This window comes from Colobus angolensis, unplaced genomic scaffold (assembly GCF_000951035.1).
Source record: "Colobus angolensis palliatus isolate OR3802 unplaced genomic scaffold, Cang.pa_1.0 Scaffold515, whole genome shotgun sequence".
Taxonomy (NCBI): domain Eukaryota; kingdom Metazoa; phylum Chordata; class Mammalia; order Primates; family Cercopithecidae; genus Colobus; species Colobus angolensis.
The window spans coordinates 1310210-1379200 of NW_012118655.1; the positions used below are offsets into that span (position 1 = coordinate 1310210).

A 68991-nucleotide genomic window follows, 5' to 3' on the forward strand; every position below is an offset into this window, starting at 1 on the left:
TTCTTCCTATAAGCTCTGAGAGTGGATGATTCGGCCCTTAAACCTGAGATGCTGAGAGTTGGTAGGGCTCATAGCCTGGAGCAGGGAAGAGTGGAGGAGGAAGCTCAGGAGGAAGTTTGCCTGGGAACCTGGCACAGAAGTTACTCAGGATGCGCAGTGGGGGTATTTTTGTGTGTTCAGAGGGCAGATATGCGGGTGACTCTTCTTGCTTGGCTGCCTTAGCTGATTGAAATCATCAGCGGATGATGTAGCAGGTGCAAATGAATCGGCCCCTGATGGTTTATAGAGCCCTGGAGGACGCCCCTGCTATCAGCCTAATATGGACACAAAATACAGTTATTGGACTACAGCATCAAAATACTACAACCCTGTGGATGATGAATCAGAGCATCTCCCTCACCCACACAGACCACAGTGTTCCACAAGAAGGGAAGATCTGCAGCAGCAAGTCGTGCGGCGGGAGGAGGCTTCGTGTCCCGCCGTCCTAATTGCTGTCAGTTGCCCTGCGCTCAGTGCTCACGAACAAGGGAGGAGGCACTGCATGTGGTCATCCCAACTCCTCACAGCTGCTGGAGAGAAAACTCTCATCCATATATGGTGTTCAATGGATTTATATGCTGATGACTCCCATCATGTATTTGCAGCCCAAATTCTGACACTTCTGTCCTCTGTCTAGAAGATCTATCTATCTATGTGTCCTTTACACTCCCTGGATTCGCCATGGCCAAATCTCCTTCTTTTTTTTTATTTTTGAGATGGCGTCTCCATTTGCCCAGGCTGAAGTGCAGTGGTGGGATCTTGGCTCACTGCAATCTCTGCCTCCCAGGTTCAAGTGATTCTTGCGCCTCAGTCTCCTGAGCAGCTGGGATTGCAGGCATGTGCCACCATGCTGGGCTAATTTTTTTTTTTTTTTTTTTTTTTGAAATGGAGTCTCACTCTCGTCGCCCAGACTGGAGTGCAATGGCTCAATTTCAGCTCACAGCAACCTCCACCTCCTGGGTTCAAGTGATTCTCCTGCCTCAGCCTCCCGAGTAGCTGGGATTACAGGCACCCGCCACCATGCCTGGCTAATTTTTGTACTTTTAGTAGAGATGGGGTTTCACCATGTTGGCCAGGATGGGAGAACTCCTAACCTCAGGCAATCTGCCCACCTCAGCCTCCCAAAGTGCTGGGATTATAGGTGTGAGCCACCACGTCCTGCCTAATTTTTGTATTTTTAGTAGAGACAAGGTTTCACCATGTTGGCCAGGCTGGTCTTGAACTCCTGACCTCAAGTGATCCGCCCCCTCTCAGCCTCCCAAAGTGTTAGGATTACAGGTGTGAGCCACCACACCTGGCCCAATGTTCCTTTTATTATCCTCTTCCCTCAAACTTTGCTCTTTCCCTGTCCCCACTGTCTCACTTGGTGGTAGCAGCCACTAAGTACCCAATCCAGAGGTTCTGAGAAGACCCTAGGTGGACCTTTTTTTTTTTTTTTTTGAGACAGCATCTCACTTTGTCACCCAGGCTGGAGTGCAGTGGTACAGTCATGGCTCACTGCAGCCTCAATCTCCCAAGCTCTGGTGATCTTCCCACCTTAGTCTCCTGAGTAGCTGGGACTACAAGTGCACACCACCACGCGCAGCTAATTTTTTGTATTTTTTTGTAGAGACAGGGTCTCACTGTGTTGCCCAGGCTGATCTTGAACTCTTGTGCTCAAGTGATCCGTCCACCTCAGCCTCCCAAAGTGCTGGGATTACAGGTGTAAGCCACCTGGCCTGAGATTTACTTTTTAATTTTAATTAATAGACTAGTTTTCAAGTGCAGTTGTAGGTTTATGAAAAATTGAGAAGAAAGTATCAATAGCCATATCCCTCCTCCCCACTAGTTTCCCTTATTATTAACCCCTTGTATAAGTATGGTTCATTCCTGTTTGTTACAGTTGATAAACCAGTATGGATACATTTTCATTAACTGAAGTCTATATTTACATTAGGGCTCACTCTTTGTGTTATACTTTTTTTTTTTTTTTTTTTGAGATGGAGTCTCACTCTGTCTCCCAGGCTGGAGTGCAATGACATGATCTCGGCTCATTGCAAACTCCGCCTCCCAGGTTCAAGCAATTCTCCTACCTCAGCCTCCCAAGTAACTTGGATTACAGGCACCCGCCACCACACCTAGCTAATTTTTGTATTTGTAGTAGAGACAGGGTTTTGCCATGTTGGTCAGGCTAGTCTTGAACCCCTGACCTCAGGTAATCTGACTGCCTCAGCCTCCCAAAGTGATGGGATTACAGGCGTGAGCCAACATGCCTGGCCTTGTGTTGTACATTCTACATATAGGTTTTGAGAGACATCCTGTATGATATTGTAATGGTGGGTATATTTAATGCCAAATTTGTTCCTAAAGCAGATAGTGGCCTTGTAATGGGGTACCCATAGTGTGTCTCCCGAGAAGAGAAGCACTCAGAACATACTTGTCAGCCCCTTCCATCCTTGCTCCCTCTGCCCCAAGGAACACCTACTACCCCAGGTTGGTTCCTGGTTGGCCCTGACCCCTGCTTGCCTGTGTCAGATGGGAACTGCCTGTGGTTTGTAGATTAGCCCTTATCTTAAATGCCAAGCTCCAGGTCTGAGCTCACACAGAGCTTTGGGCTGATCTGATGATATTTGGTGAGGAACAGATGCACTTGGTAAGCTGGGAATCCATCTTCTTGACCATAAGACCTGTGGTTCAGTCTCAGGTCTCACCCTTTGTCAATTTTACACACTCATCATTGATTTCGTTCTTACAGCAGGGGCTCCACAAGCAGCCCCAGATGGTCACAAAAGGTGGAAGGCAGAAGTGACTTGGAACAGCTGAGGTCCTAAAAAACAGCCTTAGGTCTGATTTCCATCCAGTCATGTTGGCCTCCCTTGCTAGTTAGCTGAGAGGAAGGAGGGCTTTCTTTCTACCCCCTCCACCTCCCATAAGGCCCCCATTGCTGTCTGTGTTGCTGGAGTGGGATGGGGTGAGAGATGGAGAGGGAGTAGAAGGAGAAACAAGGAATTCACGGAGTGAGCCATATTCCTCGTCTTCACATTTGGCACTGCTGAAGGCCTCTGTTAGCCTTTCAACTCTTGGATGCTGCGATGGTTCACTTTAGAAGGAAAAGGGAATGATTTGGAGGGCCTCCACTTGTTACAGGGTGATTTATCCAGGGAAAAGGAATGCATTGTTCAATTTTCTTAGCCTTTTTTTCTTTCAATTGAAGTCGGCTGGGCGCGGTGGCTCACGCCTGTAATCCCAGCACTTTGGGAGGCCGAGGCGGGCAGATCACAAGGTCAGGAGATCGAGACCATCCTGGCTAACACGGTGAAACCCCGTCTCTACTAAAAATACAAAAAAAATTAACTGGGCGTGGTGGTGGGCGCCTGTAGTCCCAGCTACTCAGCAGGCTGAGGCAGGAGAATGGCATGAACCTGGGAGGCAGAACTTGCAGTGAGCCAAGATTGTGCCACTGCACTCTAGCCTGGGCGACAGAGCAAGACTCCATCTCAAAAAGAAAATTGAAGTGATGTGAGCAATTAAAATGTTGCCTTCCAAAAAAAAAAATCCTTTAAAAATTCTATGAGGGTAGCCAGATTTCAATTGTGTTCATTATAACTAGATTTAGATGTGTATTTTGTATAACGTAGAGGCATAGGACATCTATGTCATGGACATTCTAGAACCATCCCCAGAAAAATGCAGTTTCGTTAGACACATAACATTTGCATGCATGGATAGGGGTGAGTCTTGGATCTTTTGCAGCCCACCTAGTGATGGCCACTAGGATCACAAACTTTAAGAGCAGCTCAGTGACCCTAACTTTCATATTGTGATCCTACATTTGTGCTAGGGTGTGTGTGAAGTGACCAAATTTAATAGATAATAAAATTACTACTACCTAACCAACGCTTGCTTTGGACATCCTTGATAGTACCCTCTACTTTGCCTCTTCAAGGGTTTTAACCTCTCCATGACATTGTCCTCTGTGGGAGGGGACATGCACCCCGCCTCACCCAAAAACCCAACTTCCCCTTAACAACATTTTACAAATGCTGTAGGAAAAAATTTGTGTGGCTGGGCGCCGTGGCTCATGCCTGTAATCCCAGAACTTTGGGAGGCCAAGGTGGGTGGGTCACTTGAAGTCAGGAGCTCGAGATCAACCTGGCCAACATGGTGAACCCCGTCTCTACTAAAAATACGAACATTAGCTGGGTGTACTTAGCCGGGAATCGTGGCACACACCATGTAGTTCCAGTTACTTGGGAGGCTGAGGCAGGAGAATTGCCTGAACCTGGGAGGCAGAAATTGCAGTAAAGCCTTCAGGGCTCTCAGATTCTACTATGCATTGTCTTTGAGCTATTTTGCAAGGCTCTGTAAATTGGAAGTAACTGATAGATATGTAAACTCTGCCTTGTCTGATAGTGATTTAATTGACTTCCTCCCCTTTTGGAAAAAAAAGCAATTTAATCTCTATTTGCAATTTATCTCTACATTCCTTTACTCAATAAAAATTTGTGTGTTTTTGACTTTTGCTTTGAACATTTGCCTGGTTTCTTGGTATCAGGAGTAAATAAATTCTTTAATGTGTACATTTCTATATCTGTATGTGAATCATAATTTTATTCTTTTTCTGAAAAATAACTCTAAATACTATATTGTCTCTTTCTAACCTTTTAGGAGACTATTTTTTTAGGCTACCATTTGAATTTTGTTGTACTTCATGCCTCTTCTATCCTCACCAATTATCCCTCTTACCCCCTCCCTAGCCCACCCAATTTATTGCTTCTCCTGGATTCCTGTGTTCTTTTACCCTAGAATTGTGCAAAATCAGGCTTGGACATATCCAGGCACTGCTGGAAACCAAATGTTTTGAGGTTGGTTATGTTGGAAATTTCAGCTTCAGTGCTGAAGAAATATAGCCTGGGTATGTTTTGGTGTTTAGGATCATTTAAAAGCTGCCTGTTTGGAGACAGAAACCATAGTTAGCATTTTCCCAGGTTTGGAAGGCAGACTTAGGGCCTGCATTTTTTTTCAGATGATTTGTATGACATTAATTGTACAAATAATTTAACCCTTTGCTGCAGATTTTTTTCGTTTTAAAACAGAGGAGAGTTTAATATTGAGGAGCTCTGTTGTCATCAGTTAATGTTTTGGTTTTTTGTTTTCTAATGGCTTTCATGAGGAACTACAACACACTCTGAGTGTGACTTTGCCAATATATTTAGGCTGGCTTATTTCAATGTGCATGCATGTGTGAAAGACACACAGAAAATAGAGGAAATGAGAGAACACTCTCAAAACTCGCTAAGTGTATAAACTGTAATATTTCGTTCACAGTTTCCTTTTTCTTTGGCTGTCAGGTTTGAGCCTCAAACATTTTTTATTCCAAGGGAAACAATAGCCCATGCAAGTAACCCAAGTTCACGGCTTTCCTGGGTCCTTGGAAGCGGGGGAGGCACTCCTTCACTTGGACAGGTTAATTGGAGACACTTAGTTTACTCTTGGTCAAATTCACAACCCACAACCAGGAGAGCTAGAGAGAGAGGAAGTGAATGAGTCTCACTCGCCAAACTTTCCTTTTTGGGTTTTTTTGGTTTTTTTTTTTAACTTAACTCTTTCTTTACCCTGGTGTGGAGAAAGTGCACTTTAAAGCTGAAGGTTTCATGGTTTCGACTGTACACTTGATGAACGTTCTTGGATCTCCTGCTACAAAACGCGTTGGCGCATCAAAGAAAAAGGGAAATGATATCTAACTTGTGAAGGAACATTTTCTTCTGTAAATGGAGATGGAAGATGGATCACAGATTGAGACTAAACATAGTCTCCATGGGCCTAGAGGAAATTTCTCTGGCTAGCTCAGTGAGAGCTGGGGAGGCCATTTCAACATTTTATGAATGAAATTCTTCATCAACACTGTTTCATTAGAGAGATTTACTTGATCCTGGACTAATATAATTGCAGCACTGGAGATATTAATGTAATTTTGAGGCCTCATGTCACATTATAAAAACAGTGCTATAAAAGACTCTAATTTGCCAAACTCTACCAGGCACCAGATGGTACACTTACAAAGAGAAATTTTTTCCTTGAACAGAAGGAAGTCTGTGATGTCATAAGCAGGAGAAATCATTGATACTCAGGGTCTTGGACACTGACATTCTTTTGAGCTAGCAGAGAAAAAGGCCCACAGATACCCAAAAGGGTAGTGCTAGGTTATGTGGTTCTGACTTTTCTTCTTCCTGCTATCAGCCCCCTGGTAGAGACAGAGAGACTCACAAAAGGGGGATTAGAAACTCCTGGCAACCCTGTTAATGGCTTCCTGTGGGATCTCACTTCCTCTGAACCCACCAGAAATGAGGAAACCTCAGCTTATTTCAGACTCACCCTTCTCCCTTTTACTCTACCCACATCAAGCACCAATGATTCCAGTCCTGATATTTCAGACCCCCGCAGTGGCTGCAGCCTCAGCTCCTGTCTTCTTCACTACCTGGGCTGCGTAAACACTGAGCTCTGCCTTAGGTCTCTCTCTGTCCTTCCCATCTCCTCCCTCTATCTTCTTCATGCTGCCAGAGTGGTTTTCTTAAATGCAAATTCTATCATGTCTCTCTCTTGCTTAAAAATCATTGACAGCACCTCACTGCCTGGACCAGTAATGGGAATAATTGGACCTAGATTAAAGGTTGCTTTGACTCATGTAAAAAACTTAAAAGCAAGTCTTGAAAGATCAAGTTGTTTCCAAGTAGCTTAATTGAGTCCCAGAATAAAACTCAAAAGTATTTAAAGAAAAAAACCTAGCATTCAGCACTAATCTGGCATCCAATAAAAAATTATCAGGCATCAAAGAACTAGGAAAACAATATAATGAGGAGAAAAATCAATCAATAGAAATAGAAACAGAAATGACACAGGTGAATAGACAAGAACAGTATTTGAAATGAGGTAAATATACTCCACATATTTGAGAAGATAGAGGAAAGCATGAGCATATTAAGGAGAAACGTGGTAGATATTTAAAAGAGAAGACCTAAATAAAACTTCTAGAGATTAAAACAAACAAACAAGAACCTCTAATGTCTGAGATGGAAAAACACACTAGATGGGAATAAGAATGAACTGAACACTGCAGACTAAAGAAAAACAGTAAACAGCATCAGAGCTGCAGAACAACTTCAAGCAAGATAATATCATATATGGCTTATATATAATAATTCTTTTTGCAGTCCCCACAAAAAGAATAAAGAGATAGAGGGAAGAAATAATAGCTGAATACTTTGTTTTTTAATTTGATAAAAATATTTAGGAAGCTTAATGGGCCCTAAGCACAAGAAACATGAAGAAAACTACACCAGTGTACATAATCAAATGGCTTAAGAACAGAGATAAGAAGGAAAACCTTAAAAGCAGCCAGGACAGGGGCATGAAGAACAAGGAAAATAACAGCGGACTTATTGTTGGAAACAATGCAATCCGAAAGACAGTTGACCAACTTCTTTAATGGACTGAAAGACAACACTGTGAACCTAGAACTCTATATATAGCAAAATATCTTGCAAAAAAAGAAGAGGAGCTAAAGATTATTTTAGACATACAAAAGTTGAAAGAATTGATCACTAATCCTACAAGAAAGTTAAAGGAGAACCTTTGGACAGAAAGAAAATGAAATCAAATAGAAGTTTTGTTCTACATAAAAGAATGAAAAGACAAAACAATAAATATGTGGTAAATATTAAAAACATAAATTTATTTTTAACATGTCTCTAAAAGGTAATGATCATTAAAAAGAAAAATAATACCAATGTATTGTGAGGTTTATATGTACAAGTAAAATGGTTAGCAAGAATAACACAAAGGCCAGGAAGGGAGGGTGTAAATGCAAGTATCCTGTAAGGATCTTGTGTTATAAATGAATTGCCATACTACATTTTGAAGACGAATTGTGATAAATTAAAGATGTATACTATATACCCTAAAGCAAACATCCCAAACAAAACAAGACAAGCAGATATAACTAATAAGCCAATAAAAGAGATAAAATAGAATTATAAAAAATAATTTACTTCAAAAGAGGATGAAAATGAAAAAAACAGGAAACAAAAACAGATAAGACAAATGGCAAACGGCAAGATAGTAATTTTAATACTAATCATATTGATAATCACATTACATTCAAATGGTGTAAATATCCCACTTAAAAGGCAGAGGTTGTCAGATTGGAGTTTTTTTAAAGGCAAGCTCTATATTCTGTCCATCAAAAAAAACAAATTGAGGCCAGGCACAGTGGCTCATGTCTGTCATCCTAGCACTTTGGGAGGCTTAGGTAGGTGGATCACATGAGGTCAGGAGTTCAAGACCAACCTGGCCAACATGGTGAAACCCCATTTCTACTAAAAATACAAAAATTAGCCGATCATGGTTGTGGGCTCCTGAAATCTCAGCTACTCGAGAGGCTAAGGCAGGAGAATCACTTGAACCCAGGAGGTGGAGGTTGCAGCGAACTGAGATCGTGCCACTGCACTCCAGCAACGGAGTGAGACTCCGTCTCAAAAAACAAACAAACAAACAAAAACAAATTGAAATATGAAGACACAAATAGGTTAAAATCAAAAGGATGGGAAAAGATGCTATGGTCACACTAATCAGAAAAGCCTTTCCTCCTACAATGAGGAGTTAGTTGTAGGAAGGCAGGCGGTTTGGAGGGAATGAGCAGAGAAAGACGCCAGCAGTGTCCCTCCTACATCATTTCTCCTTATGGAGGCAGAGTCTCCCTCTCAGAACTGCTGCACAGTGGGGCACGGCGGTCCCCAACACTCACTGCGAGCCAGTCCTGTGGGGGCAAATGATGGAGAAGGTGGAGTAGAGAAGGCATCCTGGTGAAGGTCTGGTTTTGTTTTCGTGTCAGGGAAGGATGGGCTGCTAGAAAGTACCCACAGGGAGTGCTGTGAGTAGAACGACTGGGAAAGGTCAGCATGGCTCCCAAGCCAGGGGGGATGTGCGTGCTGAGCATGAGGAGACTAGTGTGTTGGTATTATTTCATATTCATCAAACCCTTTAGAAATGCTAGAAAGTGCTGGGTCATCCAGAGGGTGTCGATTTTCCTCATGTCCTGGGTGTGACCTCAGGCCTGATGGAGTGTCTTTCTGTCTACGTCATTCAGACGAAATCAGTCCTTCTCTCACCAAAGCTTAGCCACACACGTAGAGCCAAAATTGACCTCCCTGGAACCTTCTGCCATGGCTACCGGTGACATTTGTGTCCAGAGGGGCCACCATGATTGTGAGGGAGCTTCCCTGGCCCTTGCTGGGGAGGGCATGAGCGGAGTCAGAGCCATGGGGAGGTAGGCAGCCAAGCACCCGAGGGATGGAGTCAAGGCTGACGGGGGAGGCTTGGATCAAGGAAGCTCCACTGGGCCCAGGCTATCAGGTGGCCCCATGGGAAGTCCTTGCTCTGAGAAGGAACACAGGGGCTAGAACCGTCCATGTTGGGATACAAAGAGCCACAGACCTAGAGTGGCATTTTGAAACATTTAGTCATTTTGGGCAATGTTTCTCCAGAACTGGATTCCAGGGTCCTACATCAGAGAAGTTGTCCTAAAGCCCCCCACACCTGACGAAACCTGGAACTCTCCATTTAGGTGACTGATGGTGGCTGGAGGGGACCAGGGACACCCTCCTAGATATAAACGGGGCAGAGGTATATAGATCAAAGATGAACGAGGCTCCAAGCTGGGGGTCTCGTTTCTTTCCTTCTCCTACTGTTTCTTCCAGAAAGGAGCAGTTACCCTACCAGGCCACGGGACAAGTACCCAAAAAGTGCCTGAGTAGCCCCAGCTCCACCCAGACTACAGTGTCACACCCACAAACCACTCTGTCTTGAGCCTCCATTTTCTCACTTCCACCCTCCAGCCAGCTGCAAGGTTAGCGCCCTACAAATCACAGCTCCCTCTTATCACAGAACAGAACTCATCATCTTCAGCCTGGAGTTTGATAGCAATCTTTATTTTCCCCTTCACGTAAATAATGTGCATTCATATCTGTTTCCATATCTGTTTCTCCACTGGCCTGTCTTAGCCTGGATACCCTGAGGCACACACTGCTACTGCCTTATTAGGGTTTGCAATGCTTGGGAAGTAAAAGCAAAGGAAGAGAGGAGTGGGGCAGGAAGCGGGCAGAGCCCTTATGAGTGTGTGTTACCAGGTAGGCCACCACTTACACTGGATAAGCTGATTGCTTGTGATTGCAGGGCTGTCTTCTAAGAGGCTGTATGAACCTCTGAGCCTCAGGACAGCCTGGCCAGTGGGGAAGAATGGGACAGAATGTGTCCACTGTCTCCTGTCTGCCATTGGTCAAAGGTCTGCTGACCTCACCCTTCGGGGCTCTGTATATGAGGTCCATCAGCGGCATCTCATACTTCAGAGACTGCAGGAAGGAGAGGTGTACAGTGCAGGTGTGAAGTGAGGGCTTTGTCAGGTCATGACCCCTGGGAGCTGCCTGAGCTGCTGCTGAGTTGATCACTCAGACACGGCTGGAGCACAACCAGCAGCCAAGGGCCCCAGACCAAGTGAGGCTGAGAGGAACTGGGTGGCCATGAGAGGAGTCTCACCTATAGTGCCTGCAGCCAGTGCTCTGAAAACATGTGAAGAGGTGTAGGGGCAATGAACAGGAATTCAATTTCTTTCAGTGATAGAGCCAGATTCCCTAACAGGACAATTTCTGTAAAGTTCTTGGCCTGCTACTTAGGAAAGGTCAACACATGTCAGCCACTATTATTACTATTATCATCCATGATGTCAACCTTGCTCCATCTCTGTAACCTGGAAGAGGTGTTTCTTGGTCACCCCCGGTGCTGTTTCTAACACATGGCAGGTGGTCTTTTTCCAAAGGCTGTCTCTCTCCTGCCCCATTCCACCCATGTCACTCAGGCAGTGGATTTGGTTAAGGAAAGAGAATCTGGGCCTGAGGGCAGGCAGGGCGGGGTTCACAGAGTGGGCCCTCAGCTGCATTTCCCCAGATGGCTTCCTCCTGCCCTGCCCAGGTCTGCTTCTGCTTCTCTCCACTTGGTCAGCAGACGTGAACCAACGCAGTGGGCCTCCTGCCCAGCTGCTGCGGCCGGGACCTGCTGATGTACAGGGCAAGTCTGAGGGTGTAGGCCCCTCCTCAGGCTGAGCAGCTGGAGAAGCAGAAAGCTGCTGGCTGGGTTAGCAGTCAGCCAGAATCCAGTATGGAAAATGCCAGGAGCTCCTGTCTTGGAGCAGTTGGAGCCTGCCATGAAGCATCTCTTCCACATGGCCTCAGCCCTGCAGCAGACCCTTCTCCTTATTCCATCTTGGCCTTGGTCTCTCCCATTACCCTCAGTCTGGAATGAAGGCCTGCTGGCCTTTGAACAATTTGGTGGTTCCAAATTGGAGCCTAAAAACAGGGTCAGGCTTCCCCAGGAAAATAGCTCAACTTGACAGTGATGGGGAGGGGTGTCCAGGGCTGAGGCTGCATTCCTTTCTGTCCCCCCACTTCCCCTAGGAGCAAAGAGTCCCATGGCCTTCCCCACTCTAGAAGCCCACCCAACAGCCTGCATCAAAAAACTCCACCAGACCTGTTTTCAGAGGCCCAGAAAAAAAAAAAAAAAATTCTGGTCACCCTTAGGGGTGCAGCACAAGGACTTTGTGTGTGACCCAAGAGTCTAGCTTGTGTGTTGTGGGGCAATCGTATGTATGTCCAGTACTTCACAGTCACAATGAGATCACCATTGTCTGGCCTGCTGGCCTTTGAACAATTTGGTGGTTCCATATTGGAGCCTAAAAGCAGGGTCCGGCTCCCCCAGGAAAACAGCTTGACTTGAGAGTGATGGGATCCCCATTGACTCAATTTTTTGTTCATTCGTCCAGTAAATAAGTTATCAACTCTAGAAGAAGGATGATCATGAAGTCCAGCAGCAGCAGGAAGACAGTTCACAAACAAGTAACTAAAATACCAAGAGGGGAGGCACACTATCAGCTCATAGAGCAGGAGAGATGAGCTCTGCCTGAGGGAGCCAGGAAGGAATTGTGGAGAAGAGCTTTTTAAACTAGGTCATGAAGGATAAGTAGGAGTTTGACAAGGGGAAAAGAGGAGAGGCTGTAGACAGGGCTGGTGCATTCCAAGTAGGAGGAAAAATATGCCATGCTGTGGGGTAGGAGGAATGTGTATGTGTTCATTCTCATTCCATAAAATTTTGTTAAATACCTACTATGTTCCTGGTAATTGGGTTAGGTTAGGTTCCAGGAATGCAGAAAAAAACAAAGCAAACATAATTCTTATCTCTTTCTAGTGAAAAAGGGAAATTAAACAAACAAAAATCACGTAGGTAATTGTATATTGACAATTGTGCCAAGCCCATGGAGGGGAAGAAGAAGGAGCTATGGAAGCATGAATGGGGTGAGAGGAGCCTGTTTGATCTGAGGATCAGGAGAGTTCTGCCTGAGGAGGAGACAGATGAGCTGCCTCCTGAGGGATGAGTGGAATCAGTCAGGCAAGGTATTCCAGGAAGAGAAAACGGCACGTGGATGGGCCTGATGTAGAAGGGACACAGAGTCCAGAGTATCTCAAAGTAGTTCAGATTTGATACAGCAGCCAGACTTCCAGGAGGCAGGGGCCAGGGTGGGGGATGCTGGAGGGCCAGAAGGCTTTGACCTTTATTCTAAGAGCAAGGGGAGGGATGCAATGAGATTTGCCTCATGAAGAACACCCCTCTGGCTGTTGCATGGAAAATGGAGTGGAGCAATAATGGATGTGATGAGGCTAATTAGAGCAGTGATTCTTAATCTAAGCAGCAAATTAGAATTACCTGGGGAGCTTGTAATAAGGGTGATTGGAGCCCACTCGCAGAGACTCTGCTTTACTTGGTTTGGGATAAACCTTGGGTATTGGTAATTTTTTAAAGTTCTGCAGGCATCTTAAATGTATATCCAGGGTTGAAAAGCCTTCAGTTAGAAGGATATTGCTTTAAAGAAAAAGAAGGAAAAAAAGGAGAAGGTGTAGGAGAAAAAGGAGGAGGAGAAGAAAAACAAGAAAAAAGGAGGAGAAAGAGAAAGAGGGAAGAAGAACAATGGTAACGTTGCTCTACCACAGGTCATAGAGGATGGTAGCCTGGCCTAGAGAAGTGGTGTTGGAGACAGAAAGCAAATGCTGGATACTTTTAGGAGCAGAATGGAGAGTAGTAACCACGAACTGCCAGATTTTGGTTTTGGGCAATTCTCTGAGAAATAAAACAATGGAGAAATACCAATTGTGAGGTGCATGACATGAATTCAAGTTTGGACATATTGGATCTAAGGTACTTATGAGCCGTCTCAGTGGATAGCAGGCAGTTGAATATATAGATCTGGAACTCAAGCCTGGCACAGTGGCTCACTTCTGTAATCCCAGCATTTTGGGAGGCTGAGGAGGGTGGATCACCTGAGGTCAGAAGTTCGAGATAAGCCTGACCAACATGGTGAAACCCTGTCTCTACTAAAAATACAAAAATGTGCTGGGCGTGGTTGCATGCGCCTGTAATCCCAGCTAATAGGGAGGCTAAGGCAGAGAATCACTTGAACCCAGAAGGCGGAGGTTGCAGTGAGCTGAGATTGCACCACTACCCTCCAGCCTAGGTGACAGAGTGAGACTGTCTCAAAAAAAGATAAAAAGAATCTAGAGTTCAAAGATGTCTGGATCAGGGCTATAAATTTGAGAGTTAAAGATGCAGATGCAGAGATATTATTTGAGATGTGGCTGAGATTGCCTAGCAAAAACAAACTGTATATAGGGTTCAGTGGAAGGGGTGGGAGGGTAGAAGAGGGCCTAGGACCCAGTCTGAGATACCCTAGCATTGGAGGTTGGGCAGAGGAGGAGAGGAGTTGGCAACAGGGTCTATAAAGGAGAGGCCGGGAGAGTCTTGAAGCCCAGAGCAGTCAATGTTTCAAATGGTCCTGAACATCAAAAGACCTGAGGTGTGAAACATGTTTATTTGATTAGCAGCCTCTAGGACATTGATGACTTTGGAGACAGGTGTTTTGGTGGCGTGGTTAGGGCAAAAGCCAGACTGGAGTGGATGCAAAGGGAGGAAATGCAGAGGACACAGCAAGAGTTTGGTTGCAGGGAAAGTCAGAGTGGGTGGCAGTTGCTGGAGGGGGATTCTGGGATCAAGGAAATGTTTGTTAAGATGGGAGAGAACTGAGTGACTTGAAAGGTTGTTGGAAAGGGGTTGAAGATACAGAAGAAAGGAGGGATCCTTGAAAATATAAAGAGATGGGACAGGATCCAGTTGCTGGAGAAGGAACTGGGATCAGCTTTAAGGACTAGTCCTTTACTGCAATAGAAGGGAGAGATGAGTGGTTGCATGCAAATATGGATAATTTTGTCCCTTTCAAGCTGAGAGGTTAAGGGACTTCTCATCTGATAACTTTCATATTCTTGGTGATGTCATCTCCTGGGATTGAGAGGAGAGTGTTGGGGAAGAGTCTCTGAGGGTAGGTAGTCAGAGGGCTGGCAATGTGAAGAGAGTTGATGTGATCTGCTATATTTGTTGAGGAGAGATGAAGAGCTGGGTGGCCAGAAAAGCAAAACAGAATGTGAGGCTGGATGACAGCCCTGGAGGAAATGCTGGTCAAGAATTTAGAGTGGTGCTAAACTCTGGAGTGGTTTTCTGGCACTTAGTGAGGTCGTATTGTATTAATTATTTATTGCTGTTAATTATTTATTGCTATTGTATTATTTATTAATCTATTGTATAGTAGATTATCCCAAAACTTGTTAAAATTACATATGTTTATTATCTCAGTTTTGGGTCAGGAATTTGGGCACTGCTTAGCTGGGTGCCTTTGCTTCAAAATCTATCACAATGTTGCAGTCAGAGTGCCAGCCAGGGCTGGGGTCTCATCTGAAGGCTCAACCAGGGGAAGGTCCACTTTCAAGCTCACCCAAGTTGTTGTTAGTAGGATTCAGTTTCCCACAGCCTATTGGGCTGAGACCTTAGCTCCTCACCAACTTTTGACCTGAGGTCCCCTTGGGTTCCTTGCCACGTTGGCCTCTCTATAGAGCAGGTTACAACATGGGAGCTGGCTTCCCTCAGAGCAAAGAAGGGTGAGGGAGCGTGTGCAAGACGGAAGCCATGATTTCTTTTCAACCTAATCTCAGAATTGATATCCCATGGTTTTTGCCTTACTTAAACGGCAGAAGCAAATCACCAGGCACAGTGACTCTCCAGAGGAGGGGATTATACAAGGACACGAATACCAAGAGGTGGGAATCACCAGGGGCTGTCTCAGGCTGCCTGCCATCCTGTGTGGAGAGTGGGCTGAGGACAGGTTGTGGTCACGTTGTAAAGAGCCATGTGTGCCAAACGGAGGGATTTGAGTTTCATCCCGTCGACTTTTTGGAGTCATGGGTGATTTTTAAGGCATGAGGTGCGTAGATCAGTTTTTAAAAGTTCACTCTGTGAGACTGTTTGGTGCTGTAAAGAGGAATCAGCCCACAGGAACACAGCAGCAGTGACATACCCTGGACAGGCACGTGGAATGCACGTCCCAGCCATCCACAGAGCTTATTCTCTCATACTCTTCAGGTCTTTGCTAAAATGCAGTCTTCTCCATGGGACCTCCTCTGACCACCTGATCCAAAATTGCACTTCCCAGCCCCACCCAGCATCCCCTATCCTCTGCTTTATTTCTCCATTACCTATCCCTATCAGGCCCATTATAAATCTTGTCACTTATTTCTTTATTTTTTGGTATTGCTCTCTCCCCACTAGAATGTAAGCTCCACGAAGGCAGGGATTTTGGATTGCTGTGTGCGTGTCTGTATCCCAGCGCCTGAGCATTTAGTAGGTACTCTATGAAGATTTGCTGAATGAACTATTTAATAAGTAAAGTATATCTTGTTTCTCCAAATGCCATTTCCTTGCAGGAGTGAATATAAAAGGACTGCACCCTGTGAAGTGTGTGGGTGCAGAGAAGCATGAGGAGGCGGTGAGCAGCGTACTCTGAAGGGATGAAAATATAAGAAGGATTCTGAATCTAGAGGGAGACCTGTAGAAAGGAAATCTTTCCTCCTCTGATCCTGATGGGTTGCAGAATTAGCTAATGCTTTGGGAATGACTACAAATAGGACTTTCTAGTAAAATAAGAAAAACTACAGATGTGGCAAACTCGATGAGATGGTATGAGTGGTGTAAGTGTTACTACTACAGGCTGACTGGGGAGGGGTTCACCGAGGCCTCTCCAGGGCGCCCCAATGGGCAAACACCTAGCCTTTTTAGGACTAAACTGAACTTCCCTCAGCCTCTTTCCCTTAGAGATGCGCAGCATGCTGCCAAGGGAGGAATCTGTGGCCCAAGATGATTTTGCCCAGTGTGCCAGGAGTAGCAGTCCAGCCTGATTAGAATGCAGATGGGGCTGGGCCTGGGGTAAGGCAAACCAGGCACCTGGCTCCTAGCATTTAAGGAGGCATTCACTCTGGGGATCATGACAGTGCAGGCTCAGCACTTGCAGGAACCTAAAAATGAAAGCCTCCTTAAATCATGTTCCCTGGGCACCTTATTCTTCATAGGATGCTCATTTTCAGGGCAGAAACCATTATGACTTTTGGGGGCCCTAGGCACTTTTGCCTTTGTAGATTCCTTCCTCTATCTAAAAAATACCTATACATACACACACAAAATTGTATTTTAGAACTGCATTGATATAGAGACAAATAATTCAAGCTAGATTTGATTTCTTTTTTCTGGTTATAAAATACATTAAAAATTTTCATAGGCTCTAAAACTATCATGGGGCCTGGCACTGCTACTGCAGCTGGAGGACAAATTCAACAAGGCAAAGGAGGGAGAGAGGGACTCCTCCTGTCGTTTGCACCCTAGGTGTTCCACTTGCCTCGCCCTCGTCCCAACCCTGGGCACAAGAATCTCTCAGTTAGCAAACTTCATTGAGGGAATTCATTTTCTGCACTTTTCTGAGCTTCAATGTCTTTATGTTTAAAACGGTTCTAATAAAGTAGGAGTTCTTTATCACAATATAAATAAGAAAATATAATAAAATTGGGCCAGGCTCAGTGGCTCACGCCTGTGATCCCAGCACTTGTGGGAGGCCAAGGCAGACGGATCATGAGGTCAGGAGATCGAGACCATGCTGGCTAACACGGTGAAACCCCATCTCTACTAAAAATACAAAAAATTAGCCGGGCATGGTGGCGGGCACCTGTAGTCCCAGCTACTCAGGAGGCTGAGGCAGGAGAATGGCGTGAACCCGGGAGGCGGAGCTTGCAGTGAGCCAAGATTGCACCACTGCACTCCAGCCTGGGCGACAGAGCGAGACTCCGTCTCAAAAAAACAACAACAACAGAAAAGAAAATATAATAAAATTACCACAAGATCCAGCAATTCTACTCATAGATATATACTCTAAAGAATGAAAAGTAGAAACTCAGGCAGATATCTGGACACCAATGTGCATGGCAGCATTATTCACAACAGCCAAAAGGTGGAAATGACCCAAATGTCCACTGACAGATGAATAGACAAATACAATGTAGTCTCTACATACAACGGAATATTACTCAGCCATAGGGAGGAATGAAATTCTGATACGTGCCACAACATGAATAAGCCCAAACACATTCTACTAAATGAAATGAACCATACACGAAAGTCCAAATATTGTATGATTTCACATATGTGAGTTACCTACGTTAGGCAAATTCAGAGAGACAGAAAGTAATTGAGCTTCTGTTCAGAACAATGCAAAAGCTCTGGAAATGGATGGGGTGATGGTTGCACAAGGTTGTGAATATACTTAATGTCACCAGATTTTACACTTAAAAATAGTTAAAATGGTAAATTTTATGTGTATTTTCCACATTAAAAAAGAGAATGCTGTATCGGCATAAGCGTTTTATACAGGGGTAAAAAGGCACACAGATGTAAGAAATCCTTACTGTCCCCATTGACAATTACCATATTGCAGTGGTGAACAAGTCTTCCAAAGTTCACAGACAGATTGGCAGGCATAAAACTGCTGTGTAAACACAGCCTTCTCCAGCCCAGACCTGTTGCTCACCGCCCACTATGGCCCACAGATTTAATGACCAAGTTGATGAATGGACGATAGCCAAGATTCTTGAAGCTCTGGGTGGCACAGGGCGTACACTTCCTGGAAACCTGTCATTCCTTGCTGTCTGACGGCATTCCCTTTGGGGGCCCAGAGATTATGGTTTTGGCCAAGACATCTAAGATAGTCCCGGTGTTGCTAGCATAAGGAGTGACCCACAAGAGGCCAAGTTACCCACCAGGCTCTGACAGTGCACTTTGGACTGACGTTGGCCTGATCCAGTTTCCTGGTTAGGAAAGAATGTTCTGATCTCTGAATAAACTGAAAAGGGAGCTTCATTTTGACCTGGGACAGGGATCTGTAGGCCTCAGTGTCTGAGCTACTTATTTTGCCACTGAGCAAATCCTACTTTCAAAGATGAAGTCTTAAAAAACACACAGAAGAGGTGACGTGGTAGGGGGGGGATCCCTGGGACCAAAGGACCTTTCACAAAACAATTCACTCCAGGGTTTCTTCAGTAGCAAGTCTGTCTAGTGCAAGCTGGGTTTTGGCACTGCCCTGCCTCTCACAGGAGCCTGTGGACTCCCTGGAATTTGTAAGCTTATGTTGGTATTTGCAGAGAGAAAATCCATAGTTTCCATCAGATTCTCAAAGGGATGCAAGACCCCCAAACTGCTTTAAAACCACTGTTCCTGTGAATTTAAGATGCGATCATTGCCAGTTTTCCAGGGACATCTAGATTGGCCAAACCAGATACTGGACCGCACACATCTGGTGGCAGAAAAGTTTCAGTGTTTCAGTGGGGCAGGGGTCGGGGGTTACCGCTGAACCCTCCTACCTCTTCTCCTAAATGAAGTGATTCATTTTTGAACAAACTATGTCCATGAAGCTGTTATTTCACATCTGTGCAAAAATGCTGGCCCCAAGTGACAGCAAAATCTCCTTGTTGACCATGATTCCTCCTCACTCAGCCAGACTTTGGTATATGTGTGTAAATGACACGCCCAAGTCAACAGTTCAGAACAGAGTCTGAAACAATTCCCCCTAAAAGAAAGATCCTCCAGGCCTTGCTGATCCCTTTAATAGCTCCTTGTGGTCTACCGTAAGCCCCCAAACAGAGTCTTGGTTGGTCTGCAGAGTCTTTTGGCCAGGCTGGGAAGCATCGGGCAGATGGCAGCTCGCCGGTCCCTGCAAGGGAGGGTACGTGATGAGGAGAAGGGTCATAATGAATGGGTAATTTAAAGGCTCTGAAGAATGACTCAGACATTCCAACGGAGCTTTATTTTTTCCTTTTGTTGATGTGTGAAATGTAATTGTAGTCATTTTTTCCAATGAGTTGATAAACAGTGATTATCCATGCAGCTTGTGAGCTAGGTCATTGTGAACTGGTTCACATGCCAACATTTTTCTCTCCCTCACCCCCAGCACCTGAGTTAACTGCTCCAAGCCTGAGGTTGGAGGTTTCTTGATCCCAGGAATTCTAGCAAAGGTGCAGGATGCAAAAGGCCAGAGGAGGCTGCCTGGAAAGGGTGGCCATAGGGAGAACTGGAAACTTGTGAGTTCTGGCTTGACCCTTTGCCCTACCAGACAGTCCCTTTGTTACCTAGGATGAAGGTTAGAGCAGAGAAGTGATTTGTTTGGCATCAGAAAGGTGGTCATCAAGAAAGGGAGAGAAGGCAGTATCTGGTGAGCACCTTCTCACCACATATGGGCTGGGTGCTGTGCTAAAGAACCCTTTCCACAGGCATCAATTCATGTCATGCTCAAAATAGCAAAGAAGGGGTAAACCTGAATACATACTCATACCTGATCTTTCCAATAATTTCCCTAATGAGTTATTGCCTCCTCCCCGTTTACAGATGAGGACACTGAAGCACAAAGAGTTAAGTGACATGGTCAGATAGTGGGTGGTGGGGGAATCGGGACTTCAACCCAGGTCTGTCTATTTCCAAAATCTGTTATCTCACTACCACACGAGGCTGCCTCATCAGAGACTGACCTCGCTGGCCCTACTGTCCCTGTAAGGAGGACGATCTTATATGCCTGGCTGTGGCAATGTGGTAGAGCCACAGGTAGTTCCTTGGCACCAGCTACAGAGATGCAGGCTGCCACAGTGAACCTGCTCTACCCATCACCTGGGCACTGGTTAACAGACCTGCAAGGGAATGACGATAGGCAAAACTGGCTTGGGAGCTGTGTGTCATTGATGTGTCTGTCCTCCTGTAGGTGAGAGGACAGGAGTGCAGCTCCTTAGATTGGTGTCACAATTGTATTTGAGTTCTCCAGATAAACAGAATGAATGAGGCAATTTTACACACACACACACACGAGCAGATTATTATAAAAATTGGCTCATGCAGTTATGGAAGCCCAAAAGTCCCACAATCTGCCATCTACAAGCTATGGAAACAGGCGTAATTCAGTGGTATATTTCAGCTCAAGCCTGAAGGCCTAAAACCCAGGCGGCTGAAGGTGTAGAGTCTGGGTCTGAGTCTGAAAGCCTGAGAACCAGGAGTACCGGTATCCAAGGGTTGGGGAAGCTTGATGTCCCAGCTCAGGCAGGGAGAAAGAATTAATCCTTACTCCACCTTTTTGTTCTGTTTGGGCCCTCAGTGGATAGGATGATGTGACCTCCACTGGGGAAGGCATCAGTCCATCAATTCACCAATCCAAATGCTGATCTCTTCCAGAAACACCCTTGCAAACACACCCAGAAATAGTATTTTATCAACTACCTGGGCCTTCCTTAGCCCAGTCGAGTTGATGCACAAAACTAACCATCTCAGCAATGCCAGAGCACAGCCTTCACTCTGTGGGGAAATCGTCTGTGGTGGCATTCAGCAATAGCAACCCTAAGACTACTGTGGGGACTCCCAGCACAGGATCCTGTAGTCCAAATCTCACTGCTGGCATTGGATAAAGGACAAAGAAGTAAGCCAGGCCTGGGGTGGTTCCACTGGGGCTGTGTAAGGGTGTCCTAGCTGCACTGCTCTCTCGAATCCACTTAGTGAGAACCCCTGACACAGTCTGGGTGTACGGGGATGAGGCTAGCCAAGGGTGGGACAGTAACAGTGGTGAGAGATAGAAGGGCTTCGGGGAAGGAAGTCTTGGTGAAGATTGGACTGGGCAGGGCAAGAAATTAGGGAAATCAGAAATGAAAAAGAGATCTGAGGTAGAGATTACAAACAATGGAAAGATCTTTTTCAGTTAAGTGTGTACTAAAAACTAGGTGAGGTTTTGACTTCCAAGCTAAAATATGAATCGGATTCACAAGCTCGATAATCACAAATTTAAAGAGAGCATTGGGTGAAGAGGAGCAGGTAACTTAGAAGAGCCTTGGAGCCTCGCAGCAAGAACTGCCACTAACACCAGGGGCCCTGAGCTACTGTTCCTCATCATTGAACAGGAGCTGTAACTCCTCAAAGCAGTTGATGATAACATTTCTCGTGTAGAAGGCACATGATACATCATCATACCCTTTCTAGGAAGGGTGGGTACATCTATAATTATTCAGATGATGTGGAAGCTGTATGTTTAACAGACAAACTGAAAAATAAATCGTTACAAAGTCTATTTATATGAAGAAGAAGAATTGGGTGCAGGAAGAAAGGGACAGCAGGCCTCTATAGCTTTACGGCTCAGAGTGTGGTTTGTGGAGCAGAGGCATTGGCATCCCAGCAGCTTGCTAGGAATGCACACTTTCAGGCTCCACTCAGACCTGCTGAATCAGAATCTGCATTTTAACCAGAGCCCTGTAAGAGTCACGTGCACTGCAGTTTAAGAAGCACTTCTGCTTTACAAACTTGGTAGAGAAGAGCAAAATCACCCGAAGAGTTTTAAAAATACGGATGCCTGTGTCTCACTCCCACAGATAGGGATTTCATTGGTCTGGGCTGAGGCCTGGGCACTGAGATTTTTCTAAAGTTCCCCAGTGATTTTAATGCACACGAGGATTGGGAACCACTCCCGTGTAGCCATCTCAGGCCTAAGGGGCATCTGGCAGGGGGAGAAGCAGAAGAAATGGAGAATGGCAAAAACCTCCCAACCAGGGCAAGTCAGCTCTGGTTTTTGTTCCAAGAGCACCTTGAAGATAAAAGGAAGGAGGTTGCCCTGGGATTCTGAGCTCTAATCTTAAATTTGCCTCCCCCAGCTGGCTGTGTGTTCCTGAGCCCAGTTAATGCTGGTCAAATAAGGAACAAGTCAACGAACTGTCCTTCTCTGAGTCCTCAGTGTCCTCACTTAAACGTGAGGCTATTTATTTCCTCCAGCCCAAACATCCTGTTTCCCCTGCTTTTTCTGCCCCGATTCTGCTTCTTGATCGGCTGAAGTGGAATCATTTGCAGCTTCTGTGGGATGCGCTCCTAAGGGGCATGGGGGCCTGCTTCCATTCACATGAAAGTCAGACTCAGCTATGTGACAAGGACAGAACAGTGGTTACTCTTTGGAGGAGTGGTTGACAGTGAGGGATACTAGGGAGCCTTCTGGGGTGTGATAGCCTTCTGTGTCTTGACCTGGGTAGTGGTTTTATGGGTATACAAATGTTAGCTGAGCTAGGCCCCTGCAATTGAGCAATTTGTGTAACTTATACTTCAATTATCAACAAAGAATGAGTAGTGCTCAACAGGCCCCCAGGAGAAAGTCAGGTCCTCAGAGTGTTGCGGGGGTGGGGGGGGCAGGGGGGTGTCCTTGCTCCCAGAGCTCCCAAGATGGTGGCAGGCTGCTTCCAAGATGGTGGCGGGCTACTTCCAAGAGGGCGGTGGGCCGCTTCCAAGATGGTGGCAAGCCTTGTGTTCTCTGACCTGGGGTTCTTGGCCTCACAGACTCCAAGGAATGGAATCTTGGGCCGTGAGGTGAGTGTTATAGCTCCATTAGAAGCTGTGGGTCACGGAAGAGTACCGTGGAACCCAGTGACTAGTGTTCAGCTTGATTGGTCGCCATTGTCGGCTGGAATGCCTGGGTTTATATCCCGATCATTGTTCCCTCTGCTATGTTCTCAGATGATAGATGATTGGCGATTTCTTTACCTCCTGTTTTTGCCTAATTAGCATTTTAATGAGCGCTCTTTACTACCTGATTGGTCCGGAGTGAACTAAGTTGCAAGCCCTGTGTTTAAAGGTGGATGTGGTCACCTTCCCAGCTAGGCTTAGGGATTCTTAGTCGGCCTAGGAAATCCAGCTTGTCCTTCTTGTCTCTCACAAGTGCTGGGAGACAGGAGCTGGGGACATTGGTAAGCTTGGGAGCTAACACAGAAATTGGGTAGAAGGTGAGAGAGTGACAGCCAGAGAGAGATAGATGGGAACAGAAATGGAAACTCAGATAGAGAAGGTGCTATGGGACTAACTTGACCCAAATTCCAGGCAGTTGAATTAGTACTAGATGAAAAGGGTGGGGTTTGGACCAATTGTATCCGTTTGCCCTGGGACTTTCCCCCTTCTTAGCACTAAAATTTCTGTGTCCCTTGAAACCGCTAGGCCAAGGTAAACGGGGACATGCCCCTGCTCCCAGGCCCAGGGCTGTGGGTGGCATTTGGATTGCTAGGGAGGCAATGGAGCAGGCCGGGGGGGGGAAGCCACTCACACCCAGGGCCACCAAGCTGTTCCGGAGCAGCCCATGTCAGTGTAGGCGGATGGGCTCTCTCCTCTCTGGCCAGGAGTAGGCTGTGAATCCGCCAAGGGTCTGAAATGAGGCAGTGGCCCCTGTTTCGCCGCCCTCCAGATCCTGCTCCAGCCCTCCCAGGCTTTCCCAGCCGTGCCATCTGCCCATACAGTCTCTGCCTTCACAGCACCCGTTAGGCTAGTGCACAGTTGTTTCTTTGCTTCTGGATATTTCTATCTGGCTTTGAGCCCTTTAGGGGTAAGAGTGAATTTTCCTTGGTTTTGCACACTACTGTAGTTCTACTCAGGGCTGGAGCACCATCTTCTCGGGGAATTTAATCTTAATCTTTTTTGTGCTGAGGATCTTTTTGGCAGCTTGAAGAATTTTTTTTTTTTTTTGAGACGGAGTCTCGCTTTGTCACCCAGGCTGGAGTGCAGTGGCCAGATCTCAGCTCACTGCAAGCTCCGCCTCCCAGGTTCACGCCATTCTCCTGCCTCAGCCTCCCGAGTAGCTGGGACTACAGGCGCCCGCCACCTCGCCCAGCTAGTTTTTTGTATTTTTTAGTAGAGACGGGGTTTCACCGTGTTAGCCAGGATGGTCTCGATCTCCTGACCTCGTGATCCGCCCGTCTCGGCCTCCCAAAGTGCTGGGATTACAGGCTTGAGCCACCGCGCCCGGCCTGAAGAAGTTTTAATTCCCTTCTCAGAATAATGCTTTAAATGCATAACATAAAATACAGAGAGTTGCAAAGAAAATAAAGTATGCTGAGATATAGCCATCAAAAAATTTTAGAAACACACTTGTAAAAAGAAGTCAGAAATATCCTTCTTTATTAAAGCTTTACCTAATGAGATCCAGCAGCAGCTATAATTTTGAGGTAGCCATGACTACAGATGTCATTTCATGATACCTGCAACAAGTGTACTGTGAAAATGAAAATACCTGTGATTTGTTATTAGTGACAAATTGCAGGTGCTGTGGACACCACTGAGGTTTGTTGCCTGCATTCCTACGAACAGGAAATGCCGAATTTCACTTAGTAGTTAACTAAAATAGAGATGCAATTTTTTTGTCCCATCCAATGTCACATGCACCCCTGAATTCTAGGAACCCCGGGTTAAGAAATGCTGTGTAGGTAGATGGAAGATAAGAACTGTGCTTTGTAAACTGTCGAGTGGAAAGTCCTTGTGAATACTGTTCATCCTTGAGGGATGTGGGTGCTCTTAGGATAGGTAAGGGACGTTGAGAACCAGGCTGAAACTAGATGATTAACCAGCAAACTGTGAGGTCAGAAGCAAACAGGGGACCCTAGTTCCTATGTGTCAGAGCCAGCTGCTAATCCTCAATATGCTTTGTTGTAGTCAAGTAAATGATAGAGTTGGATATTTGTCCCCACCCAAATCTCCTGTTGAAATGTAATCCCCAGTGTTGGAGGTGGGGCCTACTGGGAGGTCACAGGGGTAGATCCCTAATGGTTTGGTGCTGTCCTCACCATAGTGAGTGAGATCTTACAAGATCAGGTTGTTTAAGTGTGTGGCACCTCTCCCATCCCCTTGCTTTCTCTTGCTTCTCTTTCACCACGTGACGTGCAAGCTTCTGCTTTGCCTTCTGCCATGAGCGAAAGCTCCCTGAGGTCTCCACAGAAGCCAAGCAGATGCCAGCACCATGCCTGTACAGCCTGCAGAACTGTGAGCCAATTAAAATCTCATTGCTTTATAAATTATCCAGTCTCAGGTATTTCTTTAGAGCAATGCAAGAATGGCCTAATACGGTAAGGTCTGATGTAGCTCTGCCTTCCACACCATTCATTGGTGTGTGGGAGGATGTGCCAGCTGGCAGGGATCGGGAACCATGGGGAGCCTGTCTCTTTGGTCTGGAAAGAAAGGTTTGGAGAACAGCGGGAAGTGCTTTTGGGTCGGCACGGGGTCTGGGGTCATAGCCTACCGTAGCCAAAGGAGAGGCTTGTAAGGCTGCTGGGGCTTTCTGCACAGCCCCTGCCTGGGACAATCCTTTGGGTAAGAACTGCTGGGGCCTTGTTTTAAGATGAGAGTCCCCCTGGGAGAGGTGGTTCATTCAGACCTGAAGGTCTTGGCATGAGTGATTTTTTAAAATACCACCTTGTGCAAGAGATCAGGGGAGGAAAAACTCTGCAGGCAAGTGGCCCCATGGCTGGCGCCAGCCCAAGTGACCTTGGGCACGAAAAGTGCCCTCTAATTAGCAATCAGGAAATCAAGGCACAGCACGGCGCCAGGCAACATGACCCCAGCTGTAGCCTGGTGACACTTCAGCCCTCTAGATGGCATGCCCTTGCCCCTGCACGGCAGGGCTGGGACCCCGTGGGTCATTTTTTACCTGATGTCGCTATTGTTGCTGTCTGGTAGCTGCTGCGGTGGGTGCCAGCAGCGACAAACATGCAGTGAGGGTTTCCTGTGTAGCTTCCGCCTCCTTCCCCATGCACAGCTCCCTCCCTCCTCCAGGGCTCAGCAGCAATTTGAAGGCTACCCAGAGCATAATCCTGACCTTGGAGGAGACCGAGGACATAGTGGCCTTCCCAGGCTTGTCCCCTACACACTGACCACACAGTCTCCACCCTTGGGTGTGCCAGCCCCATTTCCTTTGCAGAGAGGTGTATTAAGCTACTTTTCCTAGTTGCCTGTCTCACACTGCCATGACTTTACTAAGTAAAAGTACTGCTTTCTAGAAAGCCAGATTCCCCAGATCAGTGGCTCTCAAACTGTTTTGACTGTGACCCACAGAAAGAAAAGTATTTTTTTTTCATGACCAAGTACACACACTCATCCACATGTAGGGATGAAACAAAAAAAAAAAAAATCAGGGAATAACATTTATTCCTCCTATATCTGCTATACTCTGATTTTTCCTTTTCTATTGTCATCCTTTCTATTTGTTTTCTTTCTTTTTAAAAAAATTCCGGTTGCAGCCCACAAATAGATTACTTTCACAACCCCATAGTGAGTCATGATTTAGCTTGAAAGATACTGTGCCAGATAACTTTTTAGAATGATGTCTCTTTTCCAAATGGATGAAGGGCACTAGAGTTTATTGAGTCCTTGTGAACTAGGCACTGTCCTGGTTTTTGAGTGATATCCATCTTATTGAAAAGGAGAGTGAGGCTCAGCCAGACTGAGCCCATGTTCTTCTAGCATAGAAGTGGAGGATCAGGGATTCTAGAGGTGTGCTGCTATAGGCTTGCATTGGCTCCCATCTCATCCCAGTCCCACAAAATCAACCATGGTGGGAGCTTTAAACCATGGAAATTGGCAAACACTACAAATCAGGGCTTTTTTTTTTTTTTTTTTTTTTAATTTCAGAAAGCTGGTTGTTACACATTTTACCAGCACACCATTTGTTCTAATTCTACTCTTTTCCAAAATCAGTGTATATTTTGAAGTCCTCTGACCTCAGCTTCCTCGTCTGTAAAGTAACATTAAAAACGTCCACTTTGCAGGAAAAAGTTATACTCGATGAGCACATTCTGGTAAGTATGGGGGAACAGTGACTGGAAGGAAACCAAAATGCAAATAACTGATATGTTACCATGATGGGATTTGAAAGATGAAGTCCCTAAATTTCACCATCTTTTATAATTTCCATCATTGCTAAATGTACTTTGTGCAAAAACGAAAACATTATGTATATGAAAACCCACACTTTGAGAGAAGTGTGATGAGAATTAGAAGAAATGGAGGTAAACCAGTACTCTGTACTTGGCAGCTGCCAGTAATAGAAAAGTGTGAATTCACAGTTTTCTGACTGAAAACGGCAAAGGAAATACTGCAAATGAATTGCATGTCAAAGTAGGACCTTCTATCCAGGTAAACAGAGAGAAGGGAGTAGTCTAATGAATATTCTGATTCCAAGACTATACCGATGATCATATCACACACAAATCACTAATTTTTGAAATTCTAAAATAAAGGATCTGTAGCCTCAAATTTATCTAGTCGTAGGTCAGTCACGGTCCCCTTCGTCTGACAGATACCTCTAGCTAGTGGCACCGAGAGAATACTGAGCCTTATGGGAAGGTGTGGGCTCCAGCTGCTGGATGGTGGCCTCAGCCTGCCTGCAACCCCTTCCATTCGTTCCCTCATCCCTGTTCTCTGAGGCCATGTGGGAAAAGTCTATCATCATCATTATCACGGTTATGATGATAAAGGCTGAATTTGTTTCCTATTGTAGCTGTTAGCAAATTACCACAAACCTTGTGGTTTACAACAAATTTATTATCTTACAGTTCTGGAGGTCAGAAGTCCAAAATAGCTGTCACTAGGATAAAAATAAAAGGGTTGGCAGGGCTCCATTCCTCTGGAGGCTCTAGGCAGAATCATGGCCTTGCCCTTTCCTGCTTCTAGAGGTGCCTGCATTCCTTGACTGGCAGTCTCTTTCTCTGTCTTCAAAACCAACAGCATTTCATCTTGACATCTCTCTGACTCACTCTCCTGCCCCTCTTTTTCATTATGGGGACCTTTGTGATTACATTGGGCTCAAAGATAATCCAGGAGCTCCCTAAGCCAAGGTCAGCTGATTAGCAACCTTCATTCCCCTTTGCCAATTAACATTACATATTCACAGTTCTTCAGATTAGGACATGGACATCTGTGGGGGTGGAAGACATTATTCTGTCTACCGCAGTGAGCTAACATTTCTTTTTCTTTTCTTTCTTTCTTTCTTTTTTTTTTTTTTTTGAGATGGAGTTTCATTCTTGTTGCCCAGGCTGGAGTGCAACGGCATGATCTCAGCTCACCGCAACCTCCACCTTCTGGGTTCAAGTGATTCTCCTGCTTCAGCCTCCAGAGTAGCTGGGATTACAGGCATGCACCACCATGCCTGGCTAATTTTGTATTTTTAGTAGACGGGGTTTCTCCATGTTCGTTGGGCTTGTCTCGAACTCCCAACCTCAGGTGATCCTCCTGGCTCGGTCTCCCAAAGTGCTGGGATTAAAGGCATGAGCCATTGTGCCCGGCCTCACAATGGCTAACATTTCTTGAGCACTTACTATGTGTCTAGCAAAGTTCCAAGCATGTTACTTGTAATATGCATTTAGGTGTCACCACAACCCTATGAGTTAGGTACTTGTTTTACAAATGAGGAAAGTGAGGCATACAGAAGAAAAGTAACTTGCTCAAGGTCACACAACTAGTAAGAGGAAGGGCTGAGCTACAGATTCAGGGTCCTGATCTCAGAGCCAATGCTCTTAGCAACAATCACCCTTAATAATTTAAGGACAGATGCACAGACTGAATTCTACCTAATTTAATCCTCCTCTGATGATCCAGAAGACCTTTCCGGATATGACAGTGCCTCAGGTCCATCAACATCGACTGTCATAGGCCACCAGTTGGGCAACTTTAAGTGGGCTGACCAGTGGATTTCAGGGGCTGGGATGCCTGGTGAGCCTGCGTCCTTCCCTGAAGGCTTCTCACAATGGGCACCAGTGATTCTGAAACCCACCTTCATGAGGACCCATGAGGCACTGCTCTGTGGTGTTTGCTCTCATCTTTCTCTTTTTCCCTACTCCAGACATTCTAGCTTCATAGATATTCCTCAAAAAGATGGAGATAATCTCTACCCCAGGGCCTTTGCACTTGCTGTCTCCTCACCTGGAATCTCTTCCCAATCGACTCGAAGCTCAACTGTCATTTCAAACAGTTTTCTGCCCAAGGATCCTCTCTTTAAAGAGGAGTCAGGCAGAGCTATAGACCCACCCTGATGAGAGACCTTCCTCCCTTCCCTCTCCAATCTTTGGTGGGCAGAGGCATTACAGTTCTCTTCTCCTTGCCTTTCCCCTCTCAAAGTGATGAAAAAAATGAGGCAGACTGAAGGAGCTGAATCTTGTCTTCACTTTGAAGCTCCATTTGTATCTGGTGTCCACAAAGGACCCAAAGCAAAAAGCAGGAGAGAGAAGGCAGAGGTTAGTTCCTTAGCCACTAGACCCTCAAAAGAGAGACAGAAAACATCCTGACTTGTGGAACACATACAGGGTGCTCAATCTGCACACTCCTATACAGGAGTTATTAGTCTTATCTCCATTTTACAGACAAGAACACTGAGGATCCTAGACATTCAGAAAATGGCCCCACAGCACCTATGGAGGGGCTGCACAGGACTCAAATGCAAGACAGCTCGAATAACACAGCAAAGTCAGCCAGGTGCCACCCAATCCTTCTCCTTCAGGGAAAAGGAGGCAACTTGGGGTGAAGCAGGAGGGTATTGAAGCAACTGGCTAACCATGAAAAAGAATGATGAAACTTTTTTCCAAACAAGTAATTATTTTGTTTAAAAGTCACATGGAGACAGTGGGAGACAGAAGTGAAGACTCATCTTGCATCACCAGGGGCTATTTTCCTATGGATATCCAATTGTTCCAGCACCATTTGTTGGAAAGACTTCCCTTCCTCCACTGAGCTGCCTTGGCACCTTTGTGAAAAATCTGTCAACCACACATCTGTGGGGCTATTTCTGGACTCTACTCTGTTCCACGGATCTATTTGTCAGTCTTGATGCCAACACCACACTGTTTTGATGACGGTAGCTTTGTATTAAGTTTTTGAAACTGAGAACTGAGAGTCTTCCAAATTCATTTTCCTTTTTCAAAGTTGTTTTGGCTAGTCTGGGTTCTTTCCATCTCCACATGAGTTTCAGAATCAGATCATCAATGTCTACAAAACAGTTTGCTGAGGTTTCAATTGAGTCTATAGATCAATTTGGAGAGAACTGACATTTTAACATTGAGTCTTCAGATCCATGAACATGGTAGTGCTTTCATTTATGTAGGGTTTCTTCGATTTCTCTCAGCAGTGTTTTGTAGTTTTCATTGTTTTGGAGGTTTTGCATATCTTGCATCAGAGTTACTCCTAAATAATTTATATTTTTGATGCTAATGTAAATTGCATTTTAAGTGTCAATGTTCTGTCATCTTTTATTTTTTTTTTTAAGTCCTGGGATACATGTGCAGAATGTGGTTTGTTACATAGGTATACACATGCCATGGTGGTTTGCTGCACCTGCAACCCATCATCTAGGTTTCAAGCCCTGCATGCATTAGGTATCTGTCCTAATACTCTCCCTCTCCTTGCCTGCCACCCCCGACAGGCCCCAGTGTGTGATGTTCCCCTCCATATTGTCCCTGTGTTCTCATTGTTCAGCTCCCGCTTAGGAGTGAGAACATGCAGTGTTTGGTTTTTTTTGTCGTTGTTACCAATATATAGAAATGCAGTCAATTTTTGAATATTGAACTTTGATCCTGCAACCATGCTAAACTCAAATTTATTAGTTCTAGTAGCTTTTTTGTGTAGATTTCATAGGATTTCCTACATAGATGATGTCATCTGCAAATAAAGACAGTTTTCTGCAGGGGTGTGTTCAAGGAGCCTGCATTCTAATAAATTCCATCTTCAGGCTGCTGAAGAAAAATAAAGGGGCAATCCATATGAGGAGGGTAAAGTCCTGCCAGTTATCCTTGGGGCAGCAGATCCGTTGATCTAGTTGTTTCACTAAGGCTAATGTTAAATTGGGTCATTATTCTGTAAATCCTGGCAGACACCTTCAGCACAAACCACCAGATTTTCTATACTTACCAAGGTTAAGGAACCCAGAAGAGGGCTGGGTGAAGGCAAAAAGCGCCTTGGGTTAGAAAAATGACCCCAAATCCCTTCTACGAACCACCATTCTCTCACTCTGACCTATACAAAGCCTCCTGCCTGGTCTCTAGGTTTTCATCTTGCCCCCTCCTATCCCATCTCCATTGAGCCAGGTGGTATTAAAATGTAAAGCAGACCATGCTAGGTCCTCTCCTTAGAATGAAATCTAAACTCTTAGCCAGTACTGAGTAGCCCTCTCGCAAGCTTTCCTCTTCCACCACCCCACCCCATCTGCCAATCCCTTGCCAAGCTGTTCTCCATGTTGGAATCCTTTTCCAATGCCCACAACTCCCCTCTGCTCCCGGCCACCTAGTACCTGGTTAACTTCTCCTTGTCACTGCTTCCAAAGACCTTCCTGACCCTCCCAATTGATGTTCACTCTCGGGGCATCCCAGTTTGATCCTGCCTTGCACGCACCATATTCGTCATTTAATTTTTCACTAAGGCAGTGCCGTGAGAGCCAGGGCCATTGCCATTTGTGACCTTGACCTCTTACCAATGCCTGCCAAGCAGTAGGTGCTTGGTAAATGCTTTACATGATGGCCTGCGCTTGCCACATGCCCACCCACTCACCTTCCAGCCTCTGTGAAGGACCTTCTGATATGTCTTGGGTTTTTCTTCCTTTAGAAGGGTAGTTTACACCTTGGCTGTGGGTTAAATCCCCCCAGTGAATTCTCCCCGGACAAGCCGTCAGGTGAACTACATCAGGAGCGTCTCTTGGGACTCCCTCAACTTGGCCTCCTGCAGGACTTCATCTTGCTCCTGAGCTCACTCCATTCCAACGGAACAGGAAGGGAAAAAGGAAACCAGACCAGAGTGGAAAGCATTTTCAAACTTTATTTACAACTGTCACAGTGACAAAAAGTAGTTTGGAAAAAAAAAATGCTAGTTTCTCCCTGAGCCTCAAAAAAGAACAGATAGAAGTTACAGGAGGTTCATCTCACAACAGGCATTTTTACTGAAATACTAAGAATTTTTTCAATACAATCAGTTAGAAATACACACAAATTACTTGGGGAAAAAAAAAAAGAGGAGGCCAGATAGGAGCTCAGCCACTTGTCAAAGAGCAGCTGGGTCCCCCCAGCAGGCTCCACCGCTGAGGGTCCTGACATTAGCTGTCAGCCCCTGGCCTGCTCAGACTGCAAACGGTCATACAAAGTGGTCTAGGGACCAGCAAAAAGAATAAACCACCCCCATAAACAGATACATACACAAAGTAGATTTGTTACGCAGTTTACAAGCACGTTCCCATCACACAGCAAGACCGGGACAGGTGATTCAGGGTAGCAGATAAGGGAAGACACCAAAACACAGGAATTGAAAAGGCAAGACCCCCGCCTCCGTCCACTAGGGGAGGCAAGGGAATGAGAGTATGGATGAACCACTCTCTGCAGCCAAAACAGAACGAAGCGGGGAGCAAGAGAGAGGAAAGCCCCTCTCAGTGCAGGCTGCAGGCCTCTCCCACTTCTGCGAGGAGTTGGAAGAAGTTATTGCCATGGATGCGTGTCACACAGGCAGACAACAGAGGGAGGAAGCAGGGGGGGCCGGCGACCATCGGCTTCCCAGAACAGAATCCCGTGGACTGCTGTGTCCACAGCACACCCTCATCCTCCTGCCCCGGCATCCCCAGAGCCACAATGACCTTGAGGTATTAAATACAGCTATATACACATGTCCAGAACTGAGGGTCAACCTGGACTGACTGGAGACCTGAGGGGACAAGCTGCGTGCCTTGGTTGGCCGAGTTTAGCTCAAAGAAGGCTCTGAGTCCACCTCTTGGCCACACGGTACTGCTCTCGGGTGGACTGAAGCGTTTGTCCTGCAACCTGCTGCTTCAGATGGCTCTTAGCTACGATAAGAAATGCTAAGTCCAAAGGCCAACTTTCTCATACAACTGGTGCCCTTGCAGGAAGCAGTGGGAGGTGGGGAGGGATGAGGACCACTGTTGAGTAAGAACAGTGCAGGTCCCTTGCCATGCCTCCCTTCTGCCCTTATCCAGGAACAACATGGGGAGAAGCCAGGGACCTCATGGCATCCTTTAGTCTCAAACTCGATCCCAAGGCTGCCATGAGAGCCTTGTCCCCACCATGCAAGTCACCTCCCCAGCGAGACACAGAAAAAGCCATGTCTGCTCTCCACTTGGCAACCACAAGAAAAACAGACCAAGATCCCCCACGGGTGTGAGTACTGCAGCTGGGCAGACTGGCGGGAATCCACAGCTGAGCTGGGGACCCATGTGCCCATGGCTGCTGTGGCTGGGGCAGGGAAGGTGGCGGTGAGGAGGAAGGGCCAGCCTGGGAGAGCACACCCACTCCATCTTGGGAGCAAGTCTTGGGAGGGCAGCAGGTGAGGGAGAGACCTTCATGCCAAGTGTCCACCCTGGGGCTTCCAACAAGGTCAGGAAGTGCTCTCACTACTCCTGAAAAGTGCTGGGAAGCAAAATGGATATATCAGGGAGAAAAGCTGAAAAGCACTGCCTCTGAAAAACCGATCACCTTGGCTATGTGAGCCTACCACAGCTGGGAGCAGACAGGCCATGGAGAAGAATGGGGTGACCTTTCCTTTCCTGCACATCACCTCCAGCTGGCTTTGCAGGCAGCCAACGGCTCCTGCTCTCCTTTCCTCTCCTCCCTGTCATAGACCAACACACCTGAAATGAAAGCAAAGGGTGGGGTGGGTGAAACTGGACAGAGAGATGAAGACTTTGTTTTCTGATGCACCAGCAGCCAGAGTGAATGTCTGCTGAGCGCATCCTGGCTGCAGTTCTCTGCTCACTGTTTTCTTAAAAACATGTATTTTTTTATTTTGCCTCATGTTTGTTTTCTTACCCCAAATGTTCCTTGCTTGCTTTGCACATGCCCCACCTCCCACCCACTAAGACCCATTGGAATCCCACCACTGCCTCTACTAGGCTGCCTGAGTTCAGATAATGATCTCAAAAACAGCACTCGCTCCCCCCACCCCCTAACCCCCTGGCTCTAGCAGCTTCCTTTCTCAGAGGGCCTTGCAAATTGTCAGAGGGCTCCACTGCTCGGCAAGTTTCAAAAAAAAAAAGGACAAGAAAAGAAAAGAAAACCAACTTGGTGATCTGCAGCTGCAAAACAGAAGCCTCGTTTGACATTTTCAGAATGATTGTGGCTCACTCTCTTCTTCCGTCACGATGGGAAAAACACAGTTCAGGAACAGATGCTGGCTGGTATGACCCATGGGAGTCCACAGGGACTCTACTGCTCTTTATTTTCTTTCGCTGTCTCTTCGCAGTTGTCTTGCTCATCCTCCTGGACCAGGAACTCCTCAGGGGGCCACCGGAGCTCCCCGCTCTCCACCTCCCCTTCTGTGGGTTCCACCACTATGGAGGGGAGGCGGTCCTTCAGTTTGCAGCAGCGGTCAAAGTCTGACGGGTCTGGGAAGATCTGAAAGAAAAGCAGAGCAGGTGCCTGGTCATGTAGATATTTGAAAAGAGAAATTCCATTCCTCCTTTGCACATCCGGGTGGCATACTGGGTGCATGCTGTAGGCCAGGGACTGTGCTTTGCACTTGGGAGGCTGTGGGGTATATAAGGTGGGAGCCACGGGAGAATATTCTGGGGCAACATAGGAAACTGTCCCTCAGTCAGACTCTGATTCTAATCCTGAAGCTGAAAGTCTGGGGGCAGTGCCACTGAGTTTAAAGGTTGATGTGACTCTGTTTGGACTATGTATTTTATTTTCAGATAAAATAATCCCAAACCATGTTATCCGCAGTAAGTCTGGTCTCTCTCTGCAGGAAGTATTTTACGCCAGCAGTGCAAAGAATACAACAGGTGCCATAGCATTAAGTACCTCCCGGAATAATTATTGGCACTAAGTGAGCAGGCTACCAGGTGCTATACATATATCACTTCCAACCCACACAGTCATACTGAAAAATAGGTGTTGCTAATGCTAGCTTAAAGAATCTCAGGCTTGGAAGAGTAGGTAGTCCAAGATTAGACAGCCTAGAAATGAGTGAGGGATGGGATGAGATTGAAAACTGGGTCTGGGCTGCACACGGTGGCTCACAACTGTAATCCCAGCACTTTGGGAGGCTGAGGTGGGCGGATCAAGAAGTCAGGAGATAAAGATCATCCTGGCTAACACGGTGAAAACCCTAACATGGTGAACTACTAAAAATACAAAAGAAAAATTAGCCAGGCGTGGTGGCGGCGCCTGTAGTCCCAGCTGCTCGGGAGGCTGAGGCAGGAGAATGGCGTGAACCCGGGAGGCGGAGCTTGTAGTGAGCTGAGATCCCGCCACTGCACTGCAGCCTGGGCCACAGAGTTAGACTCCATCTCAAAACAAAACCAAAACCAAAAACAAAAACAACTGGGTCCGTTCGATTCCACTGCCCCAACACCAGCCTGTCCCTCAAGTAGACGGGTCCTGATCCCATTGCAACTGTCAAGTCAAAGCCAAATCCTGATGAAAGGCATGGCCCCCAGTCACAGGTGGGCTGGCAACAAAATCCAAGGATCCTTTCTTTTTCACCTGTGAACATTCCTGGCTTCTTCCCAGCTCTACACCTGAAGGACTCTACTTCTTTTTCCAGAGTCCCGTCAACCAGGCTTTGTTTTTTAATGCCTACTCTGTGTCCTGCCCAGAGCTGGCAGAAACCCCAAACCTGGCTATAAAATCAGGGTCAAATCTGGCTCTGCGGATTCCCTTTGCACACACTGCCCTGTGACTACAGCTGACCCAATTCTTTGCCCAGCAGTTTAAGTACTTAATCCGCTGGGCTGCTGGTCCCTGCCATTCACAGCCCTCAGTGACACACCCCAGAGCTAGAGAGAGGAGCTTCTGTCTGCGATGCTGGGCTCACAGAATCAGGCACTTGGCACCTTCACAGCCATCTCGTCCCACCTCTCCATTTGGTAGATGAGCAAACCAAGGCGCCAGAGGGGTCAGGAGATCTGCTCAAGGTCATACAGTGTGTTCATGGTGCAAGAAAGGAAAGCAAAGCTTTCAGTGGGTGGAGACACATTTGAAGAGATCTAGGGGGCTGCCTGCTCCTGCCTGCACCTTGATCCAGATGGGGACAGGCCCATGGCAGCAGACAGGAGTCTTCCATTACCAGGACATGGAAGAAAGGCCCTTTTACAAACTCAGGCCTTCCCAATTCTGTGGTGCTCTGAGGGTGCCCGGTCTTACTGCAACCCAGCCCCAAGCAGTGCTGCCCCAGCCAAGTCACACTCTCACCACATCACAGGCCACGTGGGGCTTCCAGGAATCACAGGCCTCAACGCAGCCTTCCCAATCCCTGCAGACGAGTGATTATTAACCATTTATCCAATAAGGCCTATTGCTGGGGATTAAGCCTTAAGCCAGCTGTACAACCAGGCATCATTAAAGACTTAACGAGGCTCATAAAAGGTATCATAATGGCAGCCAGGAGGAAAACAAGCCCAGGGACAGACTGGGCCAGTGTGGGTCACGGAGGCAGGAGGGCAAGGACCCCAGCTCCGGGCTTTGTCTTCCTGACCTGGCCAGCCTAGAAGTTCTGCCCTCGGACGGTGCTGTGCCCGGACGCGCATGTGCCGAGCGAGGAGTGGCCACGTGGGCTTTTTGGGGGTTGCCTCATTTCTTGGGTGAAGTCAGAGCCCTCCATGGGCTGTGAGTACACAAGGCACCCTCCAAGCATGAGCTTTGGGAGTGGGTGAGAGGGACCCCGATGGAGGGAAGTCCACTACAGGTAACAAAGCTCTTTCAGACGTCACCTTGTTCAGGGCTGTCACCCTAGGAATAGTAAGACCCGGGACTCTGTAGGTCACATGGCAGAGCCAGGATTCAAACCCACACCTGCTGTTTTCAGTGCCCGAGCCTTCTGGAAAATGGATTAGGCTGCTGCTGGGTCTCCGCCCCATTTCACAGATGGAAAACTGAGCAGGGAGGGAGAGCAAGACTCTGAGCCTTGACTGCCCAGGCAGCTGTCAGTCAGCGCCCCAGCCCAGGAGGTGAGCTTTCCAGTCCCGATGCTTGTTCTAAACCTTCAGGATCCAAGACAGCACCATAAGCTGTCAAGAGGAGAGGGGCACCTGCCCTGTGCAGAGCCTGGCCCTGCCTCCACCCTCTGACCTCACTGCCAGGATTGTGCCTGCCTGTGCCAGGGCCACATTGCCAGGGCTGGGAGAGTGAAAACCCAATTCTAACTATCATGGCCAAGGAAAAGCAAAAGGCATGACAAGCAGGGCAGGGCCGGCAAAAGGAGGAAGGGGAGAAAGGGGAGGAGGAAGAGGAAGAGAAGGAGGAGGAGGAGGAAGATAGAAAGAGGAGAAGGAGGAGAAGGAGAGGGGTGGGAAGCATTGGATTTCATTTCAAGCTGGAAATAGGTCTTTCATTAAAATAAGGAGAAAAATCTAATGATGATGATGATGGATGAAATTTTTGCTGAGCAGAATCTCAGACCTCGAAATAGTTCTAGTCACCACCCCCAACTTATCCACAGTTTTGCTTTCAGTTACCCATAGTCAACCGCAATCCCAAGATAGGTAGGTACAGTGCAATAAGATACTGTGAGAGACAGAGACCACATTCACATAGCTTTTGTTGCAGTATGGTGTTATAACTGTTCTATTTTATTGTTAGCTATCATTGTTAATCTCACATTAAGTCTAATTTATAAATTAACCTTTATCACAGGTATGGATGTATAGGATAAAACATAGCATATGTGGGTTTGGTATTATCTGGGCTTTCAGGCAACCACTGTGTGTCTTGGAACGTATCCCCCAGAGATAACGGGGACTACTGTAACCCTATTTGGTGGATAAGAAACCTGACGCACAGAGAGGTATGTGACTCGCTCAAAGCCATGCACCTGGGAAGCGGCTGAACTGGGATCCAAACTCAGACCTGTAGGACTTCAAATGAAGCGTTCACTTGATAACAAGGGTAAGCCACACAACCCAGGCGCTCACTATGTCCTTGACCACCATTGTATAACTCTAGTCAAGTCCTCTCAACCCCAAACGCCTCAGTTTCTCCTTTTGAGATGTGAGGTGACTTTCTTGTCTCACTAGATAGGTACAAGTTCTTGGCAAATATAAAGATGATAAAATGCTTTAAGGACATAAGCAAAATTAAAACTATAATGTCCTCTTTGGAGCAGTTTCAACAGAACTACAGTAAGCATCCAATCTCCAAGCAAGAGGCAGTCATACATACACAGTAATTAAAATAATTCCAAACAGCGCCATTCATACCAAGACCTCCACAATTAAGTCTTTAAAGTCCTTGGAAGAAGTCTCAGAATTGAACTTCTGATAGTGCTTACTGCCAGAGGACTTTGCTCCCTGAATTGCTTGAAGCAAGCACTGTTTAAAAAAAATTTTTTTTTACAAAGCCTGTTAATTGTATTTTTAAAAATTGAAATAATAATCAAACCCTTCCATCAGAGATCTTATTTTATTATCAGATTATACCCATTTGGGCCTCAAAACTGTAGCTCTCTCCAAACACAAAAAGTAACCAGAACCAACAGCTTCTGGTTTCCTTACAGACAGACAGAAAGTCTTGCAAAGTGCTGCTGAGTAATTTGCCAGCACAATCTTATCTCTGACAGCTGCTTCAGAGGCTGATCCCAAGGAGGTCAACATTTTTCCACTAAGTCATGCTTTTTAATCATCTAGGCAGCAGAAAAATGAGAGGTTGCAACTGCAATTTGATGGGTGGGGAAGGCAGTGGAAAAAAGGACTTGAGTCAGACTTGCCAAGCACATGACAGGTAGGGTTGAGGCGGCAGACCAGCCGGGCATGCTGCCTGCCTGCAGGAACTGGCAGGGAGTAAAGAACTGCCCCTGTTCCCAAAAGAAACTGTTTCTGGTTAAACCTCTTACCCCTAAAGTGCTCCTTCTCTCTGTACTACAGAAAGGCAAAAACAAACACAAATCATTTTCCCTTCTCTCTGCGGTGCTCAGAGCCATTTCCCACCCTCAGCCCAGGCTAAGGCAGGTCTAGAAGCATCCACGGCCAGCTGTGATTCTCCCACCCCTACAGCTTCTTCCCTCTGCCAGCCCTGGACTCCACATCCAGCAGCCACACTGGGCTGCCAAAGCTGATGGCTGAAATGAATCGAATGGACACCAAGTGTTATTAGTCCATTCTCATGCTGCTATGAAGAAATCCCCGAGACTGGGTAATTTTTAAAGAAAAGAGTTTTTTTTTTTTTTGAGACGGAGTCTCACTCTGTCACCCAGGCTGGAGTGCAGTGGCACAATCTCGGCTCACTGCAAGCGCCACCTCCCGGGCTCACGCCATTCTCCTGCCTTAGCCTCCTGAGTAGCTGGGACTACAGGCACCCACCACCAAGCCCGGCTAATTTTTTGTATTCTGTAGTAGAGACGGGGTTTCACCATGTTAGCCAGGATGGTCTCGATCTCCTGACCTCATGATCCTCCCACCTTGGCCTCCCAAAGTGCTGGGAATGCAGGCATGAACCACTGCGCCCAGCCTAAGGGAAAGAGGTTTAATTGCCTCACAGTTCCACATGGCTAGGAAGGCCTCGGGAAACTTACAATCATGGCGGAAGGGGAAGCAAACACATCCTTCTTCACAAGGTGGCAGGAGAGTGAAGTGCCGAGCAAAGGGAGAAAAGCCCCTTATAAAACCATCAGATCTCATGAGATCTCACTTACTATCACGATGAGAATGGTATGAGGGTAACTGCCCCCATGATTCACTTACCTCCGACCAGGTCTCTCTCACACACGAGGGGATTACGGGAACTACAATTCAAGATGAGATCTGGGTGGGGACACGGCCAACCCCTATCACCAAGTTCTATCCTTTGCAAATGGAATGAAGCCTCGTCATTCACACACACCATGAACCTTCCCAGGTCTTGCATGCCCCACAATGTAGAAGAGTAAGCACCATTCTTGTCTCCTTAAGCTCACCCTCAGGCCCAGGATTCTCTGCTCCAACAGCCTCTGCTGTTGGTCAGTCAAACAAATGCCCTGGGCTTCCCTGGAACATCCTGCTGCCTTCACCATCCTCATACTAAATCATCAATCCAACAAGGCAACCACTCACCACAAAGGGCCAAAGTTACTTAAATTGATGTTTATATTATATCACATATAAATTTCTGTTAATAAAAATTAAATAAAAAGTTTAGCCACCTTTCTTATTTTTTATTAGTTTTTTTTTTTCTTGAGATAGGGTCTTGTTTTGTCACCCAGACTGAAGGGCAACGGCACAATCTCGGCTCATTGCAGCCTCAACCTTTCAGGCTCAAGTGATCCTCCCACCTCAGCCTCCCAAAGTGCTGGGATTACAAGCATGAATGCCTGGCCATGGTGAGGGTGAATTTTACAGGGGATACCTCTTTGGTGGCATACTTTGCCTGGTGGCCTCCAGTCCCAACAAGCCCCGGCATTTGGGGAACTCAAATGAATTCACTTGAAAGGTCAAGGGAGCTTCAAGACTTTGTAGCAAGATAGTGGAATTTCTGGCTGTATGGATCAGTGCTGTCCAATAGAATGTTCTACGTATGGAAATGCTCTCTATCTGCCCCATCCAAGACAGTAGCCACTTGCCATGTGTGACTATGGAGCACTTGAAAGGTGGCTAAAATTGGCCAGGCACAGGTGGCTCATATCTGTAATCCTAGTACTTTGGGGGGCTGAGGTGGGAGGATTGCCTAAGCCTGGAAGGTTAAGGCTGCAACGAGCAGAGGCCATGCCACTGCACTCCAGCCTGAGTCACGAAGCAAGACCCTACCTCAAAAAAAAAAAAAAAAAAAAAAATTCTACTGACAAAAACAAGAATGGTGGCTAAAAGTTTATATTTTATTTAATTTTTATTAATAGAAATTTATATGTGATATAATATAAATATCAATTTAATGTAACCTTAAATGGCCCCGTGTGGCGAGTGGCTGCCTTGTTGGATAGATGATTTAGTATGCGGACTACGAAGGCAGCAGGATGTTCCAGGGAAGCCCAGGGCGTTTGTTTGACAGACTAACAGCGGAGGCTGTTGGACCAGAGAATCCTGGGCCTGAGGGTAAGCTTCTGGAGACCAGGAATTCCTCAGCAGGCTTCTCGCTTAGGCATAAAAGTTGTCAGTGAGCCAGTTCCCACCCAGTTCCTGTTTCGCCCATGGAGGAGAACTGAAAGGCAACACCAGGGCTTCAAAGGCCCCAGATTTGGGGAGCTGGCTATCAACTGTCTGCCTGCACGCCAGGTGACCTAAACCTGCCTGCCCCTGGGGTGGGAGAGGAGAGAGATGCCTGGCACCTGGCATGGAAAATGTGAGCAATTCTGGTCAGAGCTGCCCTCCCCTGAGTGTGCATCTCTCAGCCATCATCTCTGACAAACAACCTGAGCTGGCCACAAAGAGGCCGAGGGCTCTGCAAAGAGCCGAGAGATGCTAATAGGGAAAGCGGACACCAGCAGGTAGAGGAGATGAAAGGTGGTTAACAGGACACAAAGGGCTAATTACCAGCTCTGCAAGCTGAGACCTCAGGAGCCTGGACATCTTGCTCTTTTTCTCAAGGGTGGAAAGAGGAAAGAGGAGGGCCGGGGGTGGAGAGGGAGGGGAGAGAGCCTGAGATACATAACCAAGCTAGCTCCCTAAGGCACTGTGGACAAAACCACACAGTAAGCCTCTACCCTCTCTCGTTGCAGAGAAATAAGAAAAATCAGCCCAAACCCACTCAGGAAAATTGCTCTTCCCACAGGCAGACCACAGAGTCTGGAGGATCTGGCTTTTTCCTCGCCTCCATCTCTTATTATCTCTGTGACCCTGGTCACATCATTTTATTGCCTCTGAGCCTGAGCTGCCTCCTGAGTAAAATGAGAAAACCATTTCCACTTTACGATATGGTTGGCATGGTCACAGTGCTGTGCCTTGAGAGCCAACAGTGCCTGACAGGCTCATCGAAGCGGTGGCCCATTCTCCTCCTCTACTCCTCTATAATTTGGGTCAGTGCTAATGCTGATCTTGCAGGGCTTTGGAGAGAATCAAATACAGGTATGTGTGAACATGCCCTGTAAACTCTACCTTCCTAATGATGGTTCTTACTAGGTAAAGCTGGGGTGGAGCATTTAGAGTGAAGAACCAAGAGGTCAACAGCTGTAGCTTGGGACAGGAGCAAATATGCAGCACTCCTGAGCTTGTGCCCACAAATCTTAGGCCAAGTTCTTTGGAGAAACGGCTGCAACTTGATCACATCCCTCCCAGTGCCTCTGTTTCCCCAGGGCATGGGTTAGGCCTGCCAGAATGAAAACTATGCCCTTGTCACCACCCCACCAGACCTCACCAGAGGCCTTCCTCTTCTTCTACTTCTTCCTTCTACTTACTCCAGGGGCCTGCCCCTCAGCTTCCCCAAGTCTGGATTTCTTCTCCTGGAGAACAGCAATGAACTGCCTTGTGTGTTCCTTCCTATGAGGGGCTGGCTTATAACAATGGGCAGATCTCTACCAGCATCCTGCTCTGCCAAGGGATGAATGAACAAGCAGCAGCTAAGTCAAATAAAAAACACACCTGTTCTTTGCCCCCTAATAATGTGTGAAGGCAAGAAATTCAGTTTTTGAAATACCTGCCTCCTGCTATTTTATTATCATCATTATTATTATTTGCATTTTACTGGCTTTTCCACGTGGAATGTGGCTAATAAGAACAGAAAGAATTGTAGCAAAGGGCAGCAGGGCTACTAACTAGATGCAGGGAAGGAAGAATATTCTCCAGTCTCTACTCAAAGAGACTTGTCCACTCACTGTTCATCTTTAAGACTCTCATCTTCCTTAAATCTCCCCTGGACTGGGGTTATAGAACATCTATCTACCTTACTCTATTCTGCCTCGTCCTGGTGCCTCTAATCCTATAGAGGACTTAAGCAAAGATTTAGGGCTTATAACAACTGCTAGACCTCCTTCCTTTGGATCAAAGATGCTTAAGCCTCCAGCCTTGAAACTTGAAAGAAAAGGAAATCCTTTGGATAAACACCATCTTTCATAAACATCTCTCGAACACACGCCCATCCTGCAAGTCAGGAGTTCCAAATTCTAATTAATTGCACTAATTTCTACTGCTAACTCTGGGCCCAGTAGAATGAGGAAGCTTTTGGAATGTTAGAGAATTTTTTCAAAGTTCTCTGGGGCAGTGAGAAAAGACTTGTTATCAGGCACAGATAACAAAAGACAGTTTTCAGGCACAGATGACTTCAAATATTCATGACTTTTTGACAGTATCATCATTACCTTCTTGAAAAAAGATTGGCCCCCTGTCACCTCCAGGCACCTGTGGATGGCACATCCCTCTCTCTATCCTCCCTTCACTGGTACTACCCAAATGTCCCATGGTCACACCTCTCTCAGCTGCCATTTCTAACTATCCCCTCATTCTTTGTTTTGGAAACACAAATCTTGAACATTTAGCCTGTCCCATTGCCTTCCTTCCATTTCTTGTCTGGTTCTCTTTCTAACCCCCACCATGTAGCTTCCAAAAACATCCCTGGGTGGAAACAAATCTCGAAGGCCTTCCTTGCAGTCCTGCCCCATGGCCTTCGCTCCACTTTCATTCCATCTCTACCCATTCTGCAGTGCACTACCAGGACAACTCACTTTGTCCCCGCGACCCCCAAAATTTTTTTGCCCCACACAAGAAGTCTTGCGTGATAGTAGCTCCCATAAAAGAAGCTTGGAGATTTTAGTTGATCACAACTGCAGCACTGAGGCTAACAACTGAAGCAAACAGGGCTATATTCCTAGAGGTATATGCCTTTCAATGAAACCATCTATGCTAACAGAGGAGCTGATGGCCCTGCTACCCTCTCATCAGGCATATTCTATTTAGCCTAGGGCAGCCATCCTCCAAGCTCAATTGCCAAGATCCTTTCAGGGAGGGAGCCTCCACGGAGGTAACATATTTGCATAGTACTACTAAAGATGTCCTTTGCCTTTTCCACAGTGTTAACACTTGCACTAAGGGTACAGAAAGCAACAGTGGAAGAAACTGCTGGCACCTTGGTGAGAATTAACATAGTGGCAGCAAACCATACTTGGCATCATCAGTTGTTCGCCAGCTCACCCTCATGATTAAAATGAAAGCAAGCAAACAAAAAAAATTAATGCCCTTGATGAAGCAGTAAAAAGTAATTTGTATTAAATATTGACTCCACCACATGTCACTTATATATGTGGCACAGTGAAATGGACAGTCAGCCCACAACATTTCTGCTGCTGACGGAAGTACAACAGCAGTCGCGAGGAAAGCGGTCATGTGACAGAGTTGCCAGCTGAACTAGCCACTCGTGCCATGGAGCACCATTCTTCTTGAAAGAATGACCAACAAATTGTAGTTATTCCAACTTGGGTATCTGGCAGACATTTTCTCAAAAATGGACAAAGTGAGCCTGTCAGTTAGAAGAAAATGGCTGACAGTATTTATCACCAGTGATAAAAATAGAGCTTTCAAGTGAAAATTAGAATTTTGGAAAAGTTGTACCAGCCACCACGAGCTTGATAGCTTCCTAATGCTTGAGATCAGTGGAGACATTAAGAAATGTGATTTTATGATATCGTATAATGAAACAAGTCAACATTTTGAAGACCTGCATAACTCAGTGAACCCATATTTTCCAAATGATCAGAGCATTACACTAAGCATGAGTAAAAGATGCACTCAAAGTGCAAAATAGACTAATTAATTTTAGTGTACAAAAAGGTCACTGATAAGATTTCAGATATCACATTGCCACTAACATTTAAGAAACTACCACTTGTTGGCTGGGCACAGTGTTTCACGTCTATAATCCCAGCACTTTGGGAGGCTGAGGTGGGAGGACTGCTTGAGGCCAGGATTTCAAGACAAGCCTGGGCAACAGAGTGAGACCCCATCTCTACAATCAAAAAAAAAAAAAAAGCCAGGCATGGTGGCACATATCTATAGTCACAGGTACTTGGAGAGGCTGAAGCAGGAGGATTGCTTGAGTCCAGGAGTTGGAGGCTGCAGTGAGCTATGATCATGCCATTGCACTTTAGCCTGGGTGAAAAAAAAAAAGGAAGGGAGGGAGGGAGGAAGGAAGGAAGGAAGGAAGGAAGGAAGGAGACAAACTACTACTTGACTACTACTTGCTGAATTTTATGAAGTACCAAAGAAACAAATCTGCATAGGCTAGATATCCTTCATTGACTTCAACCAACACATACTGCAACAGATTGACTGGAGAAGCACATGAAAGTCTAGCCTAGTCTTCTATTAAACTAGACATTAAACAGACATGCAAAAATGTAAAACAATGCCTCTCTTCTCACCAAACATTTTCTGTTTTGGAAAATATATTTTTTATTAAAAACTTTTATTTATATTAACATGTAACAGTTTTGTTACTCTAAATGAATAAATAAAAATTTTTGAAAATTCTGTTTTAATTTCTGAAACAGTAAATACCAAAAGATATAATCAAAACAAAAGACATAATCATGAACAAAAGCTCTTTGGGTGGTCCTAAATAACTTTTAAGAGTGTAAAAGGGACTGAGACCAAAAGGTTTGAGAATAGTTGGCCTGGAGAAATAATCCTCTCAGTAAGACGACTATGGACCAGGTGCAGTGGCTCACGCCTGTAATCCTGGCACTTTAAGAGGTAAGGCAGGCAGATCACTTGAGGTCAAGAGTTTGAGACCAGCCTGGCCAACATGGCGAAACCTCGTCTCTACTAAAAATACAAAAATCAGGCAGGCGTAGTGGTGCACGCTTGTGATTCCAGCTACCTGGGAGGCTGAGGCACGAGAATCCCTTGAACCTGGGGGACAGAGGTTGCAGTGAACTGGGATTGTACCATTGCACTCCAGCCTGGGTGACGGAGTGAGATTCTGTCTCAAGGGGAAAAAAAAAAAAAGATTATGTAAGTCAAGGTTGAAAAACAACATATTTTAAAACTGGTAAAGATTTGACGGGAACATAAAAGGTGCCTTCTGATATCTGAAAGGCTGATTGGTAGGGAAAGAACAGGTTTTTGCTTTTGTTTTTTAAACTCCAACGGGCACACCTTAGGATAAGGATGGTGGATTTCGTGTCATTATTCAACTTCTAAAAACACAGTAAGGATTAGCTCTCTCACTTACAGACATGGAAATCAGGCCCAAATAGGGGATATGAGTTGCCTGAGATGACATAGGTAGTAGCAAACCAAGATTAGAAACCAGTTATCCGGATTCTTAGTCTGTAATCCCTCTGTGCTGAGAGGTTCTGGGCTCTGTGTCACGGTGTCCAAAGAATACCTGGGTGACCCGATGTCAGGCTACTGTAGAGACATTCCTTATCAAGGTGATAGGACCTAGCTCAAAGCTGCCCTCCCCTCTGAGGAGCTACGGTGCTATCACTTTGATTCTAAAGCAAGTATACATATCCGTGCTTTCCAAACTTTTAGTGTAGTCCCCAACAGAATTCTGAACAACTCTGTCTCCTTTCACATGTTCTAAAACCCCGATATATTATAAATATTAACATTTTAAAACCAAATATACATCCCACTCTTTTAAATGTACTCAGTGGATTACAAATACCGTAAGAATTTAACAGCAACCATGACCTATTAAAAAACTCAAGAACAAGCTCTTAAGTCAAATCTTGTATTCTTACTTTCTCTACGTAAAACTGTATTTCCATTGTACTTCTCCACATAATTTTTTCTTAATGTAATATATTTTTATGTTTGAAAGTTTTTCATCATTAGCTTTTCATACTTCTCTACAATAAAAAGAGGTATTTATGCATATACATTGACATTTAAAAAAATGTCCTATGACCTTAAGGCTTTGTTAACTTACAAATTCTGGATTGGTTTATTGTAGCTATTAGTATATAACTGATCAACGAACATATCACAAATAATTATTAAACACAAAAGTAAATTTTTATTGAGGTTTCTTTTTGTTTGTTTGAGACAGGGTCACACTTTTACCCAGGCTGGAGTGTAGTGATGAGATCTCAGCTCACTGCAGCCTCCACCTCCTAGGCTCCAGCGATCCTCCCAACCCAGCCCCTCAAGTAGCTGGGACTACAGGTGCACGCCACCATGCCTGGCTTTTTTTTTTTTTTTTTTTTTTTTTTGCATTTTTTGTAGAGATGGGGTTTCCCTGTGTTGCTCAGGTTGGTCTCAAACTCCTGAGCTCAAGCAATCCGCCCACCTCAGCCTCTCAAAGTGCTGGGATTATAGGTGTGAACCACACATCCGGCTTTAATGACGGTTTCTTACTGTGATAATGAGTTGAATTGCGGCAGGTTCTCTTGTAAAGGGGAAGAAGGGCAGTTTTGAAGGAAAGGTAGGACAAGGAAGCAGGTGAAGCTAGTCTTCAGGAAATGCAATTTGCAAAAAGCAAGAGAAGAAGGCTTAAGATGTGGAAATGGATTTCCTGAAAACCCTCCCTGCTGTCATGTCCTTTAGAAAGTGTCCGTGAACCCCAGAGGCAGCTGTCCTCCCATTTTAACATTTTGTTAAAATGTGAGGTAGTACAAGCATTATTAAGAAGTAATTTGGCATACAAATCTCTAACACTCAACTGCCAATGAAAACAGTCAGGAAGGTTCCTGATGCTTCAACTGTCATACCCGAGAGGCACATGACCAAAGAGATACAGACTTTAGAGGATCCTAAAAGGATTGTGCTGTGGAATTTCACACTCATTTGAGCTGGTATGTCTCAGCCTCGTGATACTACCTTCATCATTCCTGTTATGTCCACATACATGTCTTAGTTCTCCTTCACTCATTTGTTTAAAACATCCTTGTTTAAAAATCTACCACTACATAAATGGAAAACTAGTCTTACATTTTTCAAGCTGTCTGTATAACACCTAAATGAACTTTGTAAACCATCAGGAGTATGTGGACCCTGCTGGAGCACTGGCCTGGGCTATGTGTTGCAAAGCACCTAGACCCTTGGAGAGTTGTTGGGTAGAAGGCCCTTCGACACTGGGTCCAAGACTTCCATTATGTTAAGATCTACTTTTAAGAGTCCAGCCTAGGCTGGGTGTGGTGGCTCATGCCTGTAATTCCAGCAATTTTGGGAGGCTAAGGCAGGTGGATCGATTTAGGTCAGGAGTTTGAGACCAGCCTGGCCAACATGGAGAAACCTGTCTCTACTAAAACTCGTCAGGCATGTAGTGGGCGCCTGTAATCCCAGCTACTCAGGGGACCAGGGCAGGAAAATCACTTGAACCAGGGAGGCAGAGGTTGCAGTGAGTCGAGATTGTGTCACTGCACTCAAGCCCGGGCGACAGAGCAAGACTCCATCTCAAAAAAAAAAGAGTCCAGCCCATCCTTAATTCCAGGGAAGGAATATTTCTCAACCATGAGTTATCCATGAGCCAGATCTGGAACCCCAGGAAAGCCGAGTTGGTTCAGAGACAAAGCATGCATCTGGCGAACCTTCTTGGGTCTCCAGAACAATGTAATTTTACTGGTCTTCAAGGTTTACACAATGCTCAATGTCATTAATAGAATAAAGGAGACAAGCTGAGCAATTGCTGACCCACATACATTTTTAATTCACAGAGGGTATCAGTGTACCTACTATGGGACAAGAATATGATCACGAGCTATTTTGCAATGCTGGCTAAATGTTGCTTGAACATCATCAACTGTATCATCACACTTGAAATAAGTTATTAACAAACAATAGGAAGATGTACAATATCTCCTAAACACTTTAAAATAGCCAAATATCTTTCTGACTCTATCCAAAAAGCTCTACCATTATCCCATCTTTATAGATGTTCTACCCTGGAGATTCTATTTGCTAGAGCTTTCGATGCTGGGGGTTTGTATTTTGATAAACTCTTTGATGTTTTCTGTTTTTAAGGTAACATATAATCAGGAGGCTTAATGATGCCGTATCTCTTTGAATCAGTAATTCTAATTCCAGGAACTTATGCCAAAGAAACGAATCAGACCTGTGCCGAGATTTCTGTAAAATGATGTTCAGAATAGTGTTCTTTGTAAGAACATAATATGCCACAACCTAAATATTCAGCATTAAGAAATGTTACATAACAGAATTTTACAAAGAAAACCAAATGACAAGAACATAGTCACGATATTATATTAAGTGAAAAAGGGATCTACTACAGCATGTACAGTACGGTCTCAATTTTATTTTTTAACTATAAGTGCATAGAAAAATACTGAAAGTAAACATACCAAAATGTTTCAGTGATAGAAATATGGGTGTGGATTTTTTTTTCTTCACATGTCTCTGTATTTTCCTAAATTTCTATAAAGAATAAATATTGGCCGGGCGTGGTGGCTCACACCTGTAATCCCAGCACTTCGGAGGCTGAGGCAGGCAGATCACTTGAGGTCAGGAGTTTGAGACCAGCCTGGCCAACACGGCAAAACCTCGTCTCTACTAAAAATACAAAAACTAGCCGGGTGTCGTGGCACATGACTGTAATCTCAGCTACTTGGGAGGCTGAGGCAGGAGAATCACTTGAACCTGGGAGACAGAGGTTGCAGTGAGCCGAGATTGCACCACTGTACTCCAGCCCGGGCCACAGAGTGAGACTCCATCTCAAAAAAAAAAAAAAAGAACAAATATTACCTTTATAATAATAACATACACGTAACAGTATATATACACAATCACACTTTTACCTTTTTTCAAGAAATCCTATTCCACAGACTCAATTCTAAGGAAACAGTATAAAGTATGAACAAAGATTTATAAAAAATTGTATATAAATTTGTATATACATATTTGCATATTTATAAAAGAAAATATATGTAACCTAAAAATTTCAACAATTGAATGATAAATTATGTTTTAACTTTATGATATATTATACAGTTATTAAAAATGATAGCTTGGAATATTTTTAAGATAAATTATCATGATATAGTGCTAATGACTTAGATGCCATTAAGTAAAGCAGCAAAATACAACAATGTGTGATCCTGGCTACATAAAAACGTAAGTGCACCGGGAAAGAAGGCAAAGATGCTAAATTGTTAACCATTGCGCTTTATGCACGGTGAAATTGTGGTGACTGTAAAACAAAAAAGTTTAAGAAAGAAAATAGGTCTGGCGCGGTGGCTCCTGCCTGTAATCCTGGCACTTTGGGAGGCTGAGGCGGGAGGGTCACTTGAGGGCAGGAATTCGAGACCAGCCTGGCCAACATCGTGAAACCCCATCTCTATTCATAAAAACACAAAAATTAGCCCAGCATGGTGGCATACACTTGTAGTCCCAGCTACTCCAGAGGCTGAAGCAGGAGAATCCCTTGAACCTGGGAGGTGGAGGTTGCAGTGAGCCGAGATTGTGCCATTGTACTTCAGCCTGGGCAACAAGAGCAAAATTCCATCTCAAAAAAAAAAAAAAAAAGAAAGGAAGAAAATAAAAACAAAAATTCCATAATGAGCATATGTTTCTTTTAAAATTGGAAAAGCATAAAAAGAATAAAATACATATTTTATCAATAAAAATATGAAATTGCCAACAAAGAGGGAAAGGGAAGGAAAAATTTCCTATAATTAAAACGCTAATCTAAAACAACCACTTATTAGCCCCCATCTGCCCTTACAGTTGTGTGTGTGAATGTGTGTGTTGGTGGGTGTGGGCTGGCACCACTGCCTATATCCATGGGGATAAGTGGCTGACCTCAAGGCCACCTACTAAATTAGGGCTTGTATGCAGGGCTACATCTAGTGAAAATGTTGAGAAATTTGGGAAAGCCAAGGATAGCTCTTAAATCCAGTTTGAACAAGTGCTTTAAGCTCTCCTAAGAAAAGGTGGAAGATGAATTCAAGATATATTTTAAATTCTGTTTGGGAACCACCAAATCAAGTTAGGAGAAAGTCAGGCTTAGACACCAACTGTATCTGTACTGAAATTTATGAGTGCCCTCTTTGCTCAAACTAATTCCATTTTATGTGAGAAATCCAGAACTTTCCTTCCCATTGGTCCAAATAAAATTCCTGGCTGAGAGGCAAGGAGTGGATGAGTTTCAGCTAAATGCTTGGGGTCTCTTCTACACAGTATACCTAAATAAGCTACTGCCGGTGCGAGGCAATTAAGTCCACCAGAGAGGGGGCTTCAGGGGGTTCCCAAAGTTTCCTTGAGGTTAAAATGCTAGCTTGAAAACAGTTTGGAGAAAGCTTTGGGCAAATTTAAATTGTTTTTCAAGATGGGCCTGTGTAATAAGGGGCCCTCCCTCAGCCCAGGAAGGAAGCAGAGGATTTGATGTGCTGATAACAACGCCTTCCTGAGCTGTGCTTGAGGACAAGGGAAGGGCAGGTGGTGAGGTGAGAGGCAGGCAGAGGCAGCACAGAAGCTACTAGACTGGGAAGGAATGAAGCCCCAGCAAGTCTAAGCCCTGTGTGAATGAGGGCCCGTCTTCATATCCTCTGAGGATTACTTCAGGACTCAGGCCTGCAAGATCATTTCAGGACATTTACTAGACACCCAGGAATAGCTCTTGGCTACAGTCACAACATTCGCCACCCAAACTCATCCCTTTCCCTAACAGTACCATCCTTTCTGTCCAACGTGGGAGACCGGGCCTACTGGGAGAAAATGCTGATCCTATAAAAATTGGCTTCCTGAGACTGCCAAGATAAAAGGATTCTCAGTGCAGGATGGGGAGAGAGGAAGGGCCAATCCATCATCCAGGCTCATTAAGCAACTATTTGTAGGACACTGTGCCCAGCGTCTTAGAAACAAAGAGCAGTCTAAGACACAGCGCCTGGCTCAGCAGAGAGATGAACACATAACCTCTTGGAGAGAGAGGCATCAGGCCCAGCACGGGCCCCTTGAGAGGAGGCTGGGATGTATGGCCCTAGTATGCAACGTGTTGGCTGGGAAAGTGAAGAAAGCTTGTTCTCTCCCTGGCCAGGCTACAGACTCACTGTTGTACCAGGGGGCTCATGGGGGCCAGGAGGAAAGCCCCATGGGTGTAATTCCAGCCCTCTGCAGGGTAGTGTAAGAGGAAAGGTGATGGATCCTCACACAAAGCAGACTTGCTCTGAACAAAGTGAACAATGACTCACATAGAGGCAGAATGTGCAGACATGGGCCCAGTGCCACTCAGAGAAATACAGTATTTGTGCTTTCGAGACCAGTGGCCCTAACTGCCTGTCCTACATCCCATTCCTATGATTTTTATCAAGGAGAGAGGTGGGTGGAGGGAGTAGGGATAGGAGAAAAGAAAGTTGCTGCAATTCCAGGAACATGTGTCCGTGGCTGGATGCCTCCTGCCAAATGTTTTGGAATTTTAGCTCTATGTCTCTCCGGGGACTACTGAGGCCTTTTAAGTCTGACATTATGAAAGATGTTTCCTGGCGACAATGGGACTTGCGTGTAGCTGCTCAGCAGCGCCTCCCAAACTCTTGAGGACATATGGGGTACTACAGCTGGGAGTAACCAATGAGACAGGCGTAATGAGGAGGCAGATAGAGTGGATGCGTTATGCCCAGAACGGCCTCGTGAGCTGGTGGGGGACAGAGGCCACAGACCAGAAACCTTCCCAAGGGCTTAACCCGTCACCTGTTTCCACACACGCATTCCACCCAGGTAGAACCGGCAGAGTGAAGCCAGGCTCAGGAGGTCTCCATCAAGAGAGGCTCAGCAGAGATGTGAGCAAAGAGAAGGGGTTTCCGAGCTACCTACCGCCTAACTTCAGCGATGAAATTGAGCCTGTTCTTTGAGAGACGAGTTGCCGCTTCTGACAAAGAGTGGGAAGGGCCATCATGGAGAGACCTCGTCTCTACTAAAAATACAAAAAATTAGCCGGGCGTGGTGGCACACTCCTGTAGCCTCAGCTACTCGGGAGGCTGAGGCAGGAGAATCGCTTGAACCCGGGAGGTGGAGGTTGCAGTGAGCAGAGATCGCGCCACTGCACTCCAGCGTGGGCGACAGAGCAAGACTCCATCTCAAAAAAAAAAAAACAGTTGAGAGGAGTGAGAGAAATGAGGTGGCTATTTCTGGATCTGAGAGATAAAGGAGCAAGAGATCCTGTGTTCCCAAGAGAGGCTGGTTGTCCACCCCCAGTGGTCCTTCAGACCACTCCTCAATGCAGGGCCATAGCTGAGGCTCTCAAACTGCACGAGGCAAATACTAAGGCTGAGGCAAGAGAGATCAGCCCCCTAGCCTGCTCTTCCCTACCATAGAAAGCACCAGGACATCACTTCCTCCCACGTGAGAATGCAGGAAGCTCTCAGCTCTGTTTATCAAAGAGAATGAGGGGCGCACACGAGCACTGTGCTGTGTGAAGAAATCGCTCCTCCTGGCTTCCTTCCTCCCAGAGCATCCTCCCTCGCTGCCCTGAGGAGGGGAGCCAGATGCTTGTCTGACTGATGGATGTCAAATGGAGGGGGATGTGACCAAGAATAAAAGCAGAAGGAATCAAAGGGCAGCCAGGAAGGGATGTTGCTGATTAAAGAAACTTAAAGAGCCTGGGGAGGGATAATATGTTCAGACTTTGGTCCAGGTGCTTTAGAAGTAACAGTTTTAAATGAAAACCAAGGAGCCACATCTGTACCTAGACCTTAGCTGGGGTGATGAAACTATAGAAGCCTTGGCTGCTGTGCTGAGGAAGTTAGAGTAGCAAGGTCAGGGTCCCGGTGCCCTTGGGTGGAGGCAGTATCGGTGCTCACAGGTAAACTCCCAGGACCCTTCCCCAGACAAAGCCCAGGCCAATTCGGGCACAGCATTGAAGGAGACCCAGTCGCAGAGGCATTCCCCAACACCATATTTTTATGAGTCCCTGGAGACAAGGAAGCAGCCGCTGACTTGCTTCCTTGAATTAGGATGAGGAAGAAGGCACCGGGACAGCAGAAATTCCTGTTCCACAGGCTGGATGGAGGTGGGGAGGGAGCTGCTGCCATCAGGGAAATCAACATCCTGCTGCAGACCCTCCCACTCAGCTGGTTAGCTGGCCGCCACCCACAGCCCGCCTGCCCAAAATGCACTCACACTTTCTAGTAACCATTTACTCACCCACCCCACAGGGTGTCACAATTCATGTTGAGTGAATGTGCACACGTGGATTTCCCTTACTGAACTGCCTCTCAATGAATGTTACTACAAACCAAGGCACCAGCCCGCAACACAGCCCTAACTGCCCCAGGACAGCAGCTAGGGCTTCCTTGAATCTTTCAGGGGATTAAAAGGGCATCTCTCTGAAACCTTGGTAGGCATGAGCCTGAGCAGGCCCTTTCCAGAAGCTAAGGCAGAAGAGAAGGTGGCCAGCTTCCGAATCAGGAGACTCAACTTTATGGAAACAATCACCGCCCACTTAGAGCATTTAGGCACCCTGGGTGGGGGTGGGGTACAAAGATGAAGATAAGTCCTCCCTTGCCTTTGAGGACCTAGGCAAAGAGAAGGTAAGGCAGAACCCATATCCTTGAAGCAGCGCGGCATCATTGGTAAGTATAAAATGCCACAGGCATTAAAAGAAAGGTCACATCTGGTACAGAGAAATCAGGAAAGCTTCATTCTTGGTAGATCTGCAAGGCGGGGAAGTGACTGACGAAGTCCAACGTGCCATTTATTTGATGACTTTGTTTTCAAGGTCAAATCACAAGCCTGAGATCCTATTGCATCTGCCAAGTCTGGACTGATGTCTCCTTCCCACTCTCAGTTCCTTAGAAAAGCAGGTCTCCGCAAAAGTCACGTACTATTATTATCCTTAGGAGGAATGCCAAGAACAGAGCTCCGAGATCTCCTGCCCCCAGCCCTGAGTCGAGCCGGAGCATGCACAGGGAAAGGGCTCCAGCCAAGTGCCAGTCCCAGCCAATCCCCAGAGCTCTGGTGGGAATGTGTCTAATTGGATGGTATTAGCTTTGAGTGGGCGCAGAGAATATCTGTCACACAGCAATTGTCAGACCAGCTCACTGCACAGCCCTGCCCCCGGCATAAACAGGGGCGAGCCCAGGGGGTTTGAAGATACAAGAACATTACCTTAGAGATGGAGCTGCCCTCTCAAAGTCCTAATTTTCTTTCAAAGCCCAGCCCCAGTCTGCCCTCCCTCTGATTCTGTCAGCTGGATTTCATTGTTGCTGTCAATGCCTGGACTCACTGTAGCTTCTGTATGTCCCACACCTGGATTGACTGCACCACCTGTGTTCCAGATGTTTATGTAGATGCTGGGTTCTTACAAGGGTCCTGGACCCTGGGCACAAAGGCCAGCACAGCAGGTTGCACAGGGAAAGTGCCCCTAAATATTGCATGGTTAAATACTACAATCTCCCTTTCCTCTTCACCAGGCAACCATGAGACCATTCCGAAATCAGAAAAGTTGTGAAAAATTGTGACCAGAGTGCTTTGAAGTTCCAAGTAAGATATTTTGGAACTGGGGAGTGGTCCCCACCAAGGCAGCAGAAACATTTCCTGGGAGGGGGCTCTGAGAACTGGGCCCTCAGTCCAGCACCACGAGGGAAGATTTGAGGATCCTTTGCTCAGGCAGTGCCAAGATGTGTCAGGCACCCAGAGGCGATTTTATTTTCCTCCTGCCCTTGCAGCCCCAGTGTGGCCTTCCTCCCCCAGCTCCTTCCTCCCTCATCACCTGCCCTGAGTCTCAGGTCCTGCAGAATGGCCTGAAGGACTTGAAGCATTGAGAAAACTGCCCTCTAGGGCCTGGCCCTTTATCCTGGGATGTGTTTAAAAGGAAAATATGAAAAGCACACACAAGACGAACAGATGACTGCATTTGGAAAGGTTCTGTGATGGAAATCTAAAACCCAGAACCGAAAGAGAACCTCACCTGTAACCACAGAGATTCAGTCTGACGCAGGGGCTTGGAAACTGCTACCCAAAACCCCCTGGCTGGTGGGCCAGGAAACTTCTACCCCTCCCACCAGGCTGGGGGGCCCTCAATTGTATTCCTCAGACCCACCCCTGGGGGAGGAGGGTAGAAAAGTCAAACGGTAGGAAAGACAGTTCCCCCTTGCCCCACACACCCCCTTCAGGCTAATGGCTACTTATTTCCAGTCAGCAAGACTGCCAATATGGACAAAACAAAGGGGCCTCCTTAGCCTCCCAAGTGTGTCTGAAGTTATGTGACCCTGCCTGAGCTTCTAGCTTGGTTCTATCTGATTACTCTCCCTCCATGGCACCCACCCTGGCTCCCTGGCTTTCTATTTGTTGTTGTGTTTTTTTTTTTTAATTTACAAAATAAATGTCCCTGGAACAGTTCTAAGGAATGACCAGCCAGAGTCAACCTAGACCCTAGCGGAACCAAGCCATGGTGTGGATACACAATACATCAGAAGGACAAGGCTCTGGGGTTAGACAGACCCAAGTCACTGACTCAGGCTGAGACATTTACTCATCTGTGAACAGGGTGAGGATCCCCACCTGGGAGCTGTGGTGAGGTGTGAGCAAGGTAGCGTCTGTAGAGGACTTGGCGTGCAGTGGGCATACCTTCATGTCTGTAGCATGGACCCATCACACTCCCTTTCGACTCCCCTGGACTGGCCATCCTACACAACTTCCCTAGCCCCAAGGTCTTCCTTAAGAACAGACTCCTCCCTCTCCCCAGTTTAACAACATAGGAACTCTCCTCCAAAGCCCTAAACCAGCTCACAGCCCAGAAGGAACTGCAGGTGCTCCACTGCCCCCTCCCCCACCGACCCAGGGGCAGTAGAGAGGCAGCAGGGCAAGCCACAGAAGAGGGCTGGGGTGAGAGTCCAGAGGGCTCACTCCGGTCCCTTTTTGTGGTCCTTGTGCATTTTGGATCCACCAGACAGGATGATCTCCAAGCAAGATCCCAGCAATAACATCCCTGAGCTAGCCTCCCTTTGGGGAAAATCTCTTCCTCTCTAAGTGGTTTGAATGTTAACTCTGAATCAACAGGTCAACAATCAACCCAAGGAAGAAAGCAGCATTGGACACGGCTATCCCCACCAGAACACCCTTCTGCAGAAGCCCCCGACAGCAATGCTTCTACTACCCCAGGCATGGCTGGGAAGGAAAGTTCTGGTCTCAATCGACTACACAAATCACTTGCTCCTTTGCTGCAGTGAATGGGAAAGTTCACAGAGCCAGGAGGGTTAATTCATCACAATGGCTAATGCTTGCTGAGCCCTTATCTGTCCCAGACACTACGAATGCCTTCTACACATCCACTAGTCACCGTCATGGTGAATCTTTACCGCAATCTTAGGAGATAAGAACGATGTTGCCCCATTTTACAAATGAAGAAACTGAGGCTTACTGGCACGAGGGGACTCTGCCACAGTCCATGGCTCTTACAAGTGACACTGGGATGCAAAACCAAGTCTGTCCCCACCCCCCAAGAAAAGCCACGAGGCTCTAAAGAGTCAAGAGGGAAGCCAGGACTTACTCACCTGGTAGGAAAGTCCATCCTTGCGGGGGCTGAGGCCGATCTCCTCCATGGGCTGGGTGTTCATCATCACCTCAGTCATCTCAGCCGATCTCAGATAGTCGGGGCTGCCAAGAAACCCAGACCAAAAGTCAACAAACATAGGCACTTTCACATTCCTAACTCTTCATGCATTCACTGCTGTGGGATCAGGGGACTGTCTGGAGACAGGAAGAGAGGTGTTCAAAACAGAACTTGCAGAAAAACAAGCTCACACCCTGAGGAAGTGCCTTGCAAGCCCACAGCCCCAGGGCTCAGCCCCAACAGACAAAGCTCATTGTCTGCAGACCTCTCAGGCAAACCTCTTCTCTCCCCTCTTATACTCTAGTCCCCACTGGCACAGAGGGACCCTGAATGTTTCTTTAAATGACAGAACTAGAAAAACCAAAACAATAGGTAGCTGAGTCCATCTGTCTATATTAAAACCAATTCAACCACATCTCCCTTCACACCTCTCCAACTAAGAATAAAACTAATCCTCACATGAATTTTCCAAAGGGGAACTCTATGTATTATTATTACATAATAACAATAACAGGTCAACTGGAGGGAAACAAAGTCCAATCATACAGCTTTCCTAAATTTCTGTCTCTCTGGTGCTCCTTTTGGCAAAATGCTCCACGTAAAGCCCCAAGGGGTCAGCTTTTCTACAAGTTTCACATCTGCCATCCAACCCCTTTCTCTAGCCCCAGACACAGCCGCTGCTTGCTCGCAGCTTGAAAAACATCCCCTGGATTAAAAGCCTTAAGGATACCCAATTCTGACTGCAAAGGAAATTACCAGAGGGGCCAAGTTGGCCCACCAATGGCTGACACGTAAAAGTGCCTTGTACTCTCTAAGCAGGATACGAATATTCCGTTATCCTTGCACAAGCTCTGGGCACATATAGGATCCTGTGCACATAATGCTGAACATAAGCACCAAATCCAGGTACCTGCTACACAGCACCCAATGCTTTCCACCATCATGCCTGTGGCACACGGTTTAAAACAAAAATGTTTTTTTGTTTTAAGGGGGGATATCTAAGGAAACAGGGGTACCAGATTCCTCTTCAATTGTATGGTTAGAACAGAAACAATAGGTTCTAGGCTCTGCCCCTCAAGAGCTGTGTGATCTTGAACAAGTCCTGTAACTTCTCTGAGCCACAAGTGTCCTGTTTGTCTGTTACTCTGATGCTAACAGTGCATACCTCACAGTTAGGTTAAGGGTTAATGTCTGCACAAAAGCATTGCAAGCTACAAAGTGCTAATCGATGAAATAATCTTAAATCTTAATTTCTCATAATACTTCTAATGGGCCCAAGCACCCACCTTGGTACATTTTGAGCAGCCAAAGGCACAAAGCCTCCAACAGCCTTTAAAGTCTCACCTATAATAAGGTACCTAGGGAGAGGCAAGGGAGGGGCACCCACAAGAAGGGTACACAAGCCTCGGGGTGGGGGAACTTGAACTGTTGAGAGAGGGAAGTTCAGTCCCCTCTCTAAACACTGACAGGCTGGGATGGGGACAGGGAGACTAAGAAGATGCGGGGCTTTGGGGCAAGTTTAGGTTCGGGAGCTGGGCCCTGCAAAGGCAGTTTCCTCCCGGGTCCTGGAAAGGCTGTTGGCGACCTCCAAAGAAAGGAGCCAGAAGAGCGCCCACAGGGCGAAGAGCCTGACGTAGGGGCGGCTCTTCTTCGCTCGGGGCTGTGGCGCCGGCCCGAAAAGTTGAAGCGAGAAGCATGAACTTTCCGCTTCCTGGGCCAGGCCGGACCTCGCCGAGGCTTGCGCCGGGTTTCCCTTCGCTCAGCGCCTGCCAGAGACTCGGGGCCGAGCTCCCCACGTCCGCACCTGAGAGCGCGCTCCGGGGCCGCCAGCGCTCGCCCCCGGCCGCTTCTCGTCTAACCCGGCGCAGGAAGGAAGAAACCGCCGGCAAGGAAGTCCCAGCAGCCAGGGGCCTGCCTCTCTCTGCAGCCCTCCCGGCTCCGATCCCTAGTCCGGGGCAAACCTCCGACGCCCCGCGCCCGGCCCGGGCTCCTTCCCCCACAGCACGGCGAAGGCGGCTCCTCCCAGTCCCGGTCCCCACCAATGTGCGTCGGTTTTTAGGGGCCATGGAGAGGGCAGGGGTTGAGAGGCTGCAGTGTGTGCCCTGCTGCTTGTGGCTTTAGTGGGGTTACGTGTGGGGAGAGCGTTTCCCGCCCCCCACCCCCTGGAGCTCTGCAAACCCGGCGGCTGCACCAGCTCAGCCCCGCTGCAGCCGGCCTCGACGTTGAGACTTGCATGCAAACAAAAAGAAAAAGAGGAGGGGCCCGGGAAGAGCAGGAGCCCCCTGCGCCAAGCGGGGCGCGCGCCTCCTGCAGCTCTCCGCATAGGGGGGTTTCACCTGGGGGGGATTCACACGTGACTCCTGGCTCCCCCGCCAACCAATACAAACCCTCCGGCCGTCACTTGGGTGAGGGCTCCGAGTTCACGTCCTTTGTCTGGATGTTCTCAGCACCCCCTACCCCCACCCCCACCTTTGCAACCTTGACGTTGACTCCTGCACGGGCTCGGGCGGCGGGTTAGCGCTGAGCGCCCGCGCCGCCGGCTGCCCTCGCACCCGGAGCCGGCACGAAGCAGGCGCCCGGACCCGCAGCCACCGCCGCCAGACGGACGCCCGCCGCAGGCGCAGGGTACTCACCAGTGAATGGGGAAATATATAGACATGAAGTCCTAGGGCAGGCTGACACACGCCCCTGTGATTTAAAAACGGTCCCCGCGTCCCGAGTGAGGATGACACGGGCGCAGACAGGCACGGCAGGCGGCCTAGTACGGGAATCTGGCGCTCGCCGTCCGCCTTCCCAGGACAGCCCCACGGCCAGCAGCGTCGGCAAGGCGGACACAACTCCCCACTCTCCACTGAGCTCTCAGCCCCACAAAGAACCCGGGAAGCCGTATTTATAGAGGCGGGGGCGGGGCTTGGCCCCGAGAGGCCCCGCCCTCCCTCGCCCACTCCTGGAATAACGTCACCAAAATCATGAATGGCTTCAGCGCTCGCAGCTCCGGCGGGCGGCTGCTCGGGGGCGCGCTCGGCTCTGCTCCCGGGGCCGTGGTTCGCTGCGGGTCCGAGCCCGGCCCCCTCCCGCCGCTCTCCCACGCGCGCACGCGCTCACTCACACCGGCCCGGACTCCACGTACGCGCCGCTTCCCACTCACAACCCCCTCCGCGTACATCCCGAACTCCAGCGCGGCGGAGTGGGCGCGAGGAGGGCGCGGAGGCCGCTCTGGACGTGACCGCTCGGCGGCCGCGCTGCGCCGGGGTAGGGCGTCCGCCACTCCTCCACCCCGGCCGCCCGGCGCCAGCGCCCTCCTTCCCATCCACTGGCTGTCCCCCAGCCCGCACCTCGGGACCCCTCTGAAGCGTTTATTCCCCCGACTAGGCCTCTCCCTGGAATCCTGGCCCGCAGCCTTGCGATCAGCGCGGGTAAACAAGAGCATGGTTAAAGAAGAAGCGGTGGGAAGGTGGGAGAGACGCGGAGCCGGGGGATCGAGTGCCCACGGGGCGCGTTGGCTTGCGAAGGGCTGGTCTGCAGCCCTGAGTTCCGTGGAAGGTTTTATTTGTGGGAGCAAGGATGTGGTGTCGTCCTGGGTAGGGTTTTTCCATTGGAGACACACACACGCGTACGCACGGTCCGCAGCGGGGGCAGGGGGTGCGGGCAGGCGGTGTGCGCGCCGTCCCCCATCCTTGACTCCCACGTCTCCTCCGAGGAGTCGCTCATGACAGCAGAAACAAAGAGCTTTAGCCGAACGCCTCCCACACTGCCCAGGAATTGCAGCTCCGGGCATCTGTCCAGGAAGGCAAAGCTGCGCAGCCCCCCAGAGCCACATGATGGGAGTCTCACTCCGGACCCAGCGCTGCCCCTCTGTGGCCTTCCGCTTCAATTACGCCTGTAAAATGGCTTTAGAACCCTGACCTACCCGTGTATAGGGGCTGGGGAAAGGGGGCGCGGGGCGATCAAAAACTAAGCAAAATTAAATCGGCTTTGAAGTTAATCAGCCCTTTAAAAGAAAGGCAGTGAGTGTACTGAATCCCTATATAGGTGCTTTAAAGTGGAAACGCATAGCTTATCTTAGGCAAAAGAATGACAGAATTAATGGTGAAGGTTCAAGAGGGGTAGGACCCTGAAGGAAGCCAGGAGAGAAGACCCTCATAATTTTCATCAGTCCCCGCAAAACCAGCCCCCAAAAAATTATAAGAATTGATGAGAATAATTTATTTAAAAATAACTGGGCTATTTTCAATCACGTATATGCTTATATGTACAACCTGAGTAAAAATAGTGTGCTTCCTATGAAAACAAGCTTCATGACAAGCCCCTGGTTGCCCGCTCCAACCAGAGAAATTCCCCCACCTCCCAAGCTAACCGCATTCTCTTCCTCTGGGGGTGGTGCCTGATGGAGGTGCTAAACGGGAGATGCCGCAGGGCTGGGGTTATTGTTGGTGTCCTGCACAGAGGGTGGGGAGGCTTCTCAGTGTGTCACTGGCCAGGTGGGACACACTGTCATCTAGGCAGCCACAAGAGAAGCCAATGCTTCGAGAGCTACTTTCCAGGCTGAGACTTCGTGGCACTCGGAGGAAAATGTTTGGACTAGACCCCGGGTGTGCAGGATGAAGCCTTCTGCCATTTCTTCCCAGTAGCGATCTCTGGTGAGGCTGGAATCAAAGACTGTCGCGGCATTTTTACACATAACAGACATACTTTACGTGTTTATGATTATTGCCATGTGAAGCTTTCAAAACTCGGAAAGCTATTTCCCCCCCCCCCATTTTCCCAAATATCTAAATGTTGAAATGGCCTTATTTTGGAGAAGAGGGTGGGGAGTAAGGCCTCCACCAGCTGTTAGGTGGCCTCTGGAAAAATCCTCTATATTGGAGTGCATTGAGGGAATTACCTGAGGCCTACGCTTTGGGAAACTTATTAATGCCCATTTTAGCTAAAGTTCATCCCTGTCAGTAAGTTAAAGTAGAAAATAAGCCTGGGGTTGTGATCCCAAGTCTACATTTTCTGTTTCTCCTCTGGAATCACAGTGACACATCCATTCATTTGAAAATATGGCAGGCGGCTGGGCACGGTGGCTCACACCTGGTAATCCCAGCACTTTGGGAGGCCGAGGCAGGTGGATCACCTGAGGTCAGGAGTTGGAGACCAACCTGGCCAACATGGTGAAACCCCGTCTCTACTAAAAATACAAAAATTAGCTGGGCATGGTGGCGGGTGCCTATAATCCCAGCTACTTGGGAATCTGAGGCAGGAGAATTGCTTGAACCTGGGAGGCAGAGGTTGCAGTGAGCTGAAATTGTGCACTCCAGCCTGGGCGACAAAAGTGAGACTCCATCTCAAAAAAAAAAAACAAAACAAAAGAAAATACAGGATGCATGGTGCTAAGCTTTGATGCAACCATGACTAGCATGCCGTTTCTCAATTATTCTAGTCTATATGATGCCTTGCATGTTTTTCTGTTGTTGTAGTTGTTGTTGTAGTTGTTGTTTTTGAAGCATTTCATGGTCTTGGCTTTCAAAAGAATGTGATAAAGTTAACATAGCACAACTTACGGTCCTCAGTTCACAGATATGTAAACTGAGGCCAAAATAAATTAGGAGGCTTGCCAAAGATCACACAGCCAGAAAGACGTTGAGCTGGGCCTGGAAGTCAGAGGTTGTAGGCATACTCAGCTTCCCCTTCTGTTAACATAGCTCTGGCTGACTGCCTTTCCTTCATATCTCTAAAGATACAGAGTATTTCAACATGCACACTGACCATTTCTTCCAAATACCCTATGAGATAGGTTTCTGTCCCTACTGCCTTTGAATAAATGAAGAAACAGAAACACAAACGAATGAAGTTACTTACAGCCCCAGAACCTTAGAGCTGAACGAGACCTTTCAAATCACCTTGTCCCAGTCTCCTCGTTTTACAGGTGAGAAGACACCTAAGAGATTAAATGGCATGTCCAAGGTCACCAGGCTATTAAGTGGTATAGATGGAACCTAATGCAGTCTTCAGACTGCTGGTCAGATGTTCTTTCCACTTTAACACTGCATCTTGCACTGCATTTGCCAAGAAGTCAGCAACAAAGGTCAAACACAATGTCTGGACTCTGTAAACCACCACAGTCCATCACCAACATTTACTAAACATCTACTAGATGCAGATCAGTGAACTAATTACCCAATCAGAGCCCTCTGCATTCCTTCCCTTCTCCTGTCTTTGTCTTTGGAGACTAAAGAGTTGAATTGCAATTTTGCTTCAATAGAAATCCAGGTGTAATCAGAATTGCCTTGCTTTCTGACATTACATACATCCATTTTGCCAGCACCTTCTCTTACCTACCTAAAATACAAATTAGAAAAAAAGAATAAAGGCAATGAACTTAAGATCTTATTAGAGTTACCTCAGCTGCAAGGATGCTGTGTATGCAGGACAGGTAGCAAGTTCATTCATCTAGTTAAAAAAAAAGTCCCCATCTAAATTCATTTAGCAGCTGGGTGCGGTGGCTGATACCTGTAATCCCAGCACTTCGGAGGGCTGAGGCAGAAGGATTGCTTGAGCTCAGGAGTTTGAGACCAGCCTGGGCAACATGGTGAAATCCTGTCTCTATAAAAACTAAAAAATTAGCCAGGCGTCACAGCGCACACTTGTAGTCCAAGCTTCTCAGGAGGCTGAGGTGGGAGGATCGCTTGAGCCCCAGGAGGTGGAGGTTGTAGAGAGTCATGATCGCACCACTGCACTCCAGCCTAGGCAACAGAGCAAGACTCTGTCTCAAAGAAAAAGATCATTAAGCAAAACATTCCCACTTCTCATCTCCCTCTGGGTTGCAAAAAGACAGTATTGCATTTATTTTGCCTAATGGTGGTGAAGCTGGTATTTTGGTTACTAATAAAGGACTTTAGGAAGTAGCTATTTGACCTTGGGGAGGAAAATAGGAGAAGGGAAGGGGCAACACGTGCTGAGGTACACTGGTATTTCTTACTACACCTGTGCCTCACAACAATCTTAGACAGAGGCACTATTGCCCCCACTTCACAGACGAAGCAACAGAAGCTCTGAGAATTTAACTACTTTGGCCATGGCCACATGGCTCTCAAATGGCTGAACCAAAATGTGACTCTGGGCAGGGTGTGGTGGCTCATGCCTGTAATCCCAGCACTTTGGGAGGCGAAGGTGGGCAGATCACTTGAGGTCAGGAGTTCGAGACCAGCCTGGCCAACATGGTAAAATGCCACCTCTACTGAAAATACAGAAATTAGCCGGGCGTCGTGGTGGGTGCCTGTAATCCCAACTACTTGGGAGGCTGAGAGGCAGGAGAATCGCTTGAACCCAGGAGACAGAGGTTGCAGGGAGCTGAGATCGCACTACTACATTCCAGCCTGGGGGACAGAGTGAGATTCCATCTAAAAAAAAAAAAAAAAAAAAAACCCAAAATGTGACTCTGAGGCTTGCTGTTTCCAAAGCTGATGTTTTCCCCACCATACCACACTTACCATGCCTCTGTGGTTTTGTTTGTTTTCACAGCTACACTATGAACTGAATACAAAACCGCTGGTTCCAATAGCAAAGACCTGGACCACTGGGATCCATCCAGGAGGGCAGGGCTGGCAGGATAAACAACTTTCTCACCCTGGGAATCTGGGAGCTTCTTAAAGAAGCTTGGGGTTAAAAAAAAAAAAGTGAGTAGGAGAAGGGAAGTTTCTAGCCAATTTTTCGGTGAAACTCATTTGCGTACATAAGAAATCTAAAAGGCAAGAATGTGTGTGGGTTGAAGTGAGAATGAAATGAGATAATGTTATGAAAACACTTGGTAAATTGGAAAGCAGTGAGCAGACGTAGGGCTTGTTTTTAAGGTGTTTGAGAAAAAGAGGGGGTTTAGCAGAGCTGATTTCATCTGCTTCAGTTTTTTACTCATTGCCATCACAAACTGCCCCATTTTCCTCCTGGAGTCCCTTGATTGACATGTCTAGCTTTTAGGGAGCAGACTTTAGCGGCAAGTAGTGATGCTGTACCTGGTGGCCACTCTTGCAGTCGCAGAGTCCAAGCATCTTCTCTCACCGTCATGAGTTCCTCTGTCTTTGGTGCCTCCCAGGAAGTACCTAGCTGGGTACTGGCCACACAGAGAATGAATGAGGCCCGAGAGTGTGAACCTCCTATTCTGGTCATCAGTGAGTTAGCAGTCAACAACACAAAGCAACCGGAACCTACCAGACAAAATCCTCCAGCCTTTTGACTTACTTTGCTGTAAGTCCTCAGGCAAGTGGGTTGACCTCTCTGGGTCTGAGACATGGAAAGCCATAAAAGCAGGCAATAGAAGGCTCTCTTTTAGGCCTCAGGGTCTAGTAGGGCTGAGATAAGTTGCTTCTATAAAGCGTCAAGAAAAAAGTGCTTTATGTCCTTACCATCGGGGCTCTGCAGCCCACCCTAAAGCCAGTGGCCCCTCTTCCCATGTGGCAGCGCAGGAGGTGCCTTCATCTTTCAGTCCAGAATCCTTTCATTGCCCCCGAAAGAAGCCTGAGATCTGGCAGCTCATAAACTCTTGCCTTCCCAAATATCAAAGAAATTCAGTCCTGGCTTTTTCTTTATTTCTATCAAGGGGCCTTTGAACCAAAGAGATTTTTCTGACAAAGAAAACTGTATGAAATCTTTAGGGTCCAGGCCCTAAAAGAAAACACTCCAACTGGAATCAGTTCAAGGCTCTCATGTCCAATTAAGGAAATACTCACATTCCTGTCCTAGCCCTGGCTGTATCTTGCTTTCTCTCTTTCCACATCCGCACAGGAATGCACTTCAACAGCCAGAAAAGAGAGGTTACTATCACCAGGATGCAGATCGTATAGCAGAGTCCTCCTTGGGGTATAGGCTGATACCTTCCCTGAGTTAGACAAACAGCATGGACCACAGCCCAGCACAAACTCCCTTCATACCACTTTGTCCACGTCTCCTGCTATTTTACCCGCAACTCTGGACCAGAGAAACTCCATCATACCTGGGGTGGTGGGGAATGGGGGAGGGTTTATGAAAAAAGAGGGAAACACAATAGTTTCTTGTGAAGAGAAATACTTTCGGTTTTCTTTTCAAGTACACAGGATGCTGCTAACTTCCTCCAGGGGCAGCTGTGTTGTTGCTCTTCTTGGAGGAGCGAGCTGCGTGTTATGCACCAGAGAGCAGCCTGAACTCTCTGCCAGCTCCCTAACTGTAACCCGAGCTAGCACTTGCTGGCTGGAGCCCCTGGTGTACTTCACACCCACATGGCACCCAGCCTCAGGATCAGATAGCTGGATCCATGTTACACCCTCCTGCCCTCTCAACCACAATTCTAACAGGCATTAGTACCCACTGTGCGCCAGACAGGTGCTGGCATTTCCAAGGAATCAGCTTAGGAGACCTTTAGTTTTCTTCTGTCTCCATAACTCCCCGTAACCATCCCAGATAACCACAGTCTGTGTGATGGTGGCATGCCTGCAAGGTCACTGTAGCTGTAAGACAAATTCCCTAAACTGCATTAGTGATCCCCTCAAAGAATCACAAAACTAAGGCTGGGCACAGTGGTTCACGCCTGTAATCCCAGCACATTGGGAGGCGGAGGTGGGCGGATCACCTGAGGTCAGGAGTTCGAGATCAGCCTGGCCAACATGGCGAAAACCCGTCTCTACTAAAAATACAAAACTTAGCCAGGAGTGGTAGTGGGCGCCTGTAATCCCAGCTATTCTGGGAGGCTGAGGCAGGGAGAATCACTTGAACCTGGGAGGCAGAGGTTGCAGTGAGCTGAGATCGCACCATTGCCCTCCAGCCTGGGCAGTGGAGCAAGACTCTGTCTCAAAAAAAAAAAAAAAAAATCACAAAACTAAGTAGAACTGTCACACATGCTAGCAAGTGCATTTTGAGGTAAGTCCCCTAGCCTCTGCCCTTCCTATGCAAATTGCTACCCCTGAGTTTCTTTTTTAAAGAAATGAGAGACTGCCTCTGGTGCTTGCAAGGCATCAGGCACTGGGGAACCAGGGAACCAAGATGCCACTCTCTCTAATACCATAGAATAACTGCTGCAGTAGACTCACTTGAGCATGGGAGAGGATATGATTACTTCGGTCCTGGGCAAAGGGACTGGGAGAGGGGTGCTGACTGACAGAAGAGAAGCTCTCGAGGGCAAGGCGTGGGTCTGTTTTGTGTATTACTGTGTCACCACCACTGGAAGAGTTCCTGGCATCTAGCAGGCACTCAGGGAATATCTGTTGAAAGAATGGTAGCAGGAATAGCTAAAGGGAAGGGATGGCAACTGAGCTGGACTCAAAGGATGGGGAGAAGCTAGAGAAGGGCAGTCCTGCCAGCAGAACACCATTGGCCAAGGTGTAGGGGTCAGAAGGGGCCAGGTGCATCCCAGGAACTAGGAGTGGGCAGCAGCAGTATCTATTCTAGACCTTGGGAGAGGCACTCCCGTGACTCCAAGTCTACATGCTGAAGGGAATAACTCTTCGTGAGGAAGAGGCCTCATGCTCTGTGGAAGGGACTGTGCACACAATTTCTAGCAGAAAGAAAAGTCTGTTACTTCCATTAGCCAAATCAATCCAGGTTCCCTCACCTCTATGTTATTTGAGCTAATATCAGCATTTCTCTTCCAGCCAGGTGGGGCCTCAGCAGAAGTGTTAAGTAGGTCAAATTTCATGTATGTGAAATTTGTCTTTTGAGACTTCCCCTTTCTAACCCCTCTTGTTTCACACTTCTCTTCAGTGGGCCCCAGGCACCCACTGAACTCAGGAAGCCCCACACTCCCTTCATAACAGCCTCCAAAGCCCCAAAACCGCTCTTTTCTTTTCCACTGAAACTTCCATCCTGCAGCTCTCTAAGCTCAGGCAGCTGCCAGGCAAGAGAACTTGATCTGACAAATGAATTCACACTATTGTGAGAATGACATGCAGGCAACACCTCAAAGGCCTCAGTTTCACGGTGCCACTGCAGACAGGGTAAGTGGGTAATAGGAAAGTCTCTGGTCCTGGAGGCAGATTGATGGTTGATGGTAGAAGCCTGAGGGGAAACCATGTCATGATGAGAGAGAGAAAGGGGGAACCACCTGGAAGGGCTGGGGTGGGTGCATCCAGTGGGCACACTATGAGGTGACTTTCCTTGTCAATTACAGTTCTTCTGGAGGGATCTGATTGGAGTTATTGTCCCTAGATCTAATGGGATCATAGCACTTTTAGCGGTTTAACTCCACTGATCTATGGAAGAGGGAAAAAAGATCTGGGCATACCATTTCCTTCCCTTCCCTTCCTCCCTCCCTCCCTCCCTCCCTCCCTCCCTTCCTTTCCTTCCTTCCTTCCTTCCTTCCTTCCTT

At 47.0% G+C, this 68991-nt stretch overlaps 1 protein-coding gene across 5 annotated transcripts; it reads right to left on the reverse strand.

Moving 5' to 3' along the window:
- Nucleotides 1-32134: 32134 nt before the first annotated feature.
- On the reverse strand, nt 32135-60616 carry LBH (limb bud and heart development). Of its 5 annotated transcripts, none has more exons than XM_011960568.1 (3): nt 60311-60616; nt 57619-57721; nt 32135-34730 (listed from the first exon to the last, which is right to left on the reverse strand). In XM_011960568.1, exons 1-3 carry the CDS (start codon nt 60334-60336, stop codon nt 34542-34544), a joined length of 318 nt encoding a protein of 105 aa, XP_011815958.1. In that variant the 5' UTR covers nt 60337-60616; the 3' UTR covers nt 32135-34541. The 5 variants fall into 5 exon arrangements, 4 of the variants coding, with proteins under 4 accessions (XP_011815958.1, XP_011815960.1, XP_011815957.1 ...); XM_011960570.1 differs by lacking the exon at nt 60311-60616 and adding an exon at nt 58964-59918; XM_011960567.1 differs by lacking the exon at nt 60311-60616 and adding an exon at nt 59869-59916.
- Between the last annotated feature and the right edge of the window lie 8375 nt (nt 60617-68991).

Excerpts from the sequence above, each read along its gene's own strand:
- LBH (XM_011960567.1), bottom strand. The coding sequence starts at position 59,912 with ATGCAAGTCTCAACGTCGAGGCCGGCTGCAGCGGGGCTGAGCTG. Across the intron at positions 57,722-59,868 it reads GCTGCAGCGGGGCTGAGCTG|CCCCGACTATCTGAGATCGG; the intron begins GTGCAGCCGCCG and ends GTTTCTTGGCAG. Across the intron at positions 34,731-57,618 it reads AGGATGGACTTTCCTACCAG|ATCTTCCCAGACCCGTCAGA; the intron begins GTGAGTAAGTCC and ends CTTTTCTTTCAG.